This window comes from Elephas maximus, chromosome 11 (assembly GCF_024166365.1).
Source record: "Elephas maximus indicus isolate mEleMax1 chromosome 11, mEleMax1 primary haplotype, whole genome shotgun sequence".
In the NCBI taxonomy this organism is placed as follows: Eukaryota; Metazoa; Chordata; class Mammalia; order Proboscidea; family Elephantidae; genus Elephas; species Elephas maximus.
Genome location: NC_064829.1, coordinates 93,030,159 through 93,101,731, shown reverse-complemented (window position 1 = coordinate 93,101,731; position 71,573 = coordinate 93,030,159). Strand labels below are relative to the sequence as shown.

The window sequence follows — 71,573 nt, the reverse complement described above, 5'->3', positions numbered from 1 at the left end:
TCTGGTGAGCGTGGAGGTGTTCCGGCATTCCGTGCAAGCCCTGCTCGAGAGAGTCAGCTCTGAGCCTCCGCCGGCCCCGGCCCTGGCCTACGAATACTCCTGGTCTCTGGACTGCGGAGTGGCAGCCGGCCTGATCCTGATGTTGGGGGGCGGCTGCTTCCTGCTGCTCACCCTGCCTTCCTGGCCCTGGGGGGCCCTCTGTCCCAAGCAGGGGCGCAGGGGCACCTAGGGCCGCCATTTTACTTTCTCTGTGCACCTGCCAAACCCTTCCTCCTGCTCCACTCTAACCCTCAGAATCTTTTGCTCCATCTCCTAGAGAAACTGTGTTCTTCCTGCTCTGAGGCTCCCGTTGTTTTCACACACCTGCCTCTTGTTGCTTTTCTCCCTCTGTAAATAGGTTTTTCTCAGTGGCTGAGTTTGGGTCGCTTAGGGATGGGGTGAGAAAAAGCTATCAGGTGTTCCCTGGGAAGGCTGGTGGGGACCTTATGGGGTACCAGGGTGGGAGGCAGAGGTCGGGGGTCTTGGGCCGGGGGTGGGGGGGGAATGGAGGGTCGCTTTGTTTCCCAGGTCTGGATTTGTTCACTTGGGTGAGGGACTTCTTACAAATAATTGCTCCTTGGGGTGGAGTTTGGGATGATAGGGGAGGGGGGAGGTCTCTGGGTCTGACCTCCCTGTGGTCTGATATGGGATTAAATGTTTGGAAATGTGAAAAGGCTTGATTTGGAGTCAGCTTGTGATGTGATTGTGGGGTGGAGATTTTGGGGTAGAGAAAAATGCCCTTACATGCCCTTTAGAAGCTAGGCAAGATACTCCACTTGGTACTTGTAAGTCCTAGAAGTCACAAGTCTATAGACCCAGGGGGTAGCTGCAGACGAGAGTATGGACAATTTAGAACCAGGGCTTCGAACAGGTTCCTTAGGTTCAAACCCTTGCTGAAAATTTGCGTTTCCACCCCAGATATACTGAATTAGAATCTACATTTTCACAAGATCCTCAGGTGATTCTTCCACATAACAAATTTTGAGAACACTGCTCTAGTGGTTCTCAGAATTGGTCCCTAACCAGCAGTATTAGTTAGCATCGCCTGGGAACTTGTTAGAAATGCAAATTCTCAGCAGGGATTTGAATTGGAATGAACCGTTTGGAAGCCCTGTTTAGAACATAGACGTTAAGCTGGAGTGGTAAGAACAACAAGAACAACACTAACAATTACCAGTGGATGATGACTTTGTATTAGGACTACGAGTCCCTCAGGTTAAAAAAAAAAAAAAAAAATAGGCAACCTTATCCCTTAGGAAGACCCATATATGCCTACGTACATGCTTACTCTGTGCCAAGCACTGGGATAAGCATTTTATAAGCATCACCTCATTGACACATCACAACACCTGAGTGGCACAAATGATTAAGCACTCAGCTGCTAACCAAAAGGTTGGGGGTTCAAGTCTACCCAGAGGCACCTCAGAAGAAAGGCCTGGTGATCCGCTTCCCTATGAAAACCCTATGGAGTGAGCACAGGACTACTCGGCACACATGGGGTTCCGTGGGTTGGAATCAACTCAGTGGCAAGTAACAACAACACAAGTAACTTATACATATGTAGTTTGACATATGTGGTTTGAAAGCATTACAAAAAGCATAAAAAACAAAAACCCACTGCCGTCGAGTCGATTCCGACTCATAGCGACCCTATAGGACAGAGTAGAACTGCCCCATAGAGTTTCCAAGGAGCGCCTGGCGGTTTCGAACTGCCGACCTCTTGGTTAGCAGCCATAGCACTTAACCACTATGCCACCGTTACAAAAAGCATATACAACAATAAAGTTCCTGGAAGATTGTCTGGCGCATGGTCATAACTCTCTAAGTCTTTGCCGTTATTATTATTTATCAAGTGGCACTCTGAGCCTTGCATACAGTGGAGAGTAAAAAGGACCCCCGAGGAGCTGACGGTCTGGTGATGGAAACAGATATTAATCACAAAATCACACTAATGAATGTGTAATTAGAAACTGAGATAATTGCTAGGAAAAGAGAACATCAATAATTTTTTTTTTCTAGTTGATCTTGTGCCCAGCCAGCTCGGGGAAGCCCAGAGGGCTGTCTGCCTGGGGAGGGGGCTCTGGTCTCAGGGCCCTTTGTCTAGTGTGGGGTCTTCATTTTGTACCCTCTTTCCAACCTGGAGGGGGCAGTGGTGGTGGTTCAGTGGTAGAATTCTGGCCTTCCATGAGGGAGACCCAGGTTCGGTTCCCAGCCAATGCACCTCGGGTGCAGCCACCACCCCTCTGTTAGTGGAGGCTTGTGTGTTGCTGTGATGCTGAGCAGGTTTCAGTGGAGCTTCCGGACTAAGTCAGACTAGGGAAGAAAGGTCTAGTGATCTGCTTCTGAAAATCAGCCAGTGAAAGCCCAATGGGTCACAACAGTCCCATCCACAACCAATCATGAGGATGGCACAGGGCTGGGCAGCATATTCCTCCATTGTGCGTGCGGTCGCCAGGAGCCAGGGGCCAACCTGACGGCAGCTAACAACAACACGATCGCCAAATCCTGGCCCCTCCTCTGCTTTGGGGAGCCTCAACGGACTGGGCAAAAGACTTGGCCCTGAAAATGAGACTATTAGCGTGGACAGATGTGGGGTGACAGTGGGTTTCTGTAAGGATATAATAAATGCAATTTTTTAAATTGATGCTGCATTAGGTACTGGGCATAGGGTAAGAAGGAACTCTGGTGGCGCAATGGTTAAGCGCTCTCGACTGCTAATTGACAGGTTGGTAGTTTGAATCCACGAGCTGCTCCGTGTAAGAAAAGGCCTGGCCATTTGCTCCCATAAAGATTGTTGTGTTGTTGTTGTTAGGTGCCGTCGAGTCGGTTCCGACTCATAGCGACCCTATGCACAACAGAACGAAACACTGCCCAGTCCTCCGCCATCCTTACAATCATTGTTATGCTTGAGCTCATTGTTGCAGCCACTGTGTCAATCCACCTCGTTGAGGGTCTTCCTCTTTTCCGCTGTCCCTGTACTCTGCCAAGCATGATGTCCTTCTCCAGGGACTGATCCCTCCTGACAACATGTCCAAAGTATGTAAGACGCAGTCTCGCCATCCTTGCCACTAAGGAGCATTCTGGCCACACTTTTTCCAAGGCAGATTTGTTCGTTCTTTTGGCAGTCCACGGTATATTCAATATTCTTCGCCAACACCACAATTCAAAGGTGTCAACTCTTCTTCAGTCTTCCTTATTCATTGTCCAGCTTTCACATGCATATGATGTGATTGAAAATACCATGGCTTGGGTCAGGCGCACCTTAGTCTTCAGGGTGACATCTTTGCTCTTCAACACTTTGAAGAGGTCCTTTGCAGCAGATTTGCCCAATGCGATGCGTCTTTTGATTTCTTGACTGCTGCTTCCACGGCTATTGATTGTGGATCCAAGTAAAATGAAATCCTTGACAACTTCATTCTTTTCTCCATTTATCATGATGTTGCTCATTTGTCCAGTTGTGAGGATTTTTGTTTTCTTTATGTTGAGGTGCAATCCATACTGAAGGCTGTGGTCTTTGATCTTTATTAGTAAGTGCTTCAAGTCCTCTTCACTTTCAGGAAGCAAGGTTGTGTCATCTGCATAATGCAGGTTGTTAATGTGTCTTCCTCCAATCTTGATGCCCCGTTCTTCTTCATATAGTCCAGCTTCTCGGATTATTTGTTCAGCATACAGATTAAGTAGGTATGGTGAAAGAATACAACCCTGACGCACACCTTTCCTGACTTTAAACCAATCAGTATGCCCTCGTTCTGTCCCAACAACTGCCTCTTGATCTATGTAAAGGTTCCTCATGAGCACAATTAAGTGTTCTGGAATCCCCATTCTTCGCAATGTTATCCATAGTTTGTTATGATCCACACAGTCGAATGCCTTTGCATAGTCAATAAAACACAGGTAAACATCCTTCTGGTATTCTCTGCTTTCAGCCAGGATCCATCTGACATCAGCAATGATATCCCTGGTTCCACGACCTCTTCTGAAACCAGCCTGAATTTCTGGTAGTTCCCTGTCGATATACTGCTACAGCCGCTTTTGAATGATCTTCAGCAAAATTTTGCTTGCGTGTGATATTAATGATATTGTTCTATAATTTCCACATTCGGTTGGATCACCTTTTTTGGGAATAGGCATAAATATAGATCTCTTCCAGTCAGTTGGCCAGGAAGCTGCCTTCCATATTTCTTGGCATAGACGAGTGAGCACTTCCAGTGCTGCATCTGTTTGTTGAAACATCTCAATTGATATTCCATCAATTCCTGGAGCCTTGTTTTTCACCAATGCCTTCAGAGCAGCTTGGACTTCTTCCTTCATTCAGTACCATCAGTTCCTGATCATATGCCACCACTTGAAATGGTTCAATATCGACTAATTCTTTTTGGTATAATGATTCTGTGTATTCCTTCCATCTTCTTTTGATGCTTCCTGCATCGTTTAATATTTTCCCCATGGAATCCTTCACTACTGCAACTCGAGACTTGAATTTGTTCTTCAGTTCTTTCAGCTTGAGAAACGCTGAGAGTGTTCTTCCTTTTTGGTTTTCCATCTCCAGCTCTTTGCACATGTCATTATAATACTTTATCTTCTCGAGAGGCCCTTTGAAATCTTCTGTTCAGTTCTTTTACTTCATCAATTCTTCCTTTTGCTTTAGCTGCTCAGTGCTCAAGAGCAAGTTTCAGAGCCTCCTCTGACATCCATCTTGGTCTTTTCTTTCTTTCCTGTCTTTTCAGTGACCTCTTGCTTTCTTTATGGGTGATGTCCTTGATGTCATTACACAACTCGTGTGGTCTTTTGTCACTAGTGTTCAATGCGTCAAGTCTGTTCTTGAGATGGTCTCTAAATTCAGGTGGGATATACTCAAGGTCATATTTTGGCTCTCATGGACTTGCTCTGATTTTCTTCAGTTTCAGCTTGAACTTGCACATGAGTAGTTGATGGTCTGTTCCACAGTTGGCCCCTGGCCTTGTTCTCACTGGTGATATTGAGCTTTTCCATCATCTCTTTCCACAGATATAGTCAGTTTGATTTCTGTGTGTTCCATCTGGCGAGGTCCATGTGTATAGTCGCCGTTTATGTTGGTGAAAGAAGGTATTTGCAATGAAGAAGTTGTTGGTCTTGCAAAATTCTATCATTCGATCTCCGGCATTGTTTTTATCACCAAGGCCATATTTTCCAACTACTGATCCTTCTTCTTTGTTTCCAACTTTCACATTCCAGTCGCCAGTAATTATCAATGCATCTTGATTGCATGTTCAATCAATTTCAGACTGTAGCACCTGATAAAAATCTTCTATTTCTTCATCTTTGGCCCTAGTGGTTGGTGCGTAAATTTGAATAATGGTCGTATTAACTGGTCTTCCTTGTAGGTGTATGGATATTATCCTATCACTGACAGCGTTGTACTTCAGGATAGATCTTGAAATGTTCTTTTTGACGATGAATGCACCACCATTCCTCTTTGAGTTGTCATTCCCAGCATAGTAGACTATATGATTGTCTGATTCAAAATGGCCAATGCCAGTCCATTTCAGCTCACTAATGCCTAGGATACCGATGTTTATGTGTTCCATTTCATTTTTGACGATTTCCAATTTTCCTAGATTCATACTTTGTACATTCCAGGTTCCAATTATAAATGGATGTTCGCAGCTGTTCCTTCTCATTTTGAGTCATGCCACATCAGCAAATGAAGGTCCCGAAAGCTTTACTCCAACCACGTCATTCAGGTCGACTCTACTTTGAGGAGGCAGCTCTTCCCCAGTCATCTTCTGAGTGCCTTCCAACCTGGGGGGCTCATCTTCCAGCACTATATCAGACAATGTTCTGCTGTTATTCATAAGGTTTTCACCGGCTGATGTTTTTCAGAAGTAGACTGCTGGGTCCTTCTTCCTAGTCTGTCTTAGTCTGGAAGCTCAGCTGAAACCTGTCCTCCATGGGTGACCCTCCTGGTATCTGAATACCAGTGGCATAGCTTCCAGCATCACAGCAACACACAAGCTGCCACAGTATGACAAACTGACAGACACATGGGGGCCCATAAAGATTACAGTCTAGGAAACCCTACGGGGCAGTTCTACTCTGTCCTATAGTGCTGCTATGAGTTGGAATGGGCTGGATGGCACACAAAAACAGGGCTAGAGCAGCTGATGAGGCTTGGAGGGAATCTCCTGCTTCCCCACTTCAACCTCCTTTTGGCTAGAGACCATGGTTCACTGCCACCTAGCTGAAAAACATGGCGCTAATAACCTAGACCCAGTGCTGATGCAAGGAGCCCTGGTGGTGCAACAGTTAATTGCTCCACAGCTGATTGAAAGGTCAGTGGTTGAAGCCCACCCAGCGGCTCCATGGGAGAAAGACTGGTGACCTGCTCCCGTAAAGATTTCAGCCTAGGAAACCCTCTGGGGCAGCTGTACTCTGTCCCATGGAACTGCTACGAGTTGGAATTGACTCAATGGCACACAACAACAACCACCTCAACTTAAAGGAAACTTTAAAAAACCAATGGAGGAAAAAGAAAATCTAATACAATTTAAAAAGTATTCCTTTTTTTTTTTTTAAGTTATAACCAAGAGGGAAAACTCAGGATGAGGTCCTGGTTGAGTAGTTATGGGCTGAATGAATGTTTAGGAGGGTGCTCATTCATTACCTTTAGGGAATAACAAAGGAGTCCAGGCAGCACAATGGTTAAGTGCTTGGCTGCTAATCAAAAGGTCAGCGGTTCGAAGGCACCAAGCTGCTCCTCAGGAGAAAGACCTGGTGATCTGGTCCTGAAAGGATTACAGCCTTGGAAATCCTATGGGGGCAATTCTACTCTGTCCTGTAGGGTCACTATGAGTCAGAATCTACTTGATAGCACCCAGCAACAAAACAACAGAGCGGATGCCACGGGGTAAAATCAGAGCAGCAAAAAAGCCCTCCTGAGACGAAGACTTGGGGACACAGGTAAGGACTCACTAGCTCAGGCTTTCACTGCTTCATCCCTTCAAATTAGGACAATTGCTTCCTCATAGTGCTGCTTCTGGTTATCAATTGATTTATAGCAAATCACCCTAAACTTATTGTTATGTGTCATTGAGTCGATTCTGACTCATAGTGACCCTATAGGACAGAGTAGAACTGTCCCCATAGGGTTCCCTAGGCTGTAAATCTTTACTGAAGCAAATCACCGGGTCTTTTCTCTCAGGGAGTTGCTGGGAGGATTCGAACTGCTGACCTAGTAGCAGCCGAGGGCTTAATGACTGCTCCACCAGGGCTTCTTACCCTAAATTTAGTGGCCTAAAAGTACTATACTTTTATTATTCTCACAGATTCTATGGGTCAGAAATTTGGACAGGGCATAATGGGCATGTCTCTAATCCACAATATTTGCAGCCTCAGCTGGGAAGACTTGAATGGATGAGTGACTCAAACGATGGGGTACTGAAGTATCTGGGAGCTTCTTCACTCACCCGTCTGGTGTTTGGGTTGGGATGACTCAAAGGCTGGGCTCAGAGGGAGGATATGACTTCTCCGTGTAGCTTGGGCTTCCTCACAACGTGGCCACCTCAGGATAGTTGGACTTCTTGCATGGTGGCTCAGCACACAAAGCAGAAATTGAATCACCACTTATGATCTAGACATGGAAGTTGCATCCTGTCTCTTCTGCCAAACCCTGTTGGCTGAAACAGTTACGAACCCACCAACATTTGAAGAGGAAGGGGCCATCTCTTGACAGGAGGAGTGTCAAATAACTTGAAGCCATATTATAAAACAGCTATGTTCTCCCTGAAAGTTTGAATATAAAGCCCTTTCCTGAAGAGTTGCTTAGTAGGGTGAAGCCAAATGGTAGTGCTTTTTTTGGTAATGTCAGATGAAGCTAAGTGTTTAAAAATGAGCATAAGAAATATACTAAAAGAGACAAGGAAACATGCTAGTAATGTGAAACAAAAACAGAATCCATAAAGCAAGGATTTCATGGAAATAATAGGTGTGAAAACATATGATTGTAAAAATAAAGAATATAATAGTATTTTGTAACAGGATATGAGTTCCTGGGTGGTGCAAACAATTAACGTGCTTGGCTGCTAACCAAAAGATTAGAGGTTCAAATCCACCCAGAGGGGCCTTAGAAGAAAGACCTGGAGATTTACTTCATCCATTGAAAACCCTGTGGAGCACAGTTCTACTCTGACACACATGAGGTCGCCATGAGTCGGAGTTGACTGGACGGCAGCTGGTTCCTGGTTAAGATTGTGTCTAACTGCTCTCAAGACAGATCAAGGAAAGGTGTCTTCATTGGGGACAGGCTGCTTCTCTAGAATTTGTAATGGGGCAAAATACACATGAGTGCTTCCTGGTGGTCAAATGTGGCCGGTGTGTGTGGGAAAGAGAGAGAAGGAGAGAGAGACAGAGAGAGAGGAGAGAGAGAGGGAGAAAGAAACAGAGGGAAAGAGAGAGAGAGGATGAGAATCAATCAGGAGGGATTGTCTTATCCCCTTTCCAAGATCGCCACCTGGAGGTGAGAGGTGAACCCTGCAGGGAGAAACTGGAAATGTACTGATGGGATCCCCAGCGATTGAGGAAGGTGTCCTTGGATGACCAACTTGCAGGAGACTCAATTACCAGCATCAGGGGAACTGCAGGTGAGAGAACTGCAGCCGTGTGAGATGGGGAGGAGTTGTAGAAGCTCCAGATGGGAATCTTAAGAAAAAACTGGCCATGCCTTCTCTGCAGTTGCAGGCAACCTGCCCAAAATATCTCAGTCACTGAACTATTTTTGTGTGTGTGTGACTAAAAAAAAAAGAAAAGAAGTGACAGGGAGTCTTTATTACCTAAGATGAACAAAAAGGTCACGAGACTTCCTTTAGGTGTCAATCAAGGGCACGGGTAAGGATTAGACCTATGAATGGAGTCTCCGGGTAGTGCAAATTGTTAAGCACTGGACTACCAACCAAAAGGTTAGGGGTTCAAGTCCACCCAGAGATGCCTCAGAAGAAAGGCCTGGCAATCTTCTTCCAAAATATCAGCCTTTGAAAACTCTACAAAGTTGCATGTGGCTGTCCAAGCCACAAAAATTGGTCTCTATTCACTTGGAGCAACTGAGGACAAAGGACAGTCAGGAATAGGAGGAGGAAATGAAATGTGTGGCTTACTGCCTCCATGAACAACTGCCTCTTTTCCCATGAGACCAGAATTGGATAGTGCCCAGCTACCATTACTGACCATTTTGATGAAAGATTCTACAGAAGAATCCCTATAAAGGAGGAAAGTGTAGAACAGAATTTCAAATTCTCATGGAATCCATACTTTCTGGAGCCATGGAGGCTGGATGAACCCCCAGAACTACTGCCCTGAGATAATCTTCAAACCGTAAACAAAAAATATCCCCTGAAGTCTTCTAAAACCAAGCAATACTTTAGCTTAACTAGTAAAAAATGTCTGCCTGGAGCATTATGTTCTTTTAAGAACTATCTATACGGGATCAAATCGACAACAGCAACTGGAAACATTAGATAGGAAGCTTAGGGGGCAGCGAGTTTATCTTAATGGGGGAAGGACAACTCAGAGAAGGAGGGTGAGAATGGTTGTACAACTCGAAGAATGTAATCAACGTCACTAAATTGCACATGTAGAAACTGACGAATTGGTGTACGTTTTGCCGTGCATATTCCCAACAACATGTGATCTCCATGTGACCTGGCACCTATCTTCCCCCATCTCTGCTTGCTTGCTTATCTGCTCTTTTTATATCTTAGAAGAAATTGATTCAAGACAAACCCTACACTAATATTGCTTAATTAATTTAACAAAGAAAACCCATTTCTAAACGGAATTATCACCACAGGTATAAATAAATTTATTTTAAAATTTTATTTTAAAATAAATAAAATTAAAAAAGAAAAGAAAACCCTATGGAGCACAGCTCTACTCTGACACACATATGGTCACCATGAGTTGGAATCAACTTGATGGCAACCGGTTATGGGTTTTGGGGAAGACGTTCACAGAGGTAAAGTGCCATTGTTATTACATTGTATCAAGTGTATGCACTATCTGCATGATTTATGACTACTGATGTTGACCTTGATCACGTGACTGAAGTAGTGTTTTTCAGATTTCTTCACTGTAAAGTTACTCTTTTCTCCCCATTTCCATACTGTATTCTTTGGAAGGAAGTCACCACACAGGGAGTCTCCCGGTTATGAACGAAATCTGCTCCTACGTCTGTCTTTAAGTCGAAACAGGTACATATGGTTCTTATTTAGCATCAGTTAGTCAAACATTTCTCTTAGCATATAGTGTATATTTTACCTTTCGGTAGCTATGAGTCAGAATTGACTCAACAGCGATAGGTTTGGAGTGGGGTTTTTTTTTTTTTTTTTTGGATGCATATAGAGGAGCCCTGGTGGCACAGTGGTTAAGAGCTCAGGTTGCTAACCAAAAAGATCAGCAGTTTGAATCCACCAGCCACTCCTTGGAAACCCTATGGGACAGTTCTACTCTTTCCTTTTGGGTCGCTATGCTATGAGTCAGAATCAACTCGACAGGAATGAGTGTTTGGTTTTTATGCATATCAAACACTTCAGAAACACTTCCAAACTGCGCAGTGTTTTCATGAGTGTCACAAAGTTGTGTGTGCATTCGTTATTGAACTCAAAATTTTAATATAATAGCCTTTATGGTGGGTTCATTATTAAGTACCAGTCATCCGTAAGTTGGTAACCTGGAGACTGCCTGTATTGTGCTTCTTTTTGAAATCACTGTGTCAGTGACCACATGGGCTCCTCTGAAGAACAATTTCCTATATTTTTGTAACTTTCTCCAAAACTCCCCAAAGTGAGTATTAAGAACACTGTTAGCTTGTATATATATATGTACCCAAAACACCAAACCCAATGCCGTCGAGTCGATTCCAACTCATAGCGACCCTATAGAACAAAGTAGAACTGCCCCGTGGAGTTTCCAAGGAGCGCCTGGCGGATTCAAACTGCCAGCCCTTTGGTTAGCAGCTGTAGCACCTAACCACTATGCCACCAGGGTTTCCTAGATATATGTACACATATATATATTTAATTTTTATTCTTAGCCTATTTTTTTTTCGTGGTGAGAGTATACACACGAAAACATTTACCAACACAACAACTTCCGCATTTATAATTGATGGCATTGATTATGTTTTTCATGTTGTGCCACTGTCCTCTCTATTCTTTTCCAAAATATTCCACCACCGCTAACATAAACTCAATGCACCCTGTCTTAGTTATCTATCTAGTGCTGCTATAACAGAAATACCGGAAGTGGGTAGCTTTAACAAACAGAAATTTATTTTCTCATAGTTTAGGAAGCTGGAAGTCCGAAATTAGGGCGCTGGCTCTTGCAGAAGCCTTTCTGTCTCTGTTGGCTCTGGGAGAAAGTCCTTGTCTCTTTTCAGCTTCTATTCCTTGGCTCCTCAGTGATCTCCATGTGGCCTGGCACCTGTCTTCCCCCGTCTCTGCTTGCTCGCTTATCTGCTCTTTTTATATCTTAGAAGAAATTGATTCAAGACAAACCCTACACTAATATTGCTTAACTAATTTAACAAAGAAAACCCATTTCTAAATGGAATTATAACCACAGGTATAAATCCCACTGATAGTGACCCTATAGGACAGAATAGAACTGCCACGGAGCTGCTGGTGGGTTTGAACCGCTGACCTCTTGGTTAGCGGCCCAGCACTTAACCACTGTACCACCAAGGTTCCTACCACAGGTCTACCACAGGTATAGGGGTTAGGATTTACAACACATATTTTGAGGGGACACTATTCAATCCATAACACCCCCCAAAAACTCCCCTTTTCCCCCTCCCTCCCACCCCTGGTAACCATTCATAATCTTTGCTTCTCAGCCTGTGTTTGAAGTCACACCATTCTAAACTCACACTCCAAATTTTGTGAAAACCCACCCAGTAATATTTGAGAGGTGTAGAAGAAAAAAGAGAGAAACTTATTTTGATTGGTATGGATTATAAGTGAAGAACATGGAGTCATCTGGGTTTCCATATTTCCAGTCACCTCAGCTGTCTTAATCCAGGCTCTCCTTCCTTCTCCAGTGGCTCCTGCTGGCTTCCTTCTACACCTTCAGGGCTGCATATTCACAAGATCGTAGGGGCTTCTCAGTAGGAAGCATAAGCTGCCTCACACAGTGCCCTTGTATTCCCCTCGGAGTCTTCAGCCTTTGAGGAAAAGAGACTGTCATAAAGCCAGTTTGGATTTCCAGAGTTTGCTGCCTCTCCATTCCTTCATTCCTCCTAGCTGTCCTGGTGGCACTGGAAACCGTGGCGGTGTAGTGGGTAAGTGCTATGGCAGCTAGCCAAATAGGGCTAGCAATTTAAATCTACCGGGCACTCCTTGGAAACTCTATGGGGCAGTTCTACTCTGACCTATAGGGTCACTATGAGTTAGAATCGACTGGATGGCAAGGTTTTTTTTTTTTTTTTTTTTTTTCCCTAGTGGCACAAGCGGTTTGCTAACCCAAAGATTGGTGGTTCAAACCCACCCAGCAGTTCTACGGAAGAAAGGCCTGGATAACTGCCTCCATAAGGATTACAGCCAAGAAAACCCTATAGAGCACAGTTCTACTCTGTAACACATGGGGTCACAATGAGTTGGGGGCCGACTTGATGGCATCAAACAACAACTGCGTTTTCACCCGGTTTCTGGCATGGCAGTTCCTATCTTGTCACCCAGTCTCTCAGCAGTTAGGGGCTCTAGCTGGCCCTCCTAGCCATGCCCTATATGGTCTCCCGTGATAGAGACCCCATTGTTGCCAGGTAACCAGTACTCCTTTCCCTACCCAGCCATGTCCCATATGGATGCTGGTGATTAAAACTTCTCCCTTTTCCCACGCTTATTGTTGTTGTTAGTTGCTGTCGAGTCGACTCGTGGAGACCCCATATGTGCAGGGTAGAACTGCTCCATAGGGTTTTCAAGACTATAACCTTTTGGAAACCGATTGCCAGACTTGTCTTTCGAGGTGTCTCTGGCTGGGTTCGAACCACCAACCTTTCAACTAGTAGTCGAGCATTTAACCATTTTCGTCACCCAGGGACTCCTTTTCCTGAGCCAGTTCTCTAGAAACTTTTTAGTTGATCAATAAGACTTCAGTATGCACTAACCCCAAGATCCAGGACTCTCCTAAGATCCCAACTTGTTGCCTTATCCTGGGTGCAGCCCCCAGTGTGGCCTTGCGTGGAGGTGCGCTGTGGTTTCCTCTCTGGACTAAATCCTATTTGCAGCTTGCCAGCAGCCATCTAAGATACAAATCTATCGGTCTCTGATCATCTGGAGCAAAGGAAAGTGAAGAAAACCAAAGACTCAAGGCAGCGATCGGCCCAAAGGACTAATGGACCACATGAACCACAGCCTATATGACCCCGAAACCAGAAGAGCTAGATGGTGCCTGGCTACCACTACCAGCTGCTCTGACTGGGATCACAACAGAGGGTCCCGGATAGAGCGGAAGAAAAACTGTAGAACAAAAGATCAAATTCACAAAAAAGACCAGACTTACTGGTCTGAGAGAGACTGGAGGAACCCCTGAGACTATGGCTCTAAGACATCCTTCTGGACTGGAACTGAAGGCATTCCCAGATACCACCTTTCAGTCAAACCATAGACAGGCCCATAAAATGAACAAGAACATCTGAGAGGAACATGCTCCTTCCAAAAATACAAAACCAAACCCAGTGCCATCAAGTCAATTTGGACTCATAGCGACCCTATAGGACAGAGTAGAACTGCCCCATAGAGTTTCCAAGGAGCACCTGGCAGATTCAAACTGCCGACCCTTTGGTTAGCAGCTATAACACTTAACCACTACGCCACCAGGGTTCCCAAACAATCAATTATACGAAATCAAAAGGGCAACATTGTCCCAAAACAAAGATGAGAAGGCCGGAAGGAGTAGAAAACCAGGACGAAAGGAAATGGTTAACCTAGGACGGAAATGGTTAACCTAGGACGGAAATGGGGAGAGTGCCATCACATTGTGAGGAATGAAATCAATGTCATGGAACACTTTATGATTATAAACAATTGATTGGGAAACTGATTTGCTCTGTAAACTTTCACCTAATGCATAATAAAAAATTAAGTAAAAAAAAAAAAAGAATAATAGGAAAAAAAATTCTATTTGTTTTCTGGCCTTCTTGCGTGAGTCTCACCTCCTTCTGCCACACCTGACAGATCATCCAAAACTGGGGGAGCCCTGGTGGCCCAGTGGTTAAGAGCTCGCCTGCTAACCAAGAGTTCAGCGGTTGAATCCACCAGCCACTCCTTGGAAACCCTATGAGGTAGCTCTACGCTGTTCTTGGAATCAACCCGACAGCAATGCTTTTTTTTTTTTTTTTTTTTTGCTGTCCAATATGCCAGCCACTAACCACAATTAGATATTTTAAATTCAGGTCCTCATTTGCACTAGCCACATTTTAGATACGCAATAGCCCTGTGTGGCTCATGGCTGTCGTACCGAACAACTCACATAACATAGGACATTTCCATCACCCAAGAAAGTTCTATTGGACAGCTTTGTTCTGGAGTGACTGTGCTTTAGGAAGAATGAGGGTTTTGGCTACAGTAATAATATAACAATACTATTGTTGTTGTTGTTGGGTGCTGTCAAGTCAATTCCAACTCATGGCGACCCCATGGGACAGAGCAGAACTGCCCCATAGGGTTTTCTAGGTTGTAATCTCTACAGGAGCAGATCACCAGGTTTTCTCCTGCAGAGTTGCTGGGTGGGTTCGAACCGTTGATCTTTTGATTAGCAGCCGAACGCTTGACCATTGTGCCTCCACTACTCACAATCGATTATAACTGGTGTTCATAAAAAATAATGCAAATGTATGGTTTTGAGAATAAGAGTTACCATCCTATAAGAATAGGTCGCCATGAGTCTGAATGGAGTCAATGATAAATAATCACAACAACAACAAAGAATAACTACGAGGTACTTTTTTTTTACATAAATATTATACTATTATAATTGTGAACTGGGTGGCACAAATGGTTAAGCACTCAACTACTAGCCAAAAGCTTGGCAGTTTAACTCACCCAGAGGTGCCTCAGAAGAAAGGCCTGGCAATCTGATTCCACAAGGTCATAGCCTTGAAAACCCTATGGAGCAGTTCTACTCTGACACACATGGGGTCACCAAGAGTCAGAATCAACTTGACGGCAACTAACACCACCAGCAGCCACTCCCGTGGAGTCTATAGCGACCCTGTAGGATAGAGTAGAACCGCCCCATAGGGTTTCCCAGACCATAAATCTTTATGGAGGCACACTGCCACATCTTTCTCCTGAGGAGCAGCTGGTGGGTTCAAGTTGCCAACCTTTCGGTTAGCAGCCAAGTGCTTAACCACTGTAGCACCAGGGCTCCTCCAACAACAATCATTTTAATATTATAATAATATTATCATCAATTAATTGATACTATTAATCTGAGATTTAAAATACAACCATTCGTTAACTGATGCCAATAATCTAACATTTAAAATTTCTCAGACTTGCTGGTGAGCTCTTCATATTTGTTATATCACTGAATTCACAGAAGTTTTTTTTTTTTTTACCAAGTTGATTGTCACAATTTCTTATTTCTCAATCTTTCCTCTTTTAAAAAATTAGATAGAATTTACATACAGTGAAATGTACAAATTTTAAGTGTACAATAGAAGGCCAAACCTGTTGCCATTAAGTCGATTCTGACTATTAGCAATCCTATAGGACCAACTCAACGTTTTCTACGTGCACAATTCAGTGACATGATTACAGTCTTTAAGTTGGGCAACCATTCTCATCCTCCTTTTCTGAGCTGTCCCTCCGCCATTAACCTAAACTCACTGCCCCCTAAGCTTCCTATCTAGTCATTTCAACTCACCTACTTTGGACATATCATCAGGAAAGACCAATCACTAGAAAAGGACATCATGGTTGGTAAAGCTGAGGGTCAGTGGAAACGGGGGAAACCCACCAAAAGATGGATTGACACCGTGGCTCCAACAATGAGCTCAAACATAGCAAAGATTGTGAAGATGGCACATTTCATTCTGTTACACGTAAAGTCGCCATGAGTCAGAGCCAACTAGAGGGCAACTAACAATACATGGGAGGAAAGTAAGGAAACATGGACTTGCTGGTGACTTGTCTAAGATTACCCAAAACCAAAAAACCCCAAACAGTCAACAATTCCTTTAAAATGAAGATGAGAATTAAGGGGGCAGGGAAACTAGATTAATGGAAATGAAACAACCAGAATGGAAATAATGAGAATGTTCACACATTGTGATGAATGCCACCAATGTCACTGAACACCTTGTGTAGAAATTGCTGAATGGGAACCTAAACAGCTTTGTAAACCTTTACCAAAAACACAATAAAATATTATTAAAAAATAAAATAACCCATTGCCATTGAGTTCACTCCAGCTCATGGCAACCCAATGTGTTACAAAGTAGAACTGAGCTCCATAGGGTTTTCTTGGCTGTAATCTTTACAGAAGCAGATCTCCAGGCCTTTCTTCCATGGCACCACCATGTGGGTTCAAGCTGCCAAACTTTCAGTTACTAAAGTCAAGCTCAAACCATTTGTACTACCTCAGAGCCTTGTCTAAGACTACATGGGTGATAAAATAGTAGACACTGGCAGCTGGAACCCAGCTATTCCGGAATTCAAAATGTTTTTTAACCACTATACTATCTGACCTCTCATCTATTGTGTGAGTTGGGAACACAGATACTCAGAAGCCAGAGGATATGGGCCAAACCAGGAGGCAGACATGAAGATCCCAAGTATGCAGAGTAGAACTGTTCTACAGGGTTTTAAAGGCTGTGACCTTTTGGAAGCAAATAGCCAGGTCTTTCTTCCGAGGCACCTCTGGATGATTTTTAAACCACCAACCTTTTGGCTAGTAGTTGAGTGCTGAACTATTTGTGCCACCCAGGGACCTTTCACTTCTCCAACTGAGTTCTTGGAGAATTTCTAAATGGAGAACTCACCGAGAGAGATGTCCTTTCTGGCTTGGATAAATCTATATATGATCAAGAGGAAAAAAAAAAAAAATCAGTTCCCAGGTTGCAAGACTCAGACTTTGATCTTTGCACCCGCAAGATTCTATCATTTATCACTTACCTGTTGCCTCCTGGTTGGGAAAATTGGAATGGCTGCTTCTGAGAGAGAGAAACCCATTGAAGTATGGGATCTGAAGAATTTAGGGAGAGGATAAGGGCACCGGAGAAGAGAGGAGCAGGATTCCAGCAAGGGCTGAGAGAGGCTGGGACAAGGGCCAGGGTAGGTTTGGACAGGGGAATCACTGATATGCAAAGGGTGCCTCTGAGGAACGGAAGAGGAGTTGAGTGGAACATGCCATATGTCAAGAATATCTACCTCCTGGTGGATTCTCCATCTGCTGAATCTATTTAAAAAAAAAAAAAAGGAAGGATTTTATCACTAGATAAATTAGATAAAAATCTTTCACTTCCCCCTCAAAAAAAAAACAAAAACCTATTTGCTGTTGAGCCAATTCCTATTCATGGCGACCCTGTGTGTTTCAGAGTAGAACTGCTCCATAGGATTTCTTGGCTTTGATCTTTACAGCAGATAGCCAAGCCTTTCGTCTTCTGTGCAGTGGGTGGGTTCGAACCACCAACTTTTAGATTACTGTTGTTGTTAGTTGCCATCGAGTCAATTCCGACACAGGGCAACCATATGTGTTACAGAGTAGAACTGCTCTCTGGTGTTAAAAAAACAAACCCTTTGCTGTTGAGTTAATGCCGACTCATAGTGACCCTATAGGACAGAGTAGAACTGCCCCATAGGGCTTCCAAGGTGAAACCTTTACAGAAGTGGATTGCCACATCTTTCTCCCATGGAGTGGCTAGTGGGTTGGAACCACCAACCTTTTGTTTAGCATATGTGCACTTAACCACTGCACCAGGAGGACTCTCTTGTAAGAACCTATTAATACCACGGGTTCCTCATGAAAACATGGTGATTTGCACCTTGTTGTTGTTAGTTGCCATTGAGTCAATTCCTACTTATGGTGACCCCTTGCGTGCAGAGTAGAGCTGCTCCATAGGGTTTTCAAGGCTGTGACCTTTCGGTAGCAGATCACCGAGCCTTTCTTCTGTGGCACTACTGGGTGGGTTTGAACGGCCAACCTTTCAGCTAGTGGTAGAATGCTTCAACACTGGTGCCACCCAGGGATCTTTCACTTCCCAGAGTGGTGGGTCCATTCTTCCCTGAACTCACCATACTGAACACATCTGTAGATGAGGAAGATGGAGAAGAAGCTGAGGAACATGGACAGGCAGCTGAAGACTGTAATAAAAATGATCCTGCTGTCTGGTGGAGGAAGAGCACATCAGAGAATCAGTCTGGTTCCTAAAACACACTGACGCAGTTAGGCAGAACGGTGAAGCAGAGCCAGGCAGCCTGCCTTCAAATCTTGGCTCTGCCACTTCCAAGCTGGAGCTTCCAATTGCGTTGGACAATTTCCTTAATCCCCTTGTACATTGGCTTCCCCATCTGTAAGATGGGGATAACAAAAGTACATATTTTATTGAATGGTACCCCAGAACCCCATTGCCGTCGAGGTGATTCTGACTCACAGCAACCGTATAGGACAGAGTAGAACTGCCCCATAGGGTTTCCAACCCTATAGTGTTTACAGAAGCAGGCTGCCACATCTTTCTCCAGCGGAGTGGATGGTGAGTTCAACCCGTTGACCTTTTGGTTAGCAGCCGAGAGTTTAACCACTGTGTCAGTGAGTCAATACATACAAAGAAGGTTAGAACAGTGCCTAAAATGAACAAGCAAAAAATCAATTGCCATTGAGTTGATTCTGATTCACAGAGACCCTGTGTGTGTCAGAGGAGAACTGTGCTCCACAGGGTTTGCAGTGACTGATTTTTCAGAAGTAGATCACCAGGCTTTTCTTTCAAGGAGCCTCTGGGTGGACTCAAATCACCAACCTTTCAGTTAGCAGCCAAGTGTGTTGGCTTGGAAATTTTTAATAAATGTTAAACCAGTAGCAATAATATTCATCATTTATTGAGAGCTAACTCTGTGTTGGAAACCCTGGTGGCGTAGTGGTTAAGTGCTACAGTTGCTAACCAAAAGGTTGGCAGCCCAAATCCACCAGGCGCTCCTTGGAAACTCTATGGGGCAGTTCTACTCTGTCTTATAGGGTCGCTATGAGTTGGAATCGACTTGACCACAATGGGTAACTCTGTGTTAGGTCTTTCATATACATGCTTTCCCATCTTGACAATAAGCACATAAATTGAATGGGGATAGGTGTACTATCCTATCCCTGTTTCATTCATAAGCAAATTAAGTTCCAAGAAGCAAAGTTAATAGCCCGACTAGGTTGAGCTTTGAATTCATGTATGTCCAGATTCATAAACCAGTCTCCCTCTATGCCAGTATAACTCTGTGTTGGCACTGGGTATGAAAAGACGAGATAAATGATATTCTGAACCTGTTCCATGGAATTCATAATCTGGATATATAAACATTTACTCAGCTACTGTAATACTCAGAGTCCCTGGGTGGCATAAACAGTTAAGCTCTCGACTACTGGCCAAAAGATTGATGGTTCAAACCCATCCAGAAGTGCCTCAGAAGACAAGCCTGACGATCTGCTACCAAAAGATGATAGCCTTGAAAGCACTATGAAGCAGTTCTACCCTGCACACAGGGGTCACCATGAATTGGAATCGACTTAACAGCAGCTAACAACAACGCTGTAATACCGCGGAGGCTGTGACAAGTCTGATAACAGATGCATGAAAGTCCAAACTCCCACCCAGTTCAAGAATCATTTTCTATCCTTTTGCTTTCAAAATGACATTCACTTGCCCTCCCTCTACCTCCCAGGCCTCCTAATATTAGGAAAGATTTTGCCTCTGTTTCTGGTAATACGATGCTGTTGTTAGGTGCCATCAAGCTAACTCCAACTCATGGCTACCTTATGTAACATTGAAACATTATGAAACATTGCCCAGTTCACACTATATAGGACGATGTTGTGACTGGCTGATTTTTGGAAGTAGGTTGCCAGGCCTTTCTTCCTAGTTTGTCTTAGTCTGGAAGCTCTACTGAAACCTGTCTACCATGAGTGACCCTGCTGGTATTTGAAATACCAATGGCGTGGCTTCTAATATCATAGCAACAGGTAGGCCACCACAGTATGATAAGCTGACAGATGGTGGGAAATATGACAAAAAAATAAAAAATAAAATCCATTGTTGTTGAGTTGATTTTGATTCATGGTGGCCTCATGTGTACAGAGTAGAACTGCTCCATAGGATTTTCTTGGCTTTAATCTTTACAGAAGCAGATCACCAGGCCTTCCTTCCATGGTGCCACTGGGTGGGTTCGAACTGCTGGTCTTTCAGTTAGCAGCCAAAGGCTTAATCGACTGTAATGGTAGACCAGAAATAACCTAGCAAATGGTGAGGAAAATCAATTCTCAGATCTTGTAGCAGGATGGAAGGAGGTAAAAAGTGCCACTGACAATTTGAAACCACTAGCCAACCCTCTCAAGAATGTGGAGCCCACATTTAAAGAACCTGGGATGAAAAACAAAATGAGACTAAACAGGCACACCAGCCCTGTGGCGAGGACGAGAAGAGGAGGGGATAGGAAAGCCGGTAATGGGGAACTCAAGATTGAGAAGGGAAGAGTGTTGACATGTCGTAACCAATGTCACAAGACAATATGTATATTAATTGTTTAATGAGAAACTAGTTTGCTCTGTAAACCTTCATCTAAAGTACAATTAAAAAAATTTTTTAAATAGCCAATAAACACATTGAAAAGAAAAAATAAATCAAGTACCATAAGAAAAAATTTTAAAAAGAAAGAAAGAACCTGGAGTGAAAAGAAAAATGGTTAAGTGCTTGGCTGCTAACTGAAAGCCTGGTGTTTCAGATCCACCAAGCAACTCCACGGGAGAAAAGACCTGGCGATCTGCTCCTGTAAAGATCACAGCCTAGAAAACCCTGTGGGGTTCTATTCTGCCGCGTGGGATCACCATGAGTCAGGATCCACTCACTGACACACAACAACAACAACAAGAGTGAAAAGAGCATGATTTAAGTACAAAGAAGAGTTTATTATTATGGAAAAAATTTTTTTGGTGAAAATATACAGAGCAAAACATACACCGACTCAACAGTTTCTACACGTACAATTCAGTGACACTGTGTAACTATTATCGCTATCCTTTTCCACATCATTCTTCCATCATTAACATAAACTCACTGCCTCCTACATTACTCATCTAACCTTTCAAGTTGCTGTTGCCAATTTGATCCTATATAGACACTTCTTTAAAAGAGCACAATGCTTCAGGCAGACATTCTTTAATAATTCTGCTAAATTATTGTTTGTTTTAAAGATGACTTTGGGGGATAGTTCAAGATTTAAGGTTTAAAGATACGAAAGAGTTCTCGAAAATGAAAAATACTCATCCAAGGCAATGAGTAATAAAAGGAATATTCTTAAAAATCACCTTTTAGGAATTGACTAAGAATGTAGAGTATTTATAGTTATAAAAAGAACGTTAAAAGATTTTGAGAATATATTAATATCCATAGCATGGGGATTCTTCTGTGATGCACATAGAAGAGAGAAGCAATAAAAGAAATAATAGATAAAAATTGGCTTCGAGAAAGGTTTAAACTTTTGCATAGAAAATAAAATGACAAGCAATAATTTTAAAATTAGAAAGATACTGACAAACTTTTTTATAAAGTACACTAAAGATTCATGGAAAAAATTATTGAACTTTAGATATAAAATAAGTATAACCCATGAAATACATGTTATCTCTTTAAACTGTCATAAACAACTGCGTGAAGCCAGGCTTTTCATTTCTTCTGCAAAGAGAATATTGAGGCTCAGAGAGGTTAAACCAGGAGGATCTGACTTCTAATGCCCATTCTTTGAACCAACAACCCTCCAGATGAGAATGAATGACGAGAATCTCATCCCTGCCCAAAACCGCTCATCTCATTTCTGAACAGCTCAAACACTTATTAATTTCACTTTGACCTGATGTCATTACCTTGTTTTGAAGATAAGGTGCCCAGGTTTTCATCTCCTCCTACAAAATAAGTTACATTGTAATGGTTAGAAAGACGCAATATGTATATCTAAAGAAACATTCCTGTCTTACTGGTAGACCCATGTAGTTTTTTTTTTTTTTTTTTTTCCCTAAGTGGCTGTAGTGGTATCTAGGGAGGCCCTGGGTGGTGCAACAGGTTAACGTGCTCGGCTGCAAACAGAAGGGTTGGAGGTTCTAGTCCACCCAGAGGCACCTCATAAGAAAGGCCTGGCAAGCTGCTTCTGTAAAGATTAAAGCCAAGAAAATCCTATGAAGCAGTTCTACTCTGTAACACGTGGGATTGCCATGAACTGGAATTCACTTGATGGCAACAGGTTTGGTTTCTTTTGATTTAGAGTGAAAAGGTGCAGCTGAGAGCACTCAGAGACGATCCCTAATGTGGACAATGTTGGCCCAGGGTAGAGAAGAGTGACTAAAACTAGAAAACATCATTCTCAAGAGATAAAGTTCCCACCAATAAACTAAACTCACTATTTAGCAATATTTATGTGCAAGACTACATCATAATATTTCTAATTCTTACAACAACCATGTTGTTGTTGCATGCTGTCAGGTCGATTCCAACTCAGAGCAGCACTATACGACAGAGCAGAGCTGCGCCATAGGGTTTCTTAGGCTATAATCTTTACAGGAGCAGATCACCAGGTCTTTTCTCCTGTGGGATGCTCGGTGGGTTTGAATCGCCAACGTTTCAGTTAGCAGCCGAGCTCTTAACTGTTGCGCCACCAGTGCTCCTTAGACAGCCTTACAAGGTTAAGTATCTTTATTCCCATCTGATTGGTGAAGGACATACATATGTGTGAGTCCTGGGATTACTACACAGAATTGTATCCAAAGCTCAATGTTTTACTTAAAAGCAGGCAACATACAGTTGAGGCTGGTCAGCAGATTCTATACGATTCCCCCAGCCCTTTGTTTTTCTTCATACCTCAGACTAAAGAAACACACATTGTGAAACTCAGAGGAGTAGGAAGCTGAGAGAGAAGTAACTGAAGGCAAAAGGCTTGCTAACCGTAGAAACACCTCACCGAGATCCTCCTTGTCTTTGTTAGTGAGCTTCAGGTCTTTCTCTGGCTACATGACGTTCAGTGGTCATACTGCAGAGCCATATCTGAAGCCCTTAGCAGTATCTTGCCTCTGCACCAAAAGGGTCTCCAACTTGGACCCTTTCTCCACATGGTCCTATCACTGTCTCTATGTCTACATTTCTGTATATCTATCCACCACCCATCTGTCAGTTTGTCATACCGTGGTGGCTTATGTGTTGCTGTGCTGCTGGAAACTATGCCACCAGTATTTCAAACGCTACCAGGGTCACCCATCATGGACAGGTTTCAGTGGAGCTTCCAGAGTAAGATAGACCAGGAAGAAAGGCCTGATGATCTACTCCCCAAAAATCAGCCAATGAAAAGCCTGCGGATCGTAACAGAGTATTGTCTGATATCGTGCTGGAAGATGAACCCCCAGGCTGGAAACCAAAGTGCCGTTACCACTGAGTCGATTCTAGCTCGTCGTGACCTCCAATAGGACAGGGTAGAACTGCCCCATAGGGTTTCCAAGGCTGTAATCGTTATGGAAGCAGACTTTCACGTTCCTCTCCCATGAAGTAGCTGGTGGGTTTGAACCACCACCTTTCGGTTATCAGCCAAACGCTTAACCACTGTACCACCGGGACTCCTCTTTAGGCTGGAAGTCACTCAAAATACACTGTGGTTGCAACAATGGACTTGAGCGTACCAAGGATTGTGAAGATGGTGCAGGACCAGGTAATGTTTTGCTGTTATATGTGGGGTCACCATGAGTTGGTGACTCAATGGCACCTAACACCAACATTATCTATCGTATCCATCCATCCACCCATCCACCCACCCGCCCAGCCACCCAGCCACCCACCCACCCAGCCAGCCAGCCAGCCAGCCAGCCACCCACCCACCATCCACCCATCCACCCATCCATCCATCCACCCATTCATCTATCTATATAATCTATATCTGGAATCTCTCTCTATATATATATGAAATGAAACAACGTCTTAATTGATCAGCTGGGAGTAGCAAAGGAGTTGAGGATTTGTGAGAAGACATACTGGAGTTCTAGTACTGATCTCCCACTTAAAGACTTTGTAATAGGTTACTCTGTTTAAATAAGAGGAGGCAGGAGGGAGATAATAATACCTAACTTGAAGTTAGATAATGATGAAAAATACTGGCTTTAAAGCACTCATCCCAGAATCTGACTCATTTTGTAGGATAATGAGATTGTAGTTATAATGACTATTTTCTCACTCAACATACCACCCACACCCAGCTCCCCCTGTAACAGACACTGTCAGTGCTCCACCCATATTCCCCCTGTAAAAACGGTAGAGGCGGAGGTGTCTGACCTCTTCTAACTTCACAAGTGGGGAGGAGAATCATTACCGGCATCAACAGACCAAGGCTGATTTCTGTGAGGGGGAGGTCAGGCATGTCTCCAACCCTCCAACCTTTTTACCCATCCTAATAGCAACTATCCTGCCTACAGCACTCTACTCCTTGCTGGGTTCGATAACCCACTGCAATGGCCACACAGAACTCACAGAACATATTCACAGTTATGGGGCTTATTAGGGAAGGAACAGGTGACAGTTCAGGATGAGAAATGACTCACAATACAGTATCTTTGATCAGGACAGCCTCTTCTCAGACATGACCACAGGCATGCCTCTCTCTGGCCCTCAGGCTCTTGGCCCCTCAGCACAGCCTCTGCCATGCTCAGGTAAGTGTTACAAAGCTCTTTTAGCTCTGCCGACAAGTGCCCAGAGGCAACCTACTCCACCAGTAAGCCTTAGACAGAAGGCACTCAGCTCTCTTGTTCCATGGGCCTGGAAACCCACCCTGCCAACTCCTTCTGGTCTCCAGCTGGTCTCCTGGTCCTGCTGTCTCTGCTGCTGATGTTTCTCTGTCACTGCTTCTCACCATCTCCAGTGTTACTGCTCTCTTTTTCTCTGTCTCCTGGATCCAGGAGTTTCTCAGTGCAGGGATTTCAGGTCCAAAGGATGTGCTCTGCTCCTAGCTTTTCTTTCTTGGTGATAGTAGGTCCCCCTGTTCCACATCTAGGATGGCTCATTTTAAGCCTAGTGGGATGGCAAAACTGACCAATCCCTTCATCAGGGTTCCATATACCTTATTTGCATGGTCCCACTCCCACAAGGCTATCATGCACCCTATTTGCATTAGCAGCAAACTGTCCAATTACCTTGGTGGGCCACAAGCACCTCATTTGCATAGTTCCACCCAATCATTGGGTGGGAATTACAAGACCCTGGTGAGAAAGGCCATATAAAAGCAATCCATTGCACTGCACCTCCAGATTTTTTTTCCCATTGTTAGATATTCTAGATCATGGGTGCTTTCACTTTCCAAAAAGAACACTTGCATCTATTTGTTGAACTGCCTGAGAGAATCCAAAGTGTCTTTGAATTTAAGTATTCCAGGGCTATCCCTTTACCAATGACTGCTGTTTGTGAAAGAGTGAATATTCTGATTTCCTTATCCCCATGAGAGTTCCTGGGTGGAGCAAATGGTTAATGCACTCAGCTGCTAACTAGAAGGTTGGAGGTTCGAGTCTACCCCGAGGCACCTCAGAAGAAAGGCCTGGCAATCTACTTCTGAAAAGTCAGCCTTGAAAACCCTACGGACCTCCTTTGCCATGAGACCAGAAGAACTGGATTGTGCCCAGCACCCAGCTACCATTACTGGCCATTTTGATCAAAGATTCTATAGACGAATTTTGGCCAAAAGGGGGAAAATGCAGAGCAGGATTTCAAATCCTCATGGACTTCATATTTTCTGGAGCCATGAAGGCTGGATGGATCCCTGAAACTATTGCCCTGAGATCATCTTTAAACCTTAAACCAAAAATATCCCCTGAAGTCTTCTTAAAACCAACAATAGTTTAGTTTAGCTAGTAAAAAATGTCTGCCCTGAGCATTATGCTCTTTTAAGAACTATCTGTATGAGATCCAACTGACAACAGCGACTAGAAAGATTAGATAAGAACCACAGGGGGCAGTGAGTTTATGTCAATGAGGGAGGAAAAACTCAGAAAAGGAAGGTGAGAATGATGGCACAACTCGAAGAATGTAATCGATATCACTGAATTGTACATGTAGGAACTGTTGAATTGGTGTATGTTTTGATGTGCATATTCTCAACAACAAAATAAATAATAATAATAAAACCCTATGGAACACAGCTCTACTCCGACACACATGGAGTCTCCATGAGTCAGAGTCGACTCAACAGGCAACTGGATTTGCCTCCCTGGGCTGTGGCCTTCACCGTCTCCAGAATTCAGCAAATCTGAGGGACTTCCATATCCCACTCCTGTTAGGTCTAGTTCTATTCCTATACCTGCTTCCCCAACCCCCTAAAATGTGATTTTTACGCTAATCCTTATCTAAGAGTTTGCTTCTGGTGACCAAATGCAAGAAACCAAATCAAAAGGGACAATTCCATCAGTGCAGCCCCATGGATGTATGAAAGCCAGCAGGCACGGGTGTTCGTGGATTATCAGGGCCGCTGATAAAAGCAGAGAAGCAGCAAACCTTGCCTTGGCCTTTCAATTCTTCCCCCTTACAGCCCACAGTTCCCTTTGCACAACTGTTTCCTAAGAAAGAGAAGTTAATTTTTGCAACATAGAGCCCCAAAGCTAACTGAACTGGGCTCACTCTGTGATGTCCACATACCCTGGTCGAATTTCACATCATTTTCCACATTGCCAAAACAAACTACGAAATATCTAAGACCTTGGTCTGGGGGCACCAGACAGAGCAATGAGGTACAGGTTGACACGGGGGCATAAATGAAGTCACAGGTATCAGAAAGGAAGATTGATCTTGAGTCAAAGCTAGGTGATGAAATTCACTATCAGCCTGCATAGCAATTGAGTATAGGTTCCCTTTTGGCAGCTTTGAAGCATACAAATACAGGCTGGGGACATCATACCTATGCTTAAAGATATTTTACTATGTTACAAATTCTGATAGAATAAATTTGAACTCAAAAAGTAGGTTTTAAGAAATTGTATATATGCCCCCTAAACCAAAAACAAAACCCATTGCCATCAGGTCGATTCTGACCCTATAGGACAGGGTAGAACTCCCCCATAAGGTTTCCAAGGCTGTAATCTTTACAGAAGCAGACTGCCACACCTTTCTCCCATGGAGCTGCTGGTGGGTTCGAACTACCAAACTTTCGGTTAGCAACCAAGTGTTTAACCCCTGTGCCACTAGCAGCCAAGCCCTTAACACACCCACTAGGATCGTTATAATAATAAAAAAAAAAAAAAGGAAATAACAAGTGTTGGAGAGGATGTGGAGATATTGGACCCATGCATATTGCTGGTGGAAATGGAAAACGATGAAGCCGTTTTGGAAAACATTTTGGAGGTTCTTTAAAGCATCAACATAGAATTACCATCAGACACAGCAATTTCACTCCTAGGTATATACCCAAAAGAGTTGAAAACAGATGTTTACACAAAAACTTGTACATTAATACTCAGAGCAGGATTATTCATAAGGGCCAAAAGGTGAAAACAACCAAATTGAAGGAAGGTTCTGAGTTGCTGAAAGAAAGAATGAGTAAGCATCTATTCATCTGTTCATTGACTGATGAGTAGATAAACAAAATGTGGCATATTCATACAATGGAATATTATTCATCCATGAAAAGGAACGAGATACCGATACATGCTACAATGTGGATGGACCTTGAAAACGCTATGCCAAGTGAAAGAATTCAGATGCAAAAGGCCACGTATTGTATGCTTCAACTTATATGAAATGTCCAAAATAGGCCAATCCATAGAAATAGAAAGCAGATCAGTGTCTGTGTAGGACTGGGGTTGGGGGAGATGAAAAAAGAAAGGGAATGATTGCTAATAGAACCAAACCCTTTGCCGTCAAGTGGATTCTGACTCATAGTGACTCTACAGGACAGAGGAGAGCTGCCCCATAGGATTTCCAAGGAGTGGCTGGTGGATTCGAACTGCCCACCTTTTGGTTAGCAGTCTGAGCTCTTAACCACTGCGTCACCAGGGCTCCATGATTGATAATAGGTATTGAATTTCATTTTAGGGTCATGAGAATGTCTTGAAATTAGGTGGTAGTAATATTTTTTTTTTTTTTTTAATATTGGCGCCGTCTTGTGAACACGCTAAAAGTCTCTGAGTTGTACACTTTAAAGAGTGAATTTATGGTATGTGAATTATATCTCAATAAAAAAGAAAGACAATAAAGTATACAAGAGCTCACAATAGGAAAGCTTCTCTTCCTTTACTCTCCAATACCTCTCCACGTCTCCAGCCTCATTTCTGATATTCCTTGTTCCTCTATCAAATTTCTGATCTTTCCAAGAAAAAATTCCTGGCATGAGTTGTGTTCATCGAGCTGGAGTAGCAATTATTTCCTAAGCCTGCTAATGATGAACAAAGATGTTTTCAAAGGCTAATAATTATCCTGCAAAACCACGTTGGAGGAGTATAGCAGCGTAGATTCAAACAATAGCTCTTTTCCTGTTACCGTCTTGGCTCTTTAGAGGAGATTACAGGAAGGTTAGGAGTTGCTGAAAGAAAGGGTGAATAAGCATCTAGATTTGAATTTAACCATCCAAATGGCCATTAAATCTGGATGAGCTCCCATTTCAGCCTGTAACTGCCAGCTTGTCTAATTTTTATGAGAATTTCTGAGGACAGAATTTCAGTCAATTCCTCATTGAAGAGCAACATCAAAGAAAAAGAATTTAAATATTCATCTTTTTTTTTTTTTTTTTGGAGAACTTCAAAGGGTTAGCAAGCCCCTAATCATACATAAGAGTCCCCGGGTGGTGAAAACAGTTAAGTTCTGGGCTACTAACCCGAAGGTTGGCCGTTTGAACCCACCCAGAAGTGCTCAGAAGAAAGACCTGGCAATCTGCTTCCTTCCCAAAGGTCTCAGCCATGAAAACTTTATGGAGTGCAGCTCTACTGTGCAGCACATGGGGTCACCATGAGTCTGAATCAACTTTATGGCAACTGGTTTGTTTTAGTTTTGTTTTGTTTTGTTCTGATCGTATGTATTCCCAAAGTACCTGGACTCCACGGGAGTCAAGTCCATTCCCCAAACTAGTCACACGGACTCACCTACGCTCTTCACAGAACTCCACCATAATATTTCATTATGTAAAATGGTAGACAGTGTACTCTGTGCTATTTTTTTTTTTTTCCCAGAATCAGATTTACTCACCAGTTTTCAGAGCCTGGAAGTGCCTTAGAGGTCATCTCCCTGACAAGGCAATGGTTTCCTTCCAAATATCATTGACAACGTGGGCATTAAGATTCTGCTGGAGCACATTATGCAAAGGGGAGCCCTCTGTCCCGCGAGGTACTCCAGGCTGTGGGTATATAAATCTAATGGGCAAACACATCTCCTGGCTAAGTATCTTACCCATTTTTATTGGGGGAGCTTCATATCCTTCATATTCATCTAGGAAACAGGATGCAAGAAAAGGAGTCACAATGACTGTAACAACAGCTAACAACAATATAAACTGCTAAATTTTTGATCTTTTGTTCTGCATCAACAGATTACTAATACAGTGCCTTTCACAGTTATTCTCCATCTGTAACGATCTTTTTCTTAGTCTAATATCTCATACTTGCTTTTTTCTGTCTTCTAAATGAGAATGTAAGCTTCTTATGGCCAGTCACCACTCTACGGCCAGGATATAGCTAAGTATCTGGATTTGTAGGGTGAATGGACAATTACCTTGTGCCAGGTGCTTTTCATTCATTTTTTTCTGCAAAAGGAGCATTCACAGTTCCATTTTTCCATAGGTAAGGAGTAGAACAATAAGGTGAGTTGCAAAATGGCATAAGTCTGTTATGGAAGGCTGACCCTTAAAAATGAGCCACTGATAACTGGCACCATAGCTTGTCTTCTGAAATAATAGTGCAGAGACAAGCAAGCACAAACCGGGGAAAGACAGATGCCATGTGGAGATTGTCAAGGAACTGACAAGAATGCTGGAAAAACTGAGACAAGGATTTTCCCCCAGAGCGGCTGGAGAGAGCCTTCCCCTAGAGCTGGTGCCCTGGATTCATATTTCTAGCCTCCTAAACTGTAAGAAAATAAATGTCTGTTCTTTAAAACAACCTACTTGTATTTCTGTTACAGCAGAACTGAGAAAGTAAGACAGAGGTTTAAATTACTTATCATAGAGTCTGGAACATAGGAAGTACTAGATATGTGTTGAGTGTTAGTGTTTTCATTCCATACCCTCATCTGTCACCCAGATTTCCAAGTTCTTGCTGGGGAAGAAGCCCAAATACGGGAAATTCCACTGGTAATATACACAGCTGTAGTTGTCGCTGTCACTGCTTGTCACAGTCCAGAGCACGAAATCAGTTTGGTTTTTTCTCGCTTTCTCGATGTGTAATGGCTCTGGGCACCCTGATTTCGGCAAAGCGATAGCTATACATTCAGTTCCATTGTATGGAATCAGACATTGAAGTGTCACACTACGACCTGAGATCGTCTCAGGAGCCACGACGATGGAAAGGGAAGGTCTTGGGAGTGATCCCGCAGAGGACAAGGCAGTGGAGGTCAAGGGATGGGCCAGGGCGTCCCATTCTCCACTGCACCTGGAGACTCACTCATCCATCTCTCCCACACCTGCACCATTGAAACTCACTCTGAATCCTCGTGAGAGACTTGTCCCCACACTCTGCCTCTATTTCCTCAATTCCCTACCCTGAAGATGTCGCATCTGCCATTTTGTTTCCTAGTGATATTGTTGACTTTTACCCGAACCCTGCGATACTGGGAAACTGTGATGGCTAAAGAAATCCCACCACCCTTTGTGTTCATGAAAATGGCTTACTTCAAATAACCACCCTTCTCATATAACTTAGATGAGACTCATGGATGCCTCCCTGTTTACCTCGGAGAAGGCCAGACACAGACTCTCCAAATTCCCATTCCTCGCCTCGTAGATGAATAACTAAATTGCTTGTCCCCATTGATCAATCAGAAAAAAAGTGTTGTTAACCAAATTTCAGTTCAGTTTCTCTCCTTCCTCCAAGTCTCTGAAACTGTGGCCCACCCTCAGCCTGAAACAGCGTACTAATAAACCAGTTGCCATTGAGTTGATTCTCACTCATGGTGACACCATGTGTCTCAGAGCAGAACTGTGTTCCGTAAGGTTTTTCAGTGGCTGATATTTGAGAAGCAGATGACCAGGCCTTTCTTTTGAGGCACCTCTGGGTGGACTCAAACCTCCAACTGTTTGGTTAATAGTTGAGTTCCTTAACTATTTGTGCCACCCAAGAACTCTGAGCCAACACACTACCCATCTTCAAGGGTCCCTCCCAGAGAATGCAAACAGCTAATGCGCTTGGCTGCTAACCAAAAGTCTGGCCGTTCAAGTCCGCTCAGTAAAGCCTCGGAAGAAGGTCCTGGTGATCTCCTGAACAATCAGCTGCTGCAAACCTTGTGGAGCACAGTTCTCCTCTGGCACACCACAGAGTCACCATGAGTAGGAAGCGACTCCATGACAGCTAGTTGGGTGTTTTATTCTTTTTTTCTGGGTAGAACAGGCTACCTCAGCTTAAAACATACTGATTTACTCTTCGGTGATGTCACTCTTTCATCCTACTTCCCCACACCTGGATTTTTTTCTAGCCTTGTTTACTTTCAGTCTGTATAACAGAAAATGATTTTACCCTAGCTCTTTGAGATACTTGCTGATCTTATGGTCAGAGTGTTCTCCTTATTACAATGGACTCCTCCATTGCCATAGTTCCTTTCCTCCTTTTCTTTCTGAATAAAGCCTCTCTCCATCAAAGTCAGATTTGTTTTTTATTTGACACTAGATTCCTTCTTCCCCCAGCCAGGTGCCAATCACAGGGAGGGAATGAATGTGTCAAAGAGTTTCCCTCTCACCTGTGACCACCAGCTGTAAATGTTCACTCTCTGCCCATCCCTGGGACGCTGTTGTCTTGTAGGTACAAAAGTACTTCCCAGCATCCTTAGGCTCGAGGTCAGTGAGGAGGAGTTCAACATTGTTTTCTGCTGACTTCAGCTGTTCCTCGGACCCAGTGTTGTTCAACTTCCCCAGCCTGAAGGTAGCATTCTGGAACGTAGACCAGCACTTCAGAGTCACGTTGCTTTTGCTTTCAACCACTGAGCTGGGCAAGGCACTGAAGAAGGGCTTGGGAAGTCGCTCTGGGAAGAATTCAGAGTTAATATCCATCCACGTAGGAATGGATCAACAAAATGCGGAGCATACTGTTAACAAAAAAATATTCTGATAAAGTTAATGTTATAGAGTTTATTTGGTTTCGAAAAGATCCATGGATGGAAGCACATCTATCTCCCAGCAAAACCTAGGCGGTATTTCCCTGAACAAAAGCAAGCTGAGAGTTTTTTTTTTTTTTTTTAATTAACTCTTATTGACCTTCAAGTGAACATTTACAAATCAAGTCAAACTGTCACATATAAGTTTATATACACCTTACTCTGTACTCCCACTTGCTCTCCCCCTAATGAGTCAGCCCTTCCAGTCTCTCGTGACAATTTTGCCAGCTTCCAACTCTCTCTATCTTCCCATCCCCCCTCCAGACAGGAGATGCCAACACAGTCTCAAGTGCTCACTCTTCATCAGCATCTCTCTCCTACCCACTGTCCAGTCCCTTCCATGTCCGATGAGTTGTCTTCGGGAATGGTTCCTGTCCTGGGCCAACAGAAGGTTTGGGGACCATGACCGCCGGGATTCCTCTAGTCTCAGTCAGACCATTAAGTATGGTCTTTTTGTGAGAATTTGGGGTCTGCATTCCACTGATCTCCTGCTCCCTCAGGGGTCCTCTGTTGTGCTCCCTGTCAGGGCAGTCATCGGTTGTGGCCGGGCACCAACTAGTTCTTCTGGTCTCAGGATGATGTAGGTCTCTGGTTCATGTGGCCCTTTCTGTCTCTTGGGCTCTTCGTTATCGTATGACCTTGGTGTTCTTCATTCTCCTTTGCTCCAGGTGGGTTGAGACCAATTGATGCATCTTAGATGGCCGCTTGTTAGCATTTAAGACCCCAGACACCACAGTTCAAAGTGGGATGCAGAATGTTTTCATAATAGAGTTTATTATGCCAATTGACTTAGAAGTCCCCTTAAACCATGGTCCCCAAACCCCTGCCTTTGCTCCGATGACCTTTGAAGCATTCAGTTTATCCCAGAAACTTCTTTGCTTTTGGTCCAGTCCAGTTGAGCTGACCTTCCATGTATTCAGTATTGTCCTTCCCTTCACCTAAAGCAGTTCTTATCTACTAACTAATCAGTAAAAAACCCTCTCCCACCCTCCCTCCCTCCCCCCTCGTAACCACAAAAGTATGTGTTCTTCTCAGTTTATACTATTTCTCAAGATCTTATAATAGTGGTCTTATACAATATTTGTCCTTTTGTCTCTGACTAATTTCACTCAGCATAATGCCTTCCAGGTTCCTCCATGTTATGAAATGTTTCAGAGATTCGTCACTGTTCTTTATCGATGCGTAGTATTCCATTGTGTGAATATACCACAATTTATTTAACCATTCATCCGTTGATGGACACCTTGGTTGCTTCCAGCTTTTTGCTATTGTAAACAGAGCTGCAATAAACATGGGTGTGCATATATCTGTTTGTGTGAAGGCTCTTATTTCTCTAGGGTATATTCCGAGAAGTGGGATTTCTGGGTTGTATGGTAGTTCTGTTTCTAACTGTTTAAGATAACGCCAGATAGATTTCCAAAGTGGTTGTATCATTCTACATTCCCACCAGCAGTGTATAAGAGTTCCAATCACTCCACAGCCTCTCCAACATTTATTATTTTGTGTTTTTTGGATTAATGCCAGCCTTGTTGGAGTAAGATGGAATCTCATCGTAGTTTTAATTTGCATTTCTCTAATGGCTAATGATCGAGAGCATTTTCTCATGTATGTCTTAGCTGCCTGAATATCTTCTTTAGTGAAGTGTGTGTTCATATCCTTTGCCCACTTCGTGATTGGATTGTTTGTCTTTTTGTGGTTGAGTTTTGACAGAATCATGTAGATTTTAGAGATCAGGCGCTGGTCGGAGATGTCATAGCTGAAAATTCTTTCCCAGTCTGTAGGTGGTCTTTTTACTCTTTTGGTGAAGTCTTTAGATGAGCATAGGTGTTTGATTTTTAGGAGCTCCCAGTTATCGGGTTTCTCTTCATCATTTTTGGTAATGTTTTGTATTCTGTTTATGCCCTGTATTAGGGCTCCTAGGGTTGTCCCTATTTGTTCTTCCATGATCTTTATCGTTTTAGTCTTTATGTTTAGGTCTTTGATCTACTTGGAGTTAGTTTTTTGCATGGTGTAAGGTATGGGTCCTGTTTCATTTTTTTGCAAATGGATATCCAGTTATGCCAGCACCATTTGTTAAAAAGACTATCTTTTCCCCAATTAACTGACACCGGGCCTTTGTCAAATATCAAGCTGAGAGTTTTTACTGAAAGCAATGGACAGAGAGAGAGAGACCAAAAAAAGGAAAAAAAAGGGAACAAAACAAAGCACTCTTCGTATTTTTTTAGTTTATTTTATTTTTCTGTTGTTGAGACTATACACAGCAGAACATACACCCATTCAACAGTTCCTACATGTACAATTCAGTGACATTGATTACATTCTTCAAGTTGTGCAACCATTCTCACCGTCCTCTTCCGAGCTGTCGCTCCCCCATTAACATGAACTCACTGCCCCCCCGAATTTCTGATCTAGTCTTTTGAGGTGCTGTTGTCGATTTGATCCCATACAGATAGATCTTAAAGGAGTATAATGGTCAAGGAAGACATTCTTTAGTAGTTAAACTAAACTATTGTTTGGTTTAAAGAAAATCTCACAGGATATTTTTGGTTTAAGGTTTAAAGACTATCTCAGGGCAATAGTTTCAGGGGTTCATCCAGCCTCCATGGCTCCAGAAAATATGGAGTCCACGAGAATTTGAAATTCTGTTCTACGTTTTCCCCTTTTTTGATCAGGGTTCTTCCATAGAATCTTTGATCAAAATGTGCAGTAATAGTAGCCAGCACCAGCCAGTTCTGGTCTCACAGCAAAGGAGGCAGTTGTTCATGGAGGTGATTAACCACACATTCATTTCCTCCTCCTATTCCTGACTCTCATTCTTCCTCTGTTGCTTTAATATATCATCAGGTCATGCAGAACAATATGTACAGAAGCCTAAACATTTAACTTATCAGCTCAACAAAATGTGTTTAATGTCCGAACTAACACTTCTGAGCAAACAGACAAATCAAAACATGTATGCCAGCAGAAATGATTTTGTGCATATCAATCAATCCAGAGGAGATAAGAATTTCAGTCAGGGGGACCTCTCTAGGTGGAAGCACCCAAGCCTCTTTAACTCTTTCTAAGAGCCTTTTTTTAACTCCAGCAAGTCTGAAGAATAAAATACAAATTCAGTCATATATACAATGGAATATTACTCAGCCATAGAAAGAAATGAAGTCCCGATACATGCTATGACATAGATGGACCTTGAAAACTTTATGTTGAGTAAGATAAGTCAGTCACAAAAGGACAAATACTGTATGATCTCACTTATCTGAAACAACAAGAATAGGCAAATATATAGAAACCAATGTTTGTCAGTGGTTACCAAGGACAGGAGGAAACCCTAGTGGCGTAGTGGTTAAGAGCTACGGCTGCTAACCAAAAGGTCAGCAAAGGGTCGGCCATTTGAATTCACCGGGTGCTCCTTGGAAACTCTCTACTCTGTCCTATAGGGTTGCTCTGAGTCTGAATCAACTCAACTGAAAACGGGTAGGGACAGGAGGGAAGAGAAACGGGGAGTCATTGTTTAGGAAGCAGTGAGTTTCTGTTGATGGTGTTAGAAAATTTGGCAGCAATTATGAGTGATGGTTGCAAAACATGATTCATATAATTGATATCACTAAATTGTACACCTGAAGAATGCTGAAGTGGCATTGCTGTGTTGTATATATTTTTATGATAAATCCTGCTTTCTCATCCCTTTCTTTCACAGGATTGACATCTCCATCTTTCTCTGAAAGCTTTCGCTGGTCAGTTTTGTTTCCTCTCTTTTTCATCCTTTACTCTGCCTTATCGTCTGCTTCCTGGAGGACCCAACGGACACACCTGGATTTCAAGTGCGACACACGCACTGTAGGTACTTCAGGCACTCCATGTTCCTTTTATGTCCCTGCTGGTATCTTGCTGTGAAGTCATCGGCAAGCCATTTCTCTTCCTTGAGTCTTCATAGAGGAGCCCTGGTGGTGCAGTGGTTAACTGCTAGGCTGCTCACTGAAAGGTCAGCAGTTTGAACCCACTAGCTGCTCCATAGGAAAACGATGTGGTAGTTTGCTTCCATAAAGATTACAGCCTTGGAAATCCTATGGGGCAGTTCTATTCTGTCCTATACGGTCAATGTGAATCAAAATCAACTCAACGGCAACGAGTTTGGTTTTGGTTTGGGGCTGGGTCTTCATAAGGTATAATCTTACAATTGGAAGTGATCCTTAGATCTTCTAGAATTCTGGTCAGAGTTGATGACTCTTTGTTAGAGTTAATTTGACTTTTCATCTTGATGACCATAAAGACCCTTCTAGAATCCAGAGGGTTAAACAAAGGGGAAAGGTCATAAAACTAAAGATGTGGGAAATAATTACGTTTGAATGAGAGAGAACTCACCATTCTTCTCATCTTCATAACCCAGACACAGCCCTGTAAGAGAAACCTCGGTAAGAGACAACTAATGTGCTTGTCTTGGAAGTACCAGTAAGGCAAACAGAGCATAACTAGTTTGTTAAAGAAATGTCATGTTCTTTGCACTTATTTTCCCAGATTTACCTTTTACTTTTGTCCTATTGTTTGCCATTCGGAAGTTGTTAGGTTTATACAGAAAATTCCCACCATCTTTTCCAATTTATTGTATTGTTTTCATGATTAGGTTTTCTTTCACCATCTAGAAGTGGTTCAACATTTGCCTATACTTTCTTCTCATATTTGTCGTGATTACAGTTTTTACCCTTACCACTTAAATAATGCGAAGGTTGTTTTACTGTGGAGTGTGAGGGGAGAGTTTTCTTTGTCGTTCAGACAGAGAGAATTCGTTCTTCCCGACCAGGTATTTAAGGAGCCCCAGTGGCACAGTGGTTAAGAGCTTGGGTGCTAACCAAATGGTCAGCAGTTCGAATCCATCAGCTGCTCCTTGGAAACTGTATAGGGCAGTTCTACTCTGTCCTATAGGGTCGCTTTGAGTTGGAATCGACTTGACGGCAGTGGGGTTTTGGTTTGGGTGGCGCAAGGGGTAAGCACTTGGCTGCTAACTGAGAGGACGGTGGTTTGAACCCATCAGCCGATCTGCGGGAGAAAGATGTGGCAGGCTGTTCTATAAAGATTACAGCCTAGAAAACCCCGTGGGGCAATTCTACACTGTCCTTTAGGGTTGCTATGAGTCAGAATCAACTGAACAGCAACGGGTTTGTTTTTTGGCTTTTGACTAGGTATTGCAACGAATTCAGTCCTGCTGTTTGTGGGAGTATGAATACCCTGGTTCCCTTGCCCCCAGGGACTCCCTGGGTGGTGCAAATGACTAACACACTCAGCTGCTAACCTAAAGGCTGGAGGTTCAAGTCTACCCAGAGGTGCCCTGGAAGAAAGGCTTGGAGATCTACTTCCCAAAAATCAGCCATTGAAAATCCTCTGAAGCACAGTTCTACTCTGACACACATGGGGTCGCCACGAGTGGGAGTCCACTTGATGGAAACTTTTCTTTTTTTTAAGGAAACTAATACACAGGGATGAGATCAGTGCCTTGATTGTCCCTCTTACTCTGCCCTGTAGTGGGAGGTTTGGTGTAGTGTGGCTGATAGCCGTCTCTGCAGCACGAATGTGTGCGTGGGGGGGAACAGTACCCCAAAGGGGAGGACTGTAACCACAAAAAGAAGGAAGGAACTGGGGCAGAGAAAGATTACTGCAGTCCGCTACACCCTAACTGCACTGAGGAGGAACTGATAGGCTTAGTGGCGTGGAACTGCTGGATCAAAGTCTAGAGCTCCTATGTGACCAAGTCTGGATTAGAATCCAGTCTTCCTTTTTACAATCTGGCGTGTTTGATTACAAAAAAAAAAACCCAAATCCAAACCCACTGTGGTCAAGTTGATTCTGACTGACAGCAACACTATAGGACAGAGTAGAACTGCCCCATGGGGTGTCCAAGGCTGTAAATCTTTACGGAAGAGGAGTGTCACATCTTTCCCCCGCAGAGCATGTCTGGTGGGTTCGAACCACCGACTTTTCAGTTTGCAGCCCAGCACTTAACCACTGTACCACCGGAGTTCCTTATGTTTGATTACACTCTGTTCAAATTGAAGTTGGTTAAAATCTGTCTGCAAACATGGCTGGCCAGGAAATTTCCCTCATATCCATCCACCTCAGAGGTAGCTCTTCTCTGCAAGCCTCATACCCAAACCCAGAGCTTCACGTCCCGCACATCTTTAAATCCTGCCCTCCTAATATTCCAACCACTGGAGAAGGACATCATGCTTGGTAAAGAAGAGGGTCAGTGAAAAAGAGGGAGACCCTCAGTGAGATGGACTGACACAGTGGCCGCAACAGTGGGCTCAAACCTAGCAAGGATTGTGAGGATGTAGCAGGATCAGATAATGTTTTCGTTCTGTTACACATAGGGTGGCTGTGAGTCAGAGCCAACTTGAAGGCACCTAACAATAACAATATTCGGACGGAGTATTTATGGCAAGGCTGTGGTATTTGGAGAATACAGACTTGGAGATCCTATCCCAGTGGCTCATGTCTGAACTGCATAAACAGTGCATCACAGCAGATCTCTGAATCTCGGATTTTTTGGCTCTAACGTGTGAGTTCCAGAATTTACGTATGTGAAGCCCACAGACTCTGACACATATTGTTAGCTGCTGTCAAGTCAGCCCCTGACTCATGGTGACCCCATGCACAATGGAATTAAGTACTGCCGGGTCCTGTGTCATTCCCATGATTGGTGGTGAATCTGACTGTTGTGACTCATAGGATTTTCATTGGCTGATTTTTAGAAATACATTGCCAGGCCTTTCTTCCTAGCCCATCTTAGTCTGGAAGCTCTACTGAAACCTACTGAGCATCATAGCAACACGCAAGCTTCCAGTGATAGATGGGTGATAGCTGTGCGTGAAGGGCACTGGCCGGGAATTGAACCCAGGTCTCCTACATGGAAGGTGAGAATTCTACCACCGAACCGACACTGCCCCCACACTCTGACGCATAGTACATAACTGATACATGGAAGTCATCGTTTCTGTACTTGCCATCTTGCCCACTTATGCATGCATTTTCTCACCCATACAAACCCATTTGTCCTAGTCCTGGCGACTCACCAAGGCAAAGCAGGGACAGGAATTCTGTGAGCATCATATCCCTTCTGGACCAGAATTCTGTCTTCAGTTTTGCAGATGAAAGGAAGAAGCAGGGCTGGGGCAGTTGTGGCTCTCTTCCTGCCCACTTTGTCTCCAGGATGTACGGGTAGAAGTTTAGCTCCAGCCGTCTGGATTTCTGCACTGCCTGGTGCAGTTTCCTCCTCACAACTGACTCAGGAAACAAGAAGCCGTCAATGACAACATCTTCCCCCAACACATGAACCTCAGTGTGTGTGACTCCGTCCGCCCTGACTCCTGTCCTGCCTCATTTGAAGTCCTGCCCAAGGCATTGTTTTAAAAACAATTTTTATTTTGAAATTGTTAGTGTTGTTAGTTGCTATCGAGTTTACTCTGACTCATGGTGACCCCCTGTGTGCAGAGTGGAGTTGAGCTCCATAGGCTTTTCAAGGCTGTGACCTTTTGGAAGCAGATTGCCAGGCCTTTCTTCTGAGGCACCTCTGGGTGGGTTTGAACCACCAACCTTTCAGTTAGTAATCAAGTGCTTAAAGATTTATGCCACCCAGGGACTCACAAGAAGTTGTAAAAACAGTACAGAGAGATCCTGTGTACCCACCTCCCACCTCCCCCCGATAGGAACATCTTACCTAACTATAGTGCATTACCAAAACCTGGCGATTGACTTTGGTACAATGCAATGAACTAGACCACAGGCCTTACTCAGGTATTACAAGTTTTCACATAGATTCTTTTTTTTTTTTTTTTTTTAATATGTCTGTGTGTATAGTTCTATGGGGTCCCTGGGTGACACAAAGTTAAGCACTCAGCTAATAACCAAAAGGCTGGCTGTTAGAATTCATCCAGGAAGCACCTTGAAACAAAGTCCTGGTGATCTATTTCCAAAAGATCACAGCCATTGAAAACTCTATGGACAGAACAACTCAAAAAAAAGGGGGAGAATGGTTGTACAACTTGACGACTGTAATCAATGTCACTGAATTGTAAATGCAGAAACTGTCAAACCTGGTGTATGTTTTGCTGCGTATATTCTCCACAAAAACTAAACTAAATTATTAAAAAAAAAAAAAAACAACGCTGTAGAGCACTGTCCTACTCTGATACCCGTGGTGTCTCCACGAGTCAGAATCTACTCGAAGGCAAACAACAACATCGAGAAAATATAGAAATACACACACACATACACACACACATACATATATATTGTTAGTTGCTGTTCAGCTGGCCCTGACTTATGGTGCCCTTATGTGTAAACAGAACAAAATGTTGCCCAGTCTCGCACCATCTTCATGATTGTTGGTATGCTTGAGTCCACTGTTACGGCTGTTGTGTCAATCCATCTCATGGAGGGTTACCCTCATTTTCATTGACCCTTCACTCTACCAACCATGATGTCTTTTTCTAGCAATTAATCTTTCCTGATGTTATGTCCAAAATAAGCCAAAGTCTCACTATCTTTACATCTAAGGAGAATTCTGGTTATATTTCTTTTAAGACTGATTTGTTTGTTCTTTTGGCAGTCCATGGTATATAGAGATATATAGATACTCCCTTTCTTCCTCCCACCAGGTTAACTCCACCCAAACACCACATCCTTTTGATGAGGCAAGGCTTTGGCTCAAAGATGGAGCAAGCTGTAGGTCTTAGTTCTCTAGTGCTGCTATAACAGAAATACCATGAGTGGCTTTAATAAACAAACATTTATTTTGGCCACCATCTAGTGGCTCAGGCTGATGGAGTCTCTGGTTCATGTGGTCCTTTAGTCCTTAGGGCTAATATTTGCTTTGTGTGTTTGGTTTTTTTCATTCAACTTTGCTCTGGACAGGATGGGGCCAATAGTTGTACCTTAGAAGGCAACTCAGAAGCTTACCCCAGACGCTACTCACCAAAGTAAGATGTAGAATATTTTCTTTATGACCTAGCTGTCCCCTAAGTCTATGGTCCTCAGCCCCCAGCCCCAGCTACTTGGTTCCCCAAAGTGTTTGGATGTGTCTAGGAAACTTCTATGCTTTCCATTTGGTCCAGTTGTGCTGACTTCCCCTATATTGTGTGTCATCTTTGCCTTCACCCTAGTTGACACTTGTTTACTATCTAGTTAATGATTTCCCCTTCCCCTCCCTCCCACCCACATAACTATCAAAAAATGCTTTTCTTTGTGTGTAAAACTTTGAGTCTTATAATAGTTGTCTCATACATGGTGTTCTTATTAGAAGAGGAAAAGAGACAGATACACACAGGGAGAGAGAATTCCATGTAACAATGGAGGCAGATATTGGAGTGATGCTTCTACAAGCCAAGGAGCACCAAGGGTTGTGGCAACACCAGAAGATGAAAGAAAGGCATGGAACAGATTTTCCCTAGAGCCCTCAGAGAGAGCTTCGCCCTGCCAACACCTTGATTTAAGATTTCTAGCCTCCAGAACCATGAGAGAATCTGTTTATGTTTATGTTTAAAGCTTCCCAGCTTGTGGTACTTTGTTATGAAAGCCCTAGGAAAACAGTGCAGTAACTAGCATTCACTACTCCATTTCATACTAATACCCAACATCTTTTGTATTAACGAAGAAATCTTCAATATCCTCAACATCAACCTCCAGGCTCAAGCCCTGGAGATTTTTGGTCCATCCACATGCATTCAACCTTCAGGTTTGAATTTGACTCTTCAGATAGAGACTATCTTGTGGGAGATTTTATGAACTCTCATTTCCTGAATGTGGTTGTGATACAAAATTTTGGGGTCACATGAGAAGAATGAAGTTAATAGTTGGAGCAAAGTTGTACGCTGCCCACACACAGCTTTCCTTCCTATCATGGGTTGCAAAACAGAAAAAAGGTCCTTGGAACAGGCTGGCTGCACAGCCAGTACAATCTCTGAATTCCTTTCTCTACTCTGCTTTGGTAAATTCCTTGGGATTGATATGTACTGCGATTATAGGATATAGACTGAGTCCATGTCCATATCCGACTGTGCTTTTTCTCTTCAATCAGATCTCATTTTTTAAAAATTTATTTTATTTTTGTTGTTGCTGTTGAGAATATTCACAGCAGAACATACACCACTTCAGCAATTTCTACCTGCACAATTCAGTCACACTGGTTATATTCTTCAAGTTGTGTAACCATTCTCATCATCCTTTCCTGAATTGTTCCTTTACTTTTAACATGAACTCACTGCCCCCTAAGTTTCTTTTCTAATCTTTTGAGTTGCTGTTGTCAATTTGATCCCATATAGATAGTTCTTAAAAGAGCACAAAGTTCAAGACAGACACTTTACTAGTTAGTCTAAATGATTGTTCGGTTTTAAGAAGACTTCAGGGGATATGTTTCGTTTAAGATTTAAAGATTATCTCAGGGCAATAGATTCAGGGGTTCTTCCAGCCTCTGTGGTTCCAGAAAGTCTGGATTCCACGAAAGTTTGAAATTCTGTTCTGTATTTTCTCCCTTTTGATCAGGATTCTTCTGTAGAATCTTTGATCAGATCCCATTTTTTTAAAAACTTAATTTTAAAATAATTATAGAATCACATCTTTTGAAAAGAACTTACTATATGGAATCAAACTGTTAACAGCAACTCAAAATGTTAGATAGGAATCTCAGGGGGAAGTGAGTTTATGTCAATAAGGGAGGAATAAATCAGGAAAGGAGGGTAAGAATGGCTGTACAATTTGGAGAATGTAATCAATGTCACTGCGTTGTACACGTAGAAATTGTTGAATTGGTGTATGTTTTGCTGTGTATATTTTCAACAATAATAAAAATATTTAAAATTTAATTGCAGGAAGTTGTAAAGACAGTACAGAAAGGTCCCATATACCCTTCACCCAGGTTATGCACATTGTGCATTATACAGTATAATATCAACACAAGGAAGTTGACATCGGTATAATGTGTCTGTACAGTTCTGTGCCATTTTTCATATGTGTAGATACATGTAACCACCAGGACAATCAATATGCAGATCTAATCCATCACCAAAAGATCTGCCTCATGTTACCCCTTTACTGTACATAAGCTTTCATAAACTTTCTTAATATTCCATAACCAAATGCTTTCTGTCTTAATTTATGTCACCCAAGGCTTCAAGAAGCCATTTCTATGAGTGATAGTCTCTGATTACAATCACAGATGAGACTCTCAGGAGGCTCTAAGGACCACTTTCGATCTTGGATAATGTCAGAAGTTGAGCTAGGGTTACACCTTGTCACCCATGTGGTTAGTGTCCCCTCTCTTGGGAAGGAGGACCTACGAAATATAAAACATGTTCTAACAGAATGGCAAGACTAAGAGCGGTACAGGATAGAAGATGAGAATAGCAGGATTTGTGGAATATCATGAAAACAAGAAAGGTCCTGGAACGTTAGGAAGTGAGAGCAGCACAAGATGGTGGAGGAGAACCTCTGTGAGAAATGATGGAGGAGCTGAGAGCGGAGCTGAAGCCAGAGACCAGCATGGAGGAAAACAAGAACCCCTAAAAGTGTGGCATCCAAGGATCTGTTCTTGGGCAGAGACTCAAGGATGGTCCCAAAGGGATCAGGGAAGGAGATGATGGGGGCTTCAGGCAGGGAACATATCACTCATGAAGGATTCTTTTACAGAACTGACCAATAGCTAAGGATACACGAACGGAGATGGTGTTTGTCTTAGTTATCTAGTGCTACTTTAACAGAAATACCAGGAGTGATGGCTTTAATGAACTGAAGTTTATTCTCTCACAGTTTAGACTAAAAGTTTGAATTCAGGGCACCAGCTCTAGGAGAAGGCTTTCTCTGTCAGTTCTGGGGCAAGGTCCTTGTCATCAATCTTCCCTTGGCATAGGAGCTTCTCAGTGCAGGTACCCTGGGTCCAAAGGACATGCTCCACTCCTGGCATTTCTTTCTTGGTGGTATGAGGTCCCTCTCCTCTCTGCTCTAGTCTTTCTTTTTATATATCTCAAAACAAACTGACTCAAGATACAACCTAATCCTGCGGATTGAGTCCTGCCTTACTAACATAACTGTCTCTAATCTTGTCTCATTAACACCATACAGATTAGATTTACAACACATAGGATAATCACATCAGATCACAAAATGGTGGACAACCACACAGCACTGGGAATCATGGCCTAGCCAAGCTGACATATATTTTGGGGAGGGGGGGGACAAACAATTCAATCCATAACAGTGTTTCTTAATTAAACTCTCCTTGATCCTTCACCTTAAATTCCCCACTCTATCTTCCCCTCCTTTAAAAGGGCTTCCTGGGAGCAAGGTGAGTGGTCAAATCCAGCCTTTGTCTCTGCTACCCTTCCAGGACCACTTCCCAAGCCCCACCTCAGTGTCTGGCTCACCTTTTTGGTACCTGCCAGGAGTAATGTGACTCTAAGTTGCTGGACTACTTATCATCATGTATGTCAGCTTTACTCTCAGCAAAGGAGGAATCCAACTTCCCTTAAAGCCCATGCTGTCAGTTGATTATTCAGAAAGAACAGCCAATTTCCCTTCCAGGAGAATATACCTGTCAATATCACAGGAAAGAACTCCCCTTCAGAAGTTCCCCAGCCAGTGATGCCATGCCTCTTGTGGTCATAGGTGAGGAGGAAGTGTTTAAGCAAGAGAAATGCTCTTGCTTGACCCATTCATCCATCCTGGACAAGAGGATGAGGGAACAATCAGAGTAAGGGCAGGCGTTAAATAGTCGGACCTCCCATGTAGAGGCTTGAGAAAGGCAGGAGCAGAATCTTAGAACATTGGTTTTATCAGAAATTGGTATTGTTAGCTGCCATTGAGTCAGCTCTGGCTCAAGCTACCTTATGCATAACAGAATGAAACCCTGCCTGGTCCTGCTCCGTCCTCACAATCATTGCTATGTTTGAGCACATTGTTCCAGCCACTGTAACGACCTATCTCATTGAGAGTCATCCTCTTTTTTGCTGACTCTCTACCAAGACGGATGTCCTTCTCCAGGGATTTGGTCCATTCTAATGGACAAGATGTCTTTGCTCTGGAGTTGGGCAAAGGTGGACGTCTTAGTTTCTTAGTGCTGCTGTTATAGAAATAACACAAATGAGTATTTTTAAAATCTGCTTTATTGTTTTTTTTTTTTCAATAACCTGTAAAACCTACCTCTTGACTGGTCCGGTTAAGATGGCAGCTTAGATAGATGCACCTTAACATCCCCCCACAACAAAGACTTTAGAAACCAAGTGAAACAGATACAAACAACAACTCTGGGTCCCTGAACATCAAAGGGAAGATTGAAGAATTGGGCTGAGCACCAGCTGGAAAGAAAGTTAGAATGAAATCAGCAGGAATCCAAAGATTGTCAGAGAGTCCACACCCAGCCAGCTGGCCCAGCACAGCGTGGCCATTTTGAGATAGCAACAAACAACTCACCCAGGTGAGGAGCCTGGGAAGGCAACTGGAGGCAGAGATACTGAGTGAATGACCCCGGAAGGAAATGAAGTAGGCAGGTCATGTGCCGTGTCCAAACTAACCTGAGAAGGAGACACAAGGGAAATCCAAATCTTTGAAACTAGGGAAACACAAGGAAGTGCCACTGCAGCAAAGTGGAACGGACTGTATCATTTTGTCCCACCTAGTGCAAAACTCTTCTGTCTTTTAGCTTCCTGAGATACCACTTCAGGAAATTATACCACATTTAATCTCATCTTTCTGGGTCTGGCAACCATATCGCTGATTATCATGGGGAAGCTAGACAATCACAAACCGGATGCACGATCCAGACTAGTGATCCAGATATACCCACATATATACCTTGGATGCAGACCACACCCCAGGGAAGGGTGTAACTTGAATAAGGATGGGACTTGAATCATGCCCCCCTGCAAGGCTGTGACTCAAGATACACCCCGCACCAATCTGGCCTCATTAACATGTAGAGGTTAGGATTTACAACACATAAAATGGAGGACAATCATACAATACTGGGAATCATGGCTTACCCAAGTTGACACACAACCCCAACAATTACAGTTTTCCATATACCTTATTTACATAGTCCCACTCTATCGTTGTGTGTGAGTCACAAAAGTCACGGATAGAAGGGCCGTATTAAGTAATTCATTACACCGCAGGCCATTCCCTGGCTCTTCTAGCCATTGGCCTTTTTATACTTGAAGGGTTAATTTACCGCTCCCAATCATTTCACCAGTCCAAAACAGTCATTGACAATTAGTCCTTCAGTAGGGCAAAAGAGTCCTAAGTGTGAGGTTACTCAGGTACCAGCCATTCAGGTCTGCTGCAGGTATCCATCTGATCTGGTCGGGTTCTCCAATAGTTTGTCTTGTCTTCACACTTTCTGGCCTCTGATAAATTTAACTGAGAGAAAATTATTCCCTTGCTCTGAGTCCTTCTTGAGGTATCAAACATAATATTAGATTTCCCCTGCTATGGATAACCCATTTCTTCATTCTTTTACCTTCAGCTACTATTTCTCCTTCCCTCCATTGGTCATTTATTTTCACCCAAATTTTTCTACCTAGGGCAGGGACATCAGGTTCAGCTGCTGTGCTAGTCCAGATTGCTGGTAGCAAGACCAGTCTAGCAAATGCTTTCCCCTCAGTCCATGCCCATTCATGTTGGATAAGTTTACATAGGTACTACACTAGTGGGCTGTCTCGGCCACTAGGCAATACGGCAGTATTCACTGTCAACCCCAATTTTGCTAGATGGGTGGAAGGTACAATTCATTCATTCCATCAGGCCCTTGGGAATTCTAGCATAGGTGTTCAGGGGTATAGCTACTGTCTGTTGCTTAGGGATCACCCCTTCCTCTGGTACCCACAGCTGCATCCCTGGTCCTGGGATCACGGCATCCGGCAGGAAAAAAGCAATTTTGGGTGATCGGAAAGAACTATACAGTGGCACCGGCATCCTCCCCATCCGCTCTTCCCCAAGTCCCCTACAGAAGAATAGGAATCTGTCCGGTGGTGATTTTCCCTTTGTCCCCCTCATGTTGAGTGTGAGCACACACTCATGAAGGGTGTGAGCCAAACTTTCAAAACTTTATTGCTCTCCGTTTTAGATAACAAAGGTTTCAATTGCCCATTCCAGGAGTGGGAACATCACTGATTCTGCTCCATACATACCAGAATGGAAGACTGCAGCAAGAGGTGGCTGTAAGGTAACTGTTGTTGCTTGCTGTTGAGTTGATTTTGACTCATGGCGATCCCATGTGTTACAGAGTGGGACTATGCTCCACAGGATTTTCTTGGCTGTGATCTTTTTTTTTCTTATAAGTTTTATTGTGCTTTAAGTGAAAGTTTACAAATCAAGTCAGTCTCTCACACAAAAACCCATATACACCCTGCTACACACTCCCAATTACTCTCCCCCTAATTTGACAGCCCGCTCTCTCCCTTCACTCTCTCTTTTCGTGTCCATTTCGCCAGCTTCTAACCCCCTCCACTCTCTCATCTCCCCTCCAGGCAGCAGATGCCAACATAGTCTCAAGTGTCCACCTGATCCAAGAAGCTCACTCCTCACCAGCATCCCTTTCCAACCCATTGTCCAGTCCAATCCATGTCTGAAGAGCTGGCTTCAAGAATGGTTCTTGGCTGTAATCTTAACAGAAGCAGATTGCCAGGCCCTTTCTTGCACAGTACTGCTCGGCAGGTTCAAACTGCCAACCTTTAATTTAGCTAGGCAATAGAGTGCAAATCATAGGCACCACCTAGGGACCTTGTAGGGTAATTAACTGGTGATTATTTGGCGTACCTCAGCCAGACCAAACTCATTGATGCTGAGTCAATTCCAACTCATAGAGACTGTATACAACAGAGTAGAAATGCCCCATGGGGTTTCCAAGGCTGTAATCTTTATGAAAGTAGACTGCCATATCTTTCTCCTGCAGAGCGGCTGGTGAGTTTGAACCACTGGCCTTTCGGTTAGCAGCTGAGTGCTTAATCGCTGCACCACTGGGGCTCTAAATTCAGAGATCTGTCCATTTTGGCCACTCTTGAGCCAGACAGAAGCCAAAGAATCTCTTCCTGAAAGGAGCAGTGAGCTTTACAACTTGAAGGGAGAGCACAGAAACATTTCCCTGGTGCCCGAGGATACCAGGAGCATTCACACTGAAAAGGTCAGCTATGTGATAAGCAGACCAGGGCAAGCCCCAGTTTTCCTCCAGTGCCTGGAAAACAGCACAGAGGACAAAAAATGTCAGCTGCTGCTGCCCTTACCTCATCTTACCTGCAACTGCCCCAGCCACGAAAAGGGAATCTAAACTCTAATGATAAGTGAAGAAACAAGACTCACTGATCATTTGATGAAACCCAACAGAATGAAAGGAACAGGACAAAAAGAAGAACTTGCATCTAAGGGAGTCATTTGTATTACAATCAAACTTGGTTTTTTAAAAAGATATCCAGAGAGTTACAATAGAGGAGATAATAGCTTAAGGAAGACAGGCGTAGTGATCTACTTCAAAAATCAGCCAGTGAAAACCCAATGGATCACAAGAGCCTAACCCCCAAGCAATCATGGGGATGGGCACAGGACCAGGCAGTGTTCCATTACGCTGTGCATAGAGTCACCATGAGTCGGGGGCCAACTGGATGGTAGCTGACAATAACAGCAATAGCTTAAAAATAAGAATGAATATTTATGAAAAAGAACAATAGTATTAACAAGAAGCAACAGATCTTGAAAATGAAAATATAATTGACATTTCACACCTGAAACAGTAATACTGGTTGCAACTGAGGAACAAATTGATGCCATGGAATACAGTGGGATTGTCCCCAAATTAGGTGAAAAGTTGGAAAATATGAAAGAAAATTTAGAACACATGTCTGATGAATATATAAATTCCAACATTTGCCTAATTTGAGGTCCACAAGCATAAAGTAGACAGAATGGAGGGGAAGAAATAATAAATATCATACCAAGAATCAATGTTTCCCCCACTTTCCAATGGAGGAAGTGTGCCCCCGGATGCCACTGAAACTGCTATCTAGCCTGACTTTAAAATTTTGAGTATTCATCCAAATCATCAAAAATTTATTACATGAGTTTTTATGCCCAGTGCTGTCCTCTGCCCTGGGTGGGGAGTCCAGGAAGAGAGAAGCCATCATCTTGTCCTGGAGTGGTTCTCAATAGAGCTGAGAGGGAAGACTCTACAGGAAACAGTAAGGATCAGCAGGTCTAACTCCAACAAGCATTCATCGTTTCCCTGGGAGCTTGTGAGATCTGTGAGTAGAGAAGGACACACCCGAAGTCAACAGAGGGAGGAAGAGGAGGAAGAATATTTCTCCTGGTCTCCAAACACAGGTTCTCAACCAGAGGGAACATGACCCCAACTCCCACTCCTCCCAATCCAGGGATGTTTGGAAGGTATGAATTTTTTTTTTTTTTCCTGTTCCACTGTGCTTGGAACTTCAACTGATATTGATTGGGAGGTTGAAAGAGATGCTAAGTGTTCCTAAAATGAGCAGGACAGTCTCACGAGGTGAAGAAATATCCCACTTAAAATGCCATTTGTGTCCATACTGAGAAACGTAAGAAGTCCCCACTGGTAGATTTTGCTGTTTTAGGTACCCCATATCACTACACAGCCCATGAAAAAGAGAAATGCTCAGTTGTTTACCTGGATCCGCGTAGAGACTCCTTCTGGCTATACCCGGCTTCAATCAGGAAAGCCGCCATGATAATCAGAATTAGCGCAGCAAGACCCAGACGGATGATGTTACCCTTGGTGTAATCTCCTGATGCGGTATTTGGGGAAACTGAGGGCTTATCTCCCAAAGTGTTACCTGGGGAAACTGAAGACAGAAGGGTCACAAGGGTGGCTATAGAGGGGTATCCCCCCTTCTCAAATGACCCCACAAACTGTGACTCTCATATGCCCACTTTTATTTCCTGGTAAGTAGTCAGCTGTAAGGAGCCCTGGTGGCACAGTGGCTAAGCACTCAGCAGCTAACCAAAGGTCGACAGTTCAAACCCACCAGCCGCTCCATGCAAGCAAGATGTGGCAGTCTGCTTCCATAAAGATTACAGCCTTGGAAAACCTAAGGGGCAGTTCTACTCTGTCCTATATGGTTGCTGTGAGGTGGAATCGACTCTACAGCAACGGGTTTGATTTTTTGGGTTATATTTCCCTTTTATCTTCTCCATCCATATATTAGGAATTAGTCTTAGGAACAACACAAAAGGCTTAAGAAGCGCCAATGGAGCACTGAGATTCACTCGGCCGGCCCAGCATCCCACCTCACAGCAGAAAACAACACGTAGGCACTGAGCTTAAGAAAGTTAGGACGTAGAGGCTAAACGCTGGGCCATTATGTATCTCAGCTCCACTAAAGAAGGGCTTGAGCTTGTTGTTGGACCTGGTTCCTAAAGAGTGGCCTGCATCTGTATCATCCCACCTCACAAATCCCAATTAATGCAAAGTTCACCTCTGAGCCCAGCACCAACGTTCTCTGCAGGGAAGGTCCGCAGGGAGACATATGTAATGACCTGCCATGCTCAGGAAGCCTTCTCCACCTCTCAGTACTGACCACAAAGGCCTTTATTTCTTATTACAAAACCTTCACTGACTCTATGGGAAGAACTCACAGCAAAAACAAGAATTTGTATCTCCAATGTAGCACTCAATGAAGTAGAATTCTCACAGGAAACAGAAGATAATTCTGGAAAAATCTTAACAGTATGTGTTGCCAGATAGAAGAAAATACTGCATCTGTGACACAAAACCAGGAGGCTATGGAATCACTATGTTCTGAGCACAAAAAAGAGTTGTTGGGAATAAAAACCACTAAAGCCAAGGTAAACCAACCTTTTAATAGATATAGAGAAGAGTAGAAGGAATTCTCCTTGATGATAGGATTGAATATTTTGAAGACCAACATGGGAAATTATTCAAGACTGCAGAACAAAAAGTCAAAGAAGTAGAAAGTATGAAAGGAAAAAATATAAAAAGAGATGGTAGCGCAAGTGATGGAGAAACAAGAATCAAATAAAAGGACAAATGCTTTCTAATTAAAGAAAAAAACTTCCTAAAAATCAAGAAAACCTTACCTGTCACCCAGATCTCAAGGCTATCACTGGGGTGTGAGGCCCAGAAAGGATTCCTTGTCTGGTGGTAGACAGAGCTGTACTTCCCACTGTCCTTGACTGCTACATTCTTAAGGGAGAACTCTGCCGTGTCCCCAAATGGCCTCCAGTACTGTATGGGCGCTGGGGTTCCTTCCTTCAGTAGAGCAAACATTACATATGATATAATATTGCCTGGCTTCTGGCACTGCAGAGTCACCTCTTTTCTTTCAGTCACATTACGGGTTGGGTAGGCTCGGAGGAAAGGTTTAGGTAAATCTCCTGTAAAAGAAGGAAGCTGAGAGGTAATGGGAGAAAGATCAGTTTGTCCATCACCCTGGTTCTCACAGAGTGGGGGTCAATTCAAGATTCCTAATCTCACCCTCCACTGATTCCAGGACAGAGTATTCCTTCCCAACCAGCCCTGGATAAAACCAAGATTCAAATTCTGTTCCTGTCTCTCTTCACCATCACCCACATCTCACTACACTGGAGACATAAACCCTTGTCTCCCTCTCCTCCCCTGATTCCTCCCTCATCCCCTGTCATTGCAGAGCACCTCCTCACCTGTAACCAGAAGTAGGAGAACATCACTGGGCTGTGAAGCTGTGTAGGGGGACAGAATCCTGTAGTATTCACAGGTGTACTCCCCACTGCCACCTGTTTGTAGCTCAGTGAGATGGAATTCAGCCAGGCTCTCTGTAGGATTACTCTGTGATCCTACTCTGTAGGGAAAATCCAGAGTAGTTTTTCCCTTTTTGAGAGCAAAGTGTACTGCCCTGGTAGCAGTCCAGCATCTCAGAGTCACATTGCTCTTAGGAGGGACCACCGAGCTGGGCCAGGCACTGAGTTTGGGCTTGGGAAGTGGCCCTGGAAGGGAAACAGAGTCCAGGACTGGATTTGACCACTCACATTCCTCTCAGAAGCCCATGTAAGGAAGGGGAAGGAAAAGTGGGGAATTTAGGGCGAAGGATCAAGGCAGGGGTCTAACTGAAGAAATACTCACCATATCTTTTCACGTCTCTTTGGCTAAGACACAGACCTATAAAAGAATCCTCCATGAGTGATACACCCTCTGCCTGCAGCTCATGTCATCTCCCCACCCTGATCCCTGAGAGACTACCCTAGATTCTCTTTTTGTTAGGTGCTGTCAGGTTGGTTCCAACACATAGCGACCCCATGTGACTGAGTAGAAATGCCTCATAGAGTTTCCTAGGTTGTAATCTTTATGGGAGCAGATTGCCAGGTCTTTTCACCCACAGAGACACGGGGCGGGTTTGAACTGCCAACCTTTTGGTTAGCAGCAGAGTGCTTAACCATTAAACCAACAAGATTCCTTGTTGTTTATGTTAGTTGCCGTAAAGTTGATACTGACTCATAGCAACCTGGGTGGCACATATAGCTAAGTGCTAGACTACTACCTAAAAGGTTGGAGATTCAAACCCACCCAGAGGTACCTCGGAAGACAGGCCTGGCAATCTTCTTCTCAAAAATCATAGCCTTGAAAACCCTATGGAGCACAGTTCTACTCTGCACACATGAGGTTAGCATGAGTTCCTAGAGTGTAGAGAGACATAAATGATACTCAAACACACACACACACATTTGGATGGTGTTATGAACTGAGTTGTGTACCCCCAAAATATGTGTTGGAATCCTGAGCTCTATATCTGTGGGTGTGATCTCATTTGGGAACAGGGTTTTCTTTGTCATGTTAATGAGGCCATTTCAGTGTACTGGTGTCCTAAACCTAACGACTTCTTTTTTTTTTTTTAATTGTGCTTTAGGTGAAGGTTTACAAAGCAAATTAGTTTCTCATTAAACAATTAGTACACATATTGTTTTGTGACATTGGTTGTCAACCCCGTGTCAACACTCTCCCCTTCTCGACCTTGGGTTTCCTATTTCTATTGGTCTAGCTTTCTTGTCCCCCCACCCCCCGACTTCTCGTCCTTGTGTCTTGGCCGGTGTGCCCATTTAGTCTCGTATACATGGTTGAGCTACGTGTATTATCGTTTGTTTTATGGGCCTGTCTAATCTTTGGCTGAAGGATGAATCTCAGGAGTGATTTCAGTACTGAGTTAAAAGAGTTTCTAGGGGTCATATTCTCAGGGTTTCTCCAGTCTCCATCAAACCACTAAGTCTGGTCTTTTTTGTGAGTTTGAATTTTGTTCTACATTTTTTTCCACTGTGTCTGTGATCCCTGTCAGAACAATCAGTGATGATAGCTGAGCACCATCTAGTTGTGCTGGATTCAGTCTGATGGAGGCTGTGGTAGTTGGAGTCCATTAATCCTTCAGACTAATCTTTCTCTTGCAGCTAAGCTTTTCTTCATTGTCCCTTGTTCCAAACAGGGTGGGACCAGTAGATATTTCTTAAATGGCCACTCACAAGCTTTTACAACCCAGACACTACTCACCAAAGCAGGATGTAGAACATTTTCCTTATAAACTATGTTATGCCAATTGAGCTAGATGTTCCCCAAGACCATGGTCCCCAGCCCTCAGCCCAATAACTTGATCCCTATGGGAGTTTGGATGTGTCCATGAAGCTTCTATGACTTTGCCTTGGTCAAGTTGTGCTGACTTCCCCAGTTTTATGTACTGTCTTACCCTTCACCAAAGTTACCACTTATCTATTGTCTAGTTAGTGGTTTTCTCTGCCCACCCATCCCCTCCTTCATTATCATCAAAGGTTGTTTCTTTCTGTGAGTAAACCTTTCCATGAGTATTTATAACAGTGGTCTCATACAGTGTTTGTCCTTTTGTGATTGGCTTCTGTCACTCAGCATAATGCTCTCCAGATTCATCCATGCTGTGATGTCACAGATTCATCGTTGTTCTTTATCCTGTTGCACAGTGTTCGATTGTGTTATGTACCGTAGCTTGTTTATCCATTCATCTGTTGATGGGCACTTAGGTTGTTTCCGTCTTTTTGCTGTTGTGAATAATGCTACAATGAACACGGTTGTGTGTATGTCTATTGTGCTATGAATACTGTAAACAGCAGCATAGACACAGACACAATTATATGCAGAGGAAGATTGGTGCCACACGGAGCTTGCCAAGAAACAAAGGAGTGCTACTCAGAGGCAATACTTCAAAGGAGTTAGGACTTCAGAGAGTGGCTATAAGGAACAGGCTCAAGAACAGGCTCAAGAACCCAGTCGGGTCTTCTCCAAACAAGCTTAGCACGGTGAGGCTAGGAACCCCACCTGAGCCACCGAGCTTCTCATGGACCCCACTGCAGAGACAAGTATGAATACATTGCTGGACCTCAGAGCAAGAGAAAGACACAAGAGATATGCAGAATCCAATTGGATCCCAGGGTTTCTCAGCCTCAGCAGTATTGATGTTGTGGGCTGCATAATTATCTCCTGTGCATTGTAGGAGGAGCCCTGTGGCACAGTGGTTAAACACTCAACTGCTAATGGAAAGGTTGATTCCAACCAACCAGCAGCTCTTTAGGAGAAAGATGTGGCAGTTTGCCTCTGTAATGATTTACAGCCTTGGAACCCCCACGGGGCAGTTCTACTCTGTCCTATGGCGTTGCTACAAGTCGGAAGCAACTTGATGACAACAGGCTGGGTTTTGGTTTGGTGCACTGTAGAATTTTTAGCAGCATCCTTGGCCTCTACCTACCAGATGCCAGTAGCAATACCCGCAGCCAGTTGTGACAACCAAAAATGTCTTAAAAACAAAAACCAGGTGCTGCTGAATCAATTCCAACTCCTGGTGACTCCAAATGTGTCAGAGTAGAACTGAGCTCCATAAGGTTTTCAATGGCTGATTTTCAGAAGTAGATCTGCAGGGCTTTCTTCCAAGGCACCTCGGGGTGGACTCAAATCTCCAACCTTTCAGTTAGCAGTGAGCACGTTAACTGTTTACACCACCAGGGACTCCAGATCTTACCAAATGCCCCCGTGGGGGTTGAAAACCACTGTTCTGCAGGAGTTTGGGCAACTAGAAAGGAAGAAAACAAACCAGACGGGACCCCTGAGTGAGTCCTCAGTGAGCGGTGGTAGACATCCCCTGCTTTTCAGACCTAAGAGTTCACGGGTCATCTCACCTCATCTCATGTTTAAGTCTTATTTGCAAAGTTACAGGATATGAGTCTGCAGAAAATCATTGATCCACAGGCTCTGAGGCAGAACGAGATGGAAAGATTGATATGACATTGAGAGCGTGAGGGGTGGCCTCCAGAGAAATTTCAAGGGCTTCATCAAGACGATGATGATGACGGTGATAATAATAATAACAAAACCAAACCTGTTGCTATCAAGTCAATTCTGACTTACAGTGATCCTATAGGATAGAGTAGAACTGCCCCATAGAGTTTCCAAGGCTGTAACCTTTACAGAAGCAGACTGTCATATCTTTCTTCCTCAGAGCCACTACTTGGGTTTGAACCACTGACCTTTCCATTAGCAGTTGAGTGCTTTAACAACTGCACCACTATGACTTCTTAATAATAATAATATCCAACAATTATATGAGGAGTCTCTGGGTGGCACAGTTAAGTGCTAGACAACTAACCAAAAAGTTGGTGGTTCAAACTCACCCCAAGGTGCCTGGGAAGACAGTCCTGGCGATCTCCTTGAGAAACGCTGCTCTGACACACGTGGGGTTGCCATGAGTTGGAATCTCTTCAGTACTAACAACAACAATTACATAGCATTTACTATATGCCACCAACCGTCTGTCGGTTCGGCACACCTTGGTGGTTTTCACATTACTATGATGCTGGAAACTATGCCACTGGTATTTCAAATACCAGCTGGGCTACCCATGATGGACAGGTTTCAGCAGAGCCTTCAGACTAAAACAGAGTAGGAAGAAAGGCCTGGTGATCTACCCATGAAAACCTTATGGATCAGAACAGAGCATCATCTGACTCTCTTGTTTTAGGCACGTCATCAGGGATCAATCACTGGAGGAGGACCTGATGTTTGGTGAACTGCCCTATAGTACTCTATGAGCTTGGAAGCTAAAAATCTGAAGGCATGAAGTCATGAAGTTTTCATGACTGGCAAAGCTAGGTAAAAGCCTCTACATCTGTATTTTCTGGAATCTTTAGGCTTAATTTGTATGTGAAACAGAAATCTCCATCAAACCACAACCCTATTATATCTAAAATCAAGACTCCTCAAACTGTAACCCTTGGGACAAATCTGGCCCTCCACCTGTTTTGGTAAATAAAGTTTTATTGAAACACAGTTGTGATGGTTAATGTTATGTGTCAACTTGACCTGGTCATGATTCTCAGTGGTGTGGCAGACACTATGTACCTCCTCTCATTCTGTAATTGGATGTAGCAGCCAATCAGTTGGAAGAGGATATTCTCTGCATCCCTGGTATAAACCAGTGTTCTGGTAAAGTTTGCTCTGTTTGCAATACTGTAATCTTCTCAGTGTCTGACCCCAGTTCCTGGGACTTAAGCCAGCAGGGGCCTTCAGCCTGTTGCCTGACCTGCAGATTTTGGATTCCTCAGCCCCTGAAACTACATGAGCCAGTGGAGGTCCTCTTCCTGTCGTCTGACCCACACATTTGGGACTTGCCAGCCCCTACAATTGCATAAGCCATTTCCTTGAAGTAAATTCTCTCTATATACATATATCTGGAAACCCTGGTGGCATAGTGGTTAAGTGTTACGGCTGCTAACCAAAGGGTCAGCAGTTTGAATCCGCCAGGTCCTCCTTGGAAACTCTATGGGGCAGTTCTACTCTGTCCTATAGGGTCGCTATGAGGTGGAATCGACTCGATGGCACTGGGTTTGGTTTTTTGGTTTTATACATTTATCTATGGACATTTCACTGGTTTTGCTCCTCTAGAGAACCCAGACTAAGACAACAGTCATACTCATTCATGTCTGTGTTGTCTACAACTGCAGAGTTGAATAGCTGCAATCAAGACAGTCTTGTCAACAAATCCTATCTGATTATCTGGCTGTTTACGCAAAAATTTTCTCAGCACCTACCTAAATCATTAGATTTACTGTTCATTTACCTTCTCAAGGTTTTCGCAAAAGGTGGCGCCACCACTCACTCTTTGATCATTTCCACCCCAAAGCCCCCAAATGATGACCTTTTTAATTTCCTACATGTACCTATGATCACGAGGATGGTGCAGGGCTGGGCAACAACATTTTGTTCTGTTATACAAAAGGTCATCATAAGTTGGAACAATCTCAATGGCTAGAAACGAAAACAGTGTTCTAGTATGACTCATTGGAAAATTGTGATCTTTGGAGCTAGACAGAGCAGAATTTGAATTTGGCTTCCCCACTTACTAGCTGAGTGGTCTTAGCAATTGACTTCAAGTGCCAGTCTCAGAGTCCTTGTGTGCAACGTGTGGGAATGAGTACTATCCTGAAGAACTTTTCTAAATAATGTAAAATGATTTTGTGTTGTACAATGACACAGGACTAAATAACGTTAAATCTAATCTGTATGAGAAAGTTATGAAAGTTTCTTTCTCCTCAATTCTCTCTCAATACTGATCACGTAGAAGAATATTGAGACTGGATGCTAGTCTTCAATCCATTCCTAACATTCACGCATATCCAGAGGTGGATTAACCGGTGAGCAAGGTACCCACAGGCTTAATTTTGTTTACCTACTAATCTGTAGTTAAGAATTTCACGTGTGTTTCACCACTTCAAAGATGCGAAAAACAAAATCATGCACCACAAATTGGTAAGTAAGCACGAGTAAGCCTGTGCATACCTTGATTATTGGGTAATCCATCCCTGTTCACGTTCCTCAGAAACTGGAGGTAAGTGTGGCTCAGAATCTACAAGCAGGCAAAACCGAAACACTTAAATCAGTTGCCGTCAATTCCATCCTGACTCATGGTGACCCCACGTGTGTCAGAGTAGGACTGTGCTCCACAGCGTTTTCAGGCAGTGAACTTTTGGAAGCAGATCAACAGTTCTTTCTTCCGCGATGTCTCTGGGTGTGTTCAAACTGCCATCCTTTTGGCTAGCAGCTGAGAACTTAACCGATTGTGCTACCCAGGGATTCCTACAAGCAGACTGCAGCACCTAATAAGAACATAATAGTATTGCCTTAATTTCACACTGATTATGGGTCGCTATTTTTTTTTTATGAGTTATATCGACTAGATGGCACCTAACAGCAACCAAAAAAAAAAAAAACCCTCTGCTGTTGAGTGGGTTCTGACTTATAGCTACCCTATAGGACAGAGTAGAACTGCACCATAGGTTTTCCAAGGAGTAGCTGGTGGATTCCAACTGCTGACCTTTAGGTTAGCAGTGAAACATTAACCACTGTGCTACCAGGGCGCCTAACAACAACATGCTCTAATAATCCTCTATTTTTCATGAGTGATATCAGTTTTCCATTTATAAGGGTGTTTTATAGATCTATTTTTCCCATTTTTTAAATTGTGATAAATATGTATGTATGTAACAAAACATTTACTGTTTCAACATTTTTTACATGTACAATTCAGTGCCATTGTGTTCATCACGTTGTTCAGTCATCACCATTATCCATTTCCAAATTTTCCATCACACTTAACAAAAACCCCTAAGCTCCCTTAAGGGACACATTGGTGTCCCCTAAACAGTGAGTTCCCCTTTCCCCCTCCTTCCTGCACCTGGTGATCACCAATTAACCTTGGTCTCTATACATTTGCCTAGTCCAGATATTTCAAATAAGTAGAGTAGATCTATTTTTTTAAAAAAGGAGTGTAATATATAAAAAACAATAAAAACTTGAGTTGATTTGAAGAAAGCTAACCTGTTTTAAAAAAAAAAACACACGTGTCACATGCACATGGCAAAATGCCTTTGGAAATTTTCAGAAAAGCTGAATTTTGAAAAACAAATAGGAAAAAAAAAAACATGTGCAAAGCACCTAACACATTCCTGGCACATAATATGTCTTCTGGAAATTGGGGTTTCTTTTGTTTGTTTATCCTAAACATTACCTAAGGAGCCCTGGTCGTGCAGTGGTTAAGTGCTCAGTTGCTAATTGAAAGGTTGCCTCGAACCTACCAACTGCCCCACGGGAGAAAGACCTGGCAATCTGCTTCTGTTAAGATTTACAGTCTAGAAAACCTTATGGGGGCAGTTTTACTCTGTTCTAGAGGGTCACTATGAGTTAGAGTAGACTCGATGGCAATGAGCTTGGTTTTTGTTTTGGTTTACCCATTATCTATCCCACAGGCATCTCCAACTCTGGCTGCTTCATAGCCTAACCCACCACCACCCATAATGACCCTATTATCCCCTAGGGCTTACCAAAGCAGAGCAGGAACAGAAATTGGAAAATCATGGCGGCCCCTTCAGCCTCTTCCAACAAAATTGCTTCAGTCTTACCGTTTGTGTTACTCAAAATGTCCTCCCGACTAGAGGATATGAAGTAACAGCCTTGCTCCAGGGTTTAAATTCTCTACACTTAAGTACCCACAGTTTCTCAGAGTCAAAATCAGGAAATGATAACCAGTTATTGCAACACCCTCCCAAGCCTCCTCCCACAGGCTTAACTTACAGAATCCTCACCCAACATAGACTTCAGATCTTCTAATTGCAAGGCGTATAACCCACATAGATGAACAGAAAAAATATGTAAGAAATTGCTCACTGAATCCCAATACCCTGTCCCCTCTAGCATAATGAAAGGTTATAGCTGGATCCATGGAAACCCAGAGTTACAACTGCATTTCTCTCTCACAAGCAAGGCTTTCTGGTTAACAGGATTTGAGCACAAGTGAAGCGTTCTGCTTCTGGGTTGTTGCCTAGGGGTCGTTGGAGAGCTGGAGCTGGGTCAGAGCTGATAACAAAGAGATAAGAAGTTTTAGGGGCATCAGGTAGGGAGTGGTGTAAAAATGGTGTTGGGGAGGCATCTGACCATCGCTGTCTTCACAAGGGGGAAGGAGAATCAAGATCAACATCCAAGGCTGATTCCTATGAGGTGGAGATCCTCACTCCGCCACCTTTACCAATTCTGACATCAACTGTTCCTCCTGTGGCACTCTCTACTTCTCTGCTGGGTTCAATAATTCATTGCAATGACCGCGCAGAACTCACAGACAATACTCATGATTATGGGGTTTATTAGGGAAATAAACCAAAAAACCCATTGCTGTTGAGTCGATTCTGACTCATAGCGACCCTATAGGACAGAGTAGAACTGCCCCATATGGTTTCCAAGGAGTGTCTGGTGGATTTGAACTGCCAGCCTTTTGGTTAGCAGCCATAACTCTTAACCACTACGCTACCAGGGTTTCCCTATTAGGGAAATAACAGGTTACAATTCAGGTTCAGGAATGGTCAGGACACAGTTCTTCAATCAGGACAGCCTCTTCTCCACTGTGCCCGTAGGCACACCTCTCTCTAGCCCCTCTGCCTCTGTCCTGCTCAGGCAAGTGTTGCAAAGCTCTTTTAGCTCTGCCAGTAAGTGCCCCAAGGCATCTCACTCTGCCAATGAGCCTCAGAGTGAAAGTGCTCAGCTCTAGTTCTATGGGTCAGCAAACCTAGCTCCACAAAGTGCCCAGGAGCACCTTACTCCACCAGCAAACCTCCTGCCCAAAGACACTCAGCTCTCTCACTCAGTGGGCTCAGAAGCCCACTGCACTATCTCTTGCCTGTCTCTCCTGCCACTGTTTCTCTGCCACTACTTCTCACCTTCAGAGTTACAGCTCTCTCTCTCTCTCATTCTGTCTCATGGTTTCAGGAGCTTCTCAGCCCAGGAATCCCAGGTCGAAGGGACACACTCTGCTCTTGGCCCTTCTTCCTTGGTGGTGGTGGAATCCTCTCTGTGCTCTGAAATTGGCTCTCTTTGAAAGCCTACTGGAATGGCAAAACTGGCCAATCCCCTTGGCGGGCCACAATGACCTCATTTGCACAGTCCTACCCAATCAATTGGGTGGGAGTTACAAGACCATGGCAAGAAAGGCCACGAGAAAGTGATCCATCACACCGCGAGTGAACATTTAGGAGAATGAGACAGCAAGCACTGTAAAGAAAAACAGCAACAACAAAAAAGCAAGTTGCCATTGAGTTAATTCCAACTCATGGAGACCCCTTGTGTTACAGAGTAGAAATGTATTCCATAGGGTTTCCAAGACTGTGACCTTCCAGAAGTAGATTGCCAGCCCCATCTTCCAAGGCACCTCTGAGTGGGTTTGAATCACCAACCTTTCAGTTAATAGTCCAGTGCTGAACCATTTTTACCACCCAAGGACTCCTCCATGGGGGGAGTAAAAACAACAACTTGTGGTATTTTTGTTATAGCAGCACTAGTAACTAAAAAAGCCCTCAGTAAAAGAGAGATGCTGTTGTATAATAAGAGGTCTGTACTTGAGGAGAAAGGAGACCTGGTGGCACAGCGGTTAAGTGTTTGGCTGCTAACCGAAAAGTCAGCAGTTCAAACCCAGCAGCCACTCCACAAGAGAAAGATGTGGCAGTTCACTTAGGTAAAGATTGTTGTTGTCGTTGTTGGGTGCCATCGAGTCACTTCTGACCTGTAGCAACCTTCTGCACAACAGAACAAAACATCGCCCAGTCCTGCACCATCCTCACAATCATTGTTATGCTTCAGTCCATGCTGCAGCCACTGTGTCAATCCACATCGCTGAGGGTCTTCCTCTTTTTCACTGACCCTCTACTTTATCAAGCATAATGTCCTTCTGCAGGGACTAGTCCCTCCTGATAACATGCCGAAAATATATGAACGAAGTCTCACCATCCTTGCTTCTATTGAGCACCTTGCTTCTAATGAGAAGTACTGGCTGTACTTCTTCCAAGACAAATTTGTTCGTTCTTCTGGTAGTCCACGGTGTATTCAGTATTCTTCAGCAACACCAAAAGTCATCAATTCTTCTTTGGTCTTCCTTAGTCATTATCCAGCTTTCACATGCAAATGAGGCAATTGAAAACAACACGGCTTGGGTCAGGTGCACTTTAGTCCTCAAAGTGAGGGTTTTAATACTTTAAAAAGGTCTTTTGTAGCAGATGTGCCCAATGCAACATGTCGTTTGATTTCTTGACTGCTCCTTCATGAGTGTCGATTGTGGATCCAAGTAAAATGAAATCCTTGACAACTTCAACCTTTTCTCCGTTTATCATGATGTTGCTTATTGGTCCAGTTGTGAGGATTCTTGTTTTCTTTATGTTGAGGTGCAACCCATACTAAAGGCTGTGGTCTTTGATCTTCATCAGTAAGTGCTTCAAGTCCTCTTCACTTTCAGCAAGCAAGGTTGTGTCATCTGCATGTCGCAGGTTGTTAATGTGTCTTCCTCCAATCACGATGACACGTTCTTCATCATATATCCAGCTTCTCAGATTATTTGCTCAGCATACAGATTGAATAAATATGGTGAAAAGATACAACCCGACACCTGTTTTTCTTAACTTTAAACCACGCAATATCCCCTTATCCTGTTCAAACGGTTGCCTCTTGGTCTATGTTCAGGTTGCTCGTGAGGACAATTAAGTGTTCTGGAATTCTCATTCTTCTCACTGTTCCCCATAGTTTGTTATGATCCACACAGTCCAATGCCTTTACATAGTCAATACAACACAGGTAAACACCTTTCTAGTTTTCTCTGCTTTCAGCCAGGACCCATCTGCCATCAGCAATGATATCCCTGGCTCTATGTCTTGAATCTGGCTTGAACTTCCAGCAGTTACCTGTTGATGTACTGCTATAACCACTTTTGAATGGTCTTCAGCAAAATTTTACTTGTCTGTGATATTAATGATACCGTTTGATAATTTCTGCATTTGGTTGAATCACCTTTCTTTTGAATGGGCATGAATATAGATCTCTTCCAGTCAGTTGGCCAGGAATCTGCCTTCCAAATTTCTTGACGTAGACGAGTGAGCGCTTCCTGCGCTGCATTCATTTGTTGAAACATCTCAATTGGTACCCCGTCAATTCCTGGAGCCTTGTTTTTTGTCATTTCCTTCAGTGCATCTTGGACTTCTCCCTTCAATACCATGAGTTCTTGATCATATGCTACCTCCTGAAATGGTTGAACATCGACCAGTCCTTTTTGGTGCAGTGTCTCTGTGTATTCCTTCCATCTTCTTTAGATGTTTCCTATGCTGTTCAATAATTTCCCTGGAGGATCCTTTAATATTGCAACTCGAGGCTTGAGAAATGCTGAGCCTGTTCTTCCCTTTTGGTTTTTTAACTTCAGGTCTTTGCACATTTCACTATAACACACATAAAGATTACAGCATTGGAAACCCTGTGGGGAAGTTCTGCTCTGTCCTATAAAAAAAAAAAAAAAAAGTGGCTATAAGTCGGAATCAACTCAGCAGCACACAATAACAACATTGCTGTGTGACAATATTGTTGTTTGTTGTTTTAGGTGCCACTGAGTCAATTTTGACTCCTAGTGACTCCATGAGTTATAGAATAGAACTGCCTCACAGAGTTTTCTTGGCTGTAATCTTTACAGAAGCAGATCACCAGGGCTTTCTCTCACAGAGCTGCTGGGTGAGTTTGAACCCCTGACCCTTCATTCGTAGTGAGTGCTTAACTGTTGTGCCACCAGGGCTCCATGTCACAATATTACCACGAAGTTATTGGCTTAAACAATATACACGTATTAGAGTTTCTGGGGGCATAGCTTAGCAGGGTTCTCTGCTTCAAGACATTTTATGGAGCTGCAATAAAGATGTCAGCCAAAAATGGAGTCTGATCTGTAAGTGGGCAGGGGAAGGATCCTTTTCCGATCCAGATGGTTGTTGGCAGAATTCAGTTCTTTGGAGGAACTGGACCGGGGTCTCGGTTCCTTGTTCGCTGTTGGCTGGTGTCTTAGTTATCTAGTGCTACTATGAGAGAAATGCCATAACTGGGTGGCTTTAACAGAAATTTATTGTCTCAGAGCTCAGGAGGCTAGAAGTGCAAATTCAGTGTGCCGTCTCTAGGGGAAGGCTTTCTCTCTCTGTTGGCTCTGGGGGAAGGTCCTTGTCTCTTCAGCTTCTGTTTGCTGGTTCCTCGGAGATGTCCACGTGGCTTGGCATCTGATTTCGCCTCTCTCTGCTTTGCTTAATCTGCCCCTTTTATGTCTTATAAGAGATTGGCTCAAGACACACCCTATGCTAACCCTTCCTCATTAACATAACAAAGACAAATCATTCCCAAATGAGATTTTAACCACAGGCATAGAGGTTAGGATTTATGACACATATTTTGGAGGGACACAATTCAATCCATAAAAGCTGGAGACCACCCTTAGTTCCTTGCCATGTGGGTCTCTCCATCATGGCAGCTCACTTTGTGAAAGGATGCAAGATGTTATGGATTAAATAGTGTCCCCCTAAATATAATAATAAAAAAAAAGTATTGTAAATTCTAACCCCTATACATGTGGATAAGGAGCCCTAGTGGCACAGTGTTAAGTGCTCAGCTGCTAACTGAAAGGTCAGCAACTTGAACCCACCAACTTCTCCAAGGGAGAAAGATGTGACAGTCTGAATCCATAAAGATTACAGCCTTGGAAACCCTGTGGGGCAGTTCTACTGTCCTATAGGGTTTGTATGAGTTGGAGCCAACTCGATAGCAACGGGTTGTACAGGTGAATATAATCCTATCTGGGAATAGGGTTTTCTCTGTTATGTTAATCAGGCTATATCAGTGTAGCGTGTGTCTTAGAAAAATCACTTTTGAAATACACAAGGAGCAGATTAAGCACAGAAGTAAGCACATACAAATAGAGAAAGATTGATGCCATGTGGAGATCACCAAGGAACTGAGGAACAGAGCCGAAACAGACAAGGATTTTCCCCCAGAGCAGACAAAGAGCCTTCCCCTAGAGCCAGTACCCTGAACTCAGACTTCTATCCTTCAGAACTGTGAGAAAATAAATTTCAGTTGTTTAAACCACCCACTGTGGTACAGGTAGTCCCTGACATGTAACAGGGTTCCATTCCAACGACCACTCCATCGTCAGTTGGCTCTGATGTAAAATCAAGTATCTCATTTTCCTGTAATGTTCATTCTTATTGCCTTTTATTATCAGTATCTTTATAAATCTGATCTTTATTTGCCTTTGGGGGTTGAAAACAGTACAAATATGATGACATCATCAAACTACGCTCTGCAACATTGTATGTAGTACATGTTACAAACTATAAGATGTACCAAAAAAAGGGTGGTCCTAAGTGCAGTTTGTTGTAACTCGAATACGTCATAAGTAGGGGACTACCTGCATTCTTTTAGGCAGAAGAATTTGCTTTCTGCACCCCAAGATGCCTGTTCTTTGCTGAGTGACTACATTTAGTCCCTAACTTACGATGGGGTTCCGTTCTGACAACTCCACGGTAAGTTGGTTCTGACTTAAGTCAAGTACCGCTTTTTTTTTTTTTTTTAGTTTTCCTTACTATTGCCTTTTATTATCAATATCTTAATAAATCCTATCTTTATTTGCTTTGGGGGGCTGGAAACATTACATCTGAGAATGAAAACATTAGCAAATTACACTCTGCAACATTGTGTGTAGTGCATGTTACTAACATTAAGATGTACAAAAAAAAAGGCCTGTCATAAACACAGTTTGTCGTAACTCAAATATGTCACAAGTCAGGGACTACCTGTATTTCTGTTACAGCAGCTCTAGAAACTAAGACACAAGCCAAGAAAGCAATAAAGAGAGTCTGCTGGCAAGATGGAAGTTGCAATCTTGTGTAACATCATCACTCAAGTGATATCCCATTTCCTTTACCATGTTCTATAGGTTAGAAGCAAGTCCCACCAAACTCATGGGGAGCAGATTACACAGGAACATGAATACCAGGAGTGAGAATCACCGAAGCCCATTTTGGAGTCTGTCTGCCACAAGGAGAGCTAGCCCAGGTCCCCTCATCCCCAGCACACAAGCTTATGTGAGGTTATGAGACAGTTTTATGGAGAGAAGAGAGTGAAAACAGAAGATTACCAGACAAGAAAGGCACTGAACATGTACCGAAAAGGAAGCAGAACACGGTATGACTGCTTTGGAAAACTGTTTGGAAGTTTCTAGCAAAGTTTAACATACGCTTACCTATGACACAGCAATTCCACTCCTAGGTAGAAATTCAAGAGGAAGGTTTGCATATGTGTATATGCATAAAAAGGATGTTTATGTGCATATAAGAATGCTTGAATGTGTATAAGAATGTATGCATGTAAGAATGCGTTCATATAAGAATGTTTGTGACCACAACTACCGTGGCTTCCACTAGACTGAGTCCAGTACAACTAGGTGGTGCCCAGCTACCACCACTGACTATTTTGACAGGGATCACAATAGAGGGTCCTGGACAGAGCTGGAGAAAAATGTAGAGCAAAATTCTAACTTACAAAAAAAGACCAGACTTACTGGCCTGACAGAGACTGGAGAAACCCTGAGAGTATGGCCTCTGGGCACTCTTTTAACTCAGTAATGAAGTCACTCCCAAGGTTAACCCTTCAGCCGAAGATTAAACAGGCCTATAAAACAAAATGAGAATAAAGGGGTACAGCAGACCAGGGTAAAGGACAAGAAGGCAGGAGGGGACAGGAAAGCTGGTAATGGTGAACCAAGGTCAAGAGGGGGAGGGTGTTGACATGTTATGGGGTTGGCAACCGATGTCACAAAACAATATGTGTGTTAATTTTTTAATAAGAAACTAGCTTGCTCTGTAAACCTTCATCTAAATACAAAAAAAAAAAATGTGTGCATATAAAAATGTGTGCATACCAGCCCTGGGGCAGGGACTGGAAGGCAGGAGAGAATAGGAAAGCTGGTGATGGGGAACTCAGGGTGGAGAAGGGAGAGTGTTGACATGTCGTGGGGTTGTTAACCAATGTCACACAACAATGTGTATACTAACTCTTTGATGAGAAAATAGTTTGTTCTGTAAACCTTCATCTAAAGTTCAATTTAAAAAAAAAAGAATGTGTACATATGTTTGGGAGCCCTGGTGGCACAATGCTTAAGCATTTGGCTGCAGTTTGAACCCATCAGCCTATCCTTGGAAACACTGTGGGGAAGTTCTACTCTGTTCTGTAGGGTCACCATGAGTTAGAATCAACTCAGAGGCACTGGTTTTTGGTAAGAATATTTGTGTGCATGTAACAGTGTTTATGTGTATGTAAGAATGCCGGTATGTGTACAAGAATATTTGTCTTAGTTATCTAGCGCTGCTATAATAGAAATACCACAAGCGGATGACTTTAACAAACAGAAAGTTATTCTTTCACAGTTTAGGAGGCTAGAAGTCCAAATTCAGGGTACCATCTCCAGCAGAAGTCTTTCTCTGTCGGCTTTGGAGAAAGGTCCTTGTCATCCATCTTCCTCTGGGTGTAGGAGCTTCTCAGTGCAGAGACCCCAGTTCCAAAGGACATACTCCACTTCCGGCACTTCTTTCTTGTTGGTAATGAGGTTCCCCTCCTCTCTGCTCAATTCTCTCTTTTATATTTCAAAAGAGACTGGCTCAAAATACAACCTAATCCTGTAGCTTGAGTCCTGCCTCACTAACATAACTGCTTCTAATCCTACCTCATTAACATCTTAAAACAACAACAACAACAAAAAAAAACTAAACTTGATGCTGTCAAGTTGATTATGACTCATAGCAATCCTACAGGACAGAGTAGAACTGCCTCATAGAGTTTCCAAGGAGCAGCTGGTAGATTCGAACTGCCCACATTTTGGTTAGCAGCCTAGCTCTTAACCGCTATGCCACCAGGACTCCATTAACATCATAGATGTTAGTATTTACCACACAGGATAATCATATCAGATCACAAAATGGTGGACAATCACACAATACTGGGAATCATGGCCTAACCAAGTTGATACACATTTTGGGGGGATACAACTCAATCCATAACATCCCACCTTTTAGCCCCCAAAAGTTTATGTCCTTGCCCATCATATCAAAAGTCTTAAATCAACTCCAAGTCCAAATTGCAAAAATTCCTCTTCATCTGTGAAATCTAGAATACGAATTATCTGCTTCCAAAGTACGATGGCGGAACAGACACAAGGTAGACATTTCCATTACAAACGGGAGAAATGGGAGGGAAAGAAGGGATAACAGACAGCGAGCAAGTCAGCAGAACACATTACATTAGCTCTCAAGGCTTGAAAATAATCCTCTGTTCTCTGAGACCATTTAGGCAATGGCAACACCCTCCAGACTCTGGGAGTTGGCCACACTCTCCAGAATTTGGGTGAAGGCCCTCAGCTCTGGGCTTCAGTTCTGCCTCCCAAGCCCACCAGGAAAGCAACTCTGCCCCCTCGGACCAGATTTGTCTTAGTTATACAGTGCTGCTCTAACAGAAATACCACAAGTAGATGGCTTTAACCAAGAAAAATTGATTCTACCACATTTTAGGAAGCCAGAAGTCCAAATTCAGGGCACCAGCTCCAAGGGAAAGCTTTCTCTCTTTGTTGGCTCTGGGGGAAGGTCCTTGTCATCAGTCTTCCCCAGGGTCTAGAAGTTTCTCAGCACAGGGACTCTGGGGTTCGAAAGGATGCACTTTGCTCCTGGCTCTTCATTCTTGGTGGTAGGAGGTTCCAGAAAGAGTCTGTAGTGCTGCCACTGTCCGCTTCCTCTTCCTTAGTCAACTGATTACAATGAACTCCCCATGAGGCCAAGGTACAGACTGGGAGATGGAAGGTAAAATGACAAGCATGGAGACCATGGGCATTTGGGCCATTTCCTCACACAACTTATTTGTGCCATCAGGTCCTGCTCAGGCCCCATCTCATATATACCACTCCCATTTAATGATGGAGTGCTGCTGTGCATGTCCAACTTTATGGCTCTGTGGGTCAGACAACACCCAGTTCATGAAGGGCAGCTCAGGCTGCATGGTGACTTGTTGGCCCATGGTTAAGCGTTCAGTATCTACTAATGCCCAGTAACAAGCCAAAAGCTGTTTCTCAAAAGGAGACTGCAGGGCTTTAGTTCAAAGTCCTAAGGGTCTGCGCTGTGATTCACCAATAGGGGCCTGCCAAGGCTCCAAACAGTATCTCTATCTGCCACTGACAATTCAAGCACCATTGGATAAGTCAGATCATATGCTCCAGGTGGCAGAGCCGCTTGCACGGCAGCCTGAACCTGTTGCAGAGCCTTCTCTTGTTCTGGGCCACATTCAAAACTAGCAGCTTTTCCAGTCACTTGATAAATAGGCTGGAGTAGCACATCCAAATGAGGGGCATGTTGCCTTCAAAATCCCAAGAGGCCCACTGGGCATTGTGCCTCCTTTTCAGTTGTGGAAGGGGCCAAATGCAATAACTTATCCTTCTCTTTAGATGGAATATTTCAACATGCCCCACACCACTGGACCCCTAGAAATTTCACGGAGGTGGAAGGTGCCTAAATTTTTGTGGGATTGATTTTTCACCCTCTAACACACAAATGTTTTACCAATAAGTCTGGAGTCACTGACACTTCTTGCTTACTAGGTCCAATCATCATAACGTCAAAAATGTAATGGGCCAATGTGACATCTTGTGGAAGAGAAAGACAATCAAGATCCCTGCGGACTAAGTTATGACATAGGGCAGGAGAGTTGATATACCCCTGAGGGTGAACTGTGATCATTAAGGTTGTGTGTCAACCTGGCTGGGTCATGATTCCTAGTGGTTTGCCAGTTATGATGTAATTTGGCAGTTGTACAATGATGTGATCACCTCCATGATGGGATCTGCTGTGAGTAGGCAATCAGTTGAAAGGGAGTTTCCTTGGGGGTGTAGCCTGAACCTAATATATGTAAACTTTCAGGCAAGGCTTGGAGGCTTTTGCTTGCTCTGGATCCTGCACTGGCTCTTGTTCATCTGACCTCTAGTTCTCGGGACTTGAGCTAGCAGCTTACCTGCCAGTCTTGGGATTCGTCAGCCTCTGCAGCCTGTGAGCCAGCAGCCTGACCTAGCAGCTTACCTAGCAGTCTTGGAATTTCCTCAGCTTCCATAGCCTGTAAGCCAGAGGCCTGTTGCCTGACCTGCCGATCTTGGGTTCGCCAGCCACTGCAGCCACATGAGTCAGGAGAAGCCTCCAGCCTGACCCACAGACTTGGGACTTTCCAACCTCTACAACCACATGAGCCATGTCCTTTATATAAACTTTTCTCCCACTGTCTATATATATGTATATATATATATACATATATATATATATACACACATAGATGATAGATACATACATAGACAAAAAAGGTGATCTAACCGAATGTGGAAATTATAGAATATCGTTAATATCACACACAAGCAAAATTTTGCTGAAAATCACTCAAAAACGGCTGCAGCAATATATCGACAGGGAACTGCCAGAAATTCAGGCCGGTTTCAGAAGAGGACGTGGAACCAGGGATATCATTGCTGATGTCAGATGGATCCTGGCTGAAAGCAGAGAATACCAGAAGGATGTTTACCTGTGTTTTATTGACTATGCAAAGGCATTTGACTGTGTGGATCATAACAAACTATGGGGAACACTGCAAAGAATGGGAATTCCAGAACACTTAATTGTGCTCATGAGGAACGTTTCCATAGATCAAGATGCAGTTGTTTGGACAGAACAAGGGGATACTGATTGGTTTAAAGTCAGGAAAGGTGTGCTTCAGGGTTGTATTCTTTCACCATACCTTTTCAATCTGTATGCTGAGCAAATAATACGAGAACCTGGACTATATGAAGAAGAACTGGGCATCAGGATTGGAGGAAGACTCATTAACAACCTGCATTATGCAGATGACACAACCTTGCTTCCTGAAAGTGAAGAGGACTTAAAGCACTTACTAATGAAGATCAAAGACCACAGCCTTCAGTATGGATTACACCTCAACATAAAGAAAACAAAAACCCTCACAACTGGACCAATGAGCAACATCATGATAAACGGAGAAAAGATTGAAGTTGTCAAGGATTCATTTTACTTGGATCCACAATCA

At 43.3% G+C, this 71,573-nt stretch overlaps 3 protein-coding genes across 12 annotated transcripts in view; 1 reads left to right on the top strand and 2 right to left on the bottom strand.

The window, feature by feature from the left end:
* The window catches only part of CACNG6 (calcium voltage-gated channel auxiliary subunit gamma 6), a 20,331-nt gene extending 20,102 nt beyond the window's left edge, over positions 1 to 229 (top strand). For all 3 annotated transcript variants that reach the window (XM_049901051.1, XM_049901050.1, XM_049901049.1), the window contains one exon: positions 1 to 229. This exon is cut by the window's left edge and continues 10 nt beyond it. In XM_049901051.1, the coding sequence (XP_049757008.1) occupies positions 1 to 229 (229 nt within the window).
* Positions 230 to 11,877: 11,648 nt separating this feature from the next.
* Positions 11,878 to 39,833, bottom strand: LOC126085879 (V-set and transmembrane domain-containing protein 1-like). 8 transcript variants are annotated; one of them, XM_049901644.1, is made up of 10 exons: positions 39,628 to 39,833; positions 36,926 to 36,958; positions 32,150 to 32,431; positions 29,654 to 29,692; positions 22,126 to 22,164; positions 18,303 to 18,395; positions 17,439 to 17,466; positions 17,184 to 17,221; positions 17,051 to 17,082; positions 11,878 to 12,229 (listed from the first exon to the last, which is right to left on the bottom strand). In XM_049901644.1, exons 1-10 carry the CDS (start codon positions 39,662 to 39,664, stop codon positions 12,170 to 12,172), a joined length of 681 nt encoding a protein of 226 aa, XP_049757601.1. In that variant the 5' UTR covers positions 39,665 to 39,833; the 3' UTR covers positions 11,878 to 12,169. The 8 variants fall into 8 exon arrangements, with proteins under 8 accessions (XP_049757601.1, XP_049757603.1, XP_049757604.1 ...); XM_049901646.1 differs by having other exon boundaries at positions 17,184 to 17,218; XM_049901647.1 differs by having other exon boundaries at positions 18,303 to 18,371.
* A 5,863-nt stretch (positions 39,834 to 45,696) lies between these two features.
* On the bottom strand, positions 45,697 to 60,060 carry LOC126085673 (T-cell-interacting, activating receptor on myeloid cells protein 1-like). Its single transcript, XM_049901275.1, has 7 exons — positions 59,939 to 60,060; positions 52,680 to 52,715; positions 52,241 to 52,543; positions 51,659 to 51,955; positions 50,229 to 50,403; positions 49,650 to 49,831; positions 45,697 to 47,891 (listed from the first exon to the last, which is right to left on the bottom strand). The coding sequence occupies exons 1-6, from the start codon at positions 59,970 to 59,972 to the stop codon at positions 49,804 to 49,806; spliced, it is 873 nt and encodes a 290-aa protein (XP_049757232.1). The 5' UTR covers positions 59,973 to 60,060; the 3' UTR covers positions 45,697 to 47,891; positions 49,650 to 49,803.
* Positions 60,061 to 71,573: the final 11,513 nt, after the last annotated feature.

Bases quoted from the DNA above. Each gene is read 5' to 3' on its own strand.
- LOC126085879 (XM_049901644.1), bottom strand. From the start codon at position 39,664: ATGATGCTCACAGAATTCCTGTCCCTGCTTTGCCTTG. The intron at 22,165-29,653 runs GTAAGATACTTA...CTTATTTTGTAG, and splicing joins AGCTCCCCCAATAAAAATGG to GAGGAGATGAAAACCTGGGC. The intron at 17,083-17,183 runs GTAAGTGATAAA...GATCATATATAG, and splicing joins TCCCAACCAGGAGGCAACAG to ATTTATCCAAGCCAGAAAGG.
- LOC126085673 (XM_049901275.1), bottom strand. From the start codon at position 59,972: ATGATTTTCCAATTTCTGTTCCTGCTCTGCTTTG. The intron at 52,544-52,679 runs GTGAGTATTTCT...TTTCCCTTCCAG, and splicing joins AAGAGACGTGAAAAGATATG to GGCCACTTCCCAAGCCCAAA. The intron at 49,832-50,228 runs GTAAACAACTGA...CTCTACTCACAG, and splicing joins GAGTCTCTACGCGGATCCAG to ATCTCACAAGCTCCCAGGGA.